Below are 72,089 nucleotides of genomic sequence, written 5' to 3'. Positions count from 1 at the left end.
CTAACATGTTAGCATGCTAGTTAGCATTTTTAGCAAAACTGCTAAAAATGATTAGCGAAGTTAGCTAAGTCACATGGTTAGTATAGTTAGCATGCTAACATATTAGCATGCTAGTTAGCATTTTTAGCAAAACTGCTAAAAATGATTAGCAAAGTTAGCTAAGTCATACGGTTAGCATAGTTAGCATGTTTACATGCTAGTTAGCATTTTTAACAAAACTGTTAAAAATGATTAGCTAAGTTAGCTAAGTAAAATTGTTAGCATAGTTAGCATGCTAGCATGTTAACATGCTAGTTAGCATAGTTAGTAAAACTGCTAAAAATGATTAGCTAGGTTAGCTAAGTCACATGGTTAATATAGTTAGCAGTTAGCATAACTACTAAAAATGAAAACATTAGCTAAGTTAACTAAGTTAAGTATTATCCACCTATTTAACCGTTCAATCATTCCAACTATATTAAACCTTATCTACCTAGCAACCAATATAGTTTGTTTTTACTCTGTATGATATTTTACATCATATTTTTTGCATTTTCATGCACTGTATTTCCTTCAGGAAATGCTTTTCTAGTTCTTATTAGAGTGCATGAAAATGCACTCTACTGTTCTTCCTAGGCTTCTTCTTCTTCTTATTATTCTTCTTCTTCTAACGCAATTAATGCAGCTTCAACCGTTTAACGTAGAAACTTCATTCAAACTGCGTTGCGTAGGTCTTACTTATGACATGTGGGCTTTGTATTTTTCATCTTTGTAACTTTTATACTTTTTAAACTATTAATTAAAAACTACTCAAAATTTCCCCATAGACTTAACATGGGCTGATGACATCACAATGGACTAATTAACTTGATTTGCACCTGGTATCATCTTCCAGCTGCTCATCTAGGCCCCATCAAAGAATCAGTTCAACTGATTGCACCTGTATCAACTGCTTTCTACTGAACTAGACCAACTCTCTCTGTCTCTCCATTCTACAAGGATATAAGACACATTTCATCCAACTTTCTATCCATTCATCCTCTTCAAACCATTCACTCATCCACCCATTAAACTATCCATCAACATCCATTAAACTTTCTGTCTATCAACATCCATTACACTATCTACAGTTAACTTTTAAACTATATACTCTGTCTGAGGCTTTAAGCATACAATAAATATGGCTCTATTAAGACTGCCGTTAAGCAATTAGAATCCTAGGCCAGGTGGCCAGGCCACCAGCATCAACTGCCAGTCTCAGGCTTTAAGCATACAAACTGGCCCTATTAAGACTACACATCCTGTTCAACTGCTTCCTCTGCCAAAAACTGTTTCAAAATAAAAGTCCTCACTACAATATTTCACTGTTAAACAATTTAACCCTTTAAACTACTGAACTTTTTAACTGTTCAGCCATTGTAACTGTTACTTGTCATCAACTATGACTCCTACCCACTGTAGCTAGTTAGCTAAGTTAGCTAAGTAACTTGGTTAACATAGTTAGCATGCTAGCATGTTAGCATGCTAGTTAACATTTTTAGCAAAACTGCTAAAAATGATTAGCTAAGTTAGCTAAGTCACATGGTTAGCATAGTTAGCATGCTAGCAAGTTAGCATGCTAGTTAGCATACTAATTAGCATTTTTAGCCAAACTGCTAAAAATGATTAGCTAAGTTAGCTAAGTCACATGGTTAGCATAGTTAGCATGCTAATATGTTAGCATGCTAGTTAGCATTTTTAGCAAAACTGCTAAAAATGATCAGCTAAGTTCACTAAGTCACATGGTTAGCATAGTTAGCATGCTAGCATGTTAGCATGCTAGTTAGCATTTTTAACAAAACTGCTAAAAATGATTAGCTAAGTTAGCTAAGTCACATGGTTAGCATAGTTAGCATGCTAGTTAGCATTTTTAGTAAAACTATTAAAAATGATTAGCTAAGTTAAGTAAGTTAACTAAGTTAAGTAAAAATGATTAGCTAAGTAACATGGTTAACATAAATAGCATGTTAGCATTGCTAACATGCTAGTTAGCATAACTACTAAAAATGAAAACATTAGCTAAGTTAACTAAGTTAAGTATTATCCACCTATTTAACCGTTCAATCATTCCAACTATATTAAACCTTGTCTACCAAGCAAATCATTTAACCATATAAACTATCCACCTATTTAACTGTTCAGTCACTCCAACTATATTAAACCTCATCTACCTAGCAACCAATATAGTTTGTTTTTACTCTGTATGATATTTTACATCATATTTTTTGCATTTTCATGCACTGTATTTCCTTCAGGAAATGCTTTTCTAGTTATTTTTCTTCTTCTAACGCAGTTAATGCAGCTTCAACCGTTTAACGTAGAAACTTCATTCAAACTGCGTTGCGTAGGTCTTACTTAGGACATGTGGGCTATGTATTTTTCATCTTTGTAACTTTTATACTTTTTAAACTATTAATTAAAAACTACTCAAAATTTCCCCATAGACTTAACATGGGCTGATGACATCACAATGGACTAATTAACTTGATTTGCACCTGGTATCATCTTCCAGCTGCTCATCTAGGCCCCATCAAAGAATCAGTTCAACTGATTGCACCTGTATCAACTGCTTTCTACTGAACTAGACCAACTCTCTCTGTCTCTCCATTCTACAAGGATATAAGACACATTTCCTCCAACTTTCTATCCATTCATCCTCTTCAAACCATTCACTCATCCACCCATTAAACTATCCATCAACATCCATTAAACAATCTGCCTATCAACATCCATTCAACTTTCTGTCTATCAACATCCATTACACTATCTACATTTAACTTTTAAACTATATACTCTGTCTCATGCTTTAAGCATACAATATGGCTCTATTAAGACTGCCGTTAAGCAATTAGAATCCTATGGCAGGTGTTCGGGCCAGCTGCATCAACTGCCAGTCTCAGGCTTTAAGCATACAAACTGGCCCTATTAAGACTACACATCCTGTTCAACTGCTTCCTCTGCCAAAACCTGTTTTAAAATAAAAGTCCTCACTACAATATTTCACTGTTAAACAATTTAACCCTTTAAACTACTGAACTTTTCAGCCATTGTAACTGTTACTTGTCATCAACTATGACTCCTACCCACTGTAGTTAGTTAGCTAAGTTAGCTAAGTAACATTGTTAGCATAGTTAGCATGTTAGCATGCTAGTTAGCATTTTTAGCAAAACTGTTAAAAACGATTAGCTAAGTTAGCTAAGTCACATGGTTAGCATAGTTAGCATGCTAGCATGTTAGCATGCTAGTTAGCATTTTTAGCAAAACTGCTAAAAACGATTAGCTAAGTTAGCTAAGTCACATGGTTAACATAGTTAGCATGCTAGCATGTTACCATGCTAGTTAGCATAGTTAGCAAAACTGCTAAAAATGATTAGCTAGGTTAGCTAAGTCACATGGTTAACATACTAAAAATGAAAACATTAGCTAAGTTAACTAGGTTAAGTATTATCCACCTATTTAACCGTTCAATCATTCCAACTATATTAAACCTTATCTACCAAGCAAATCATTTAACCATATAAACTATCCACCTATTTAACTGTTCAGTCCCTCCAACTATATTAAACCTCATATACCTAGCAACCAATATAGTTTGTTTTTACTCTGTATGATATTTTACATCATATTTTTTGCATTTTCATGCACTGTATTTCCTTCAGGAAATGCTTTTCTAGTTATCTGTTATTATTCTTCTTCCGACCAAATTTGACGTTTAATGACAATAAAACCACTGAACCGTTTGACGTCATTCAAACACTCCTACAAAGGTCTTGAAACGGACAATTGTACATTGTCATTTTTACATTTGTGAACCTTATACTTTTTGAGATATTTACGATAATAGAGCAATAAATTCCCATTGACTTAACGTTGAGACGCTTTGGCGGCAAATATGCATTGTTACGTAAGTGCTAATTAAGCTTTACAGCTGTGAAAACATTCAAACACTAGAAGCAATCTAACCTTGAAGTAGAATCTACCATTCCACAGCTGCGGTAAACCTGAACGTTTCTAACGTTTTGTCGCCTGCTGTAGAAGCTAGCAGCTACTGTAGCACTGCTCCTTACATTTCAGAGGGTTTCTGCAATTACAGACAAGTAAGTGTTCCATTTTTTGGTATTTCACTTATTTAGAACTCGTCAAACATTATGTCATGTAAGTTAGAATTAACGTTATATGTGTGAAATGAGTGGTCGTCGATATGGGTTATGTAAGGAAACCCACTTTTAATTAACGTTAAATATGTAACGTTAGTCAAACGTTAACGTTACCGCAACCGGTTAGCTGTAGGTAACGATATAAATAGCTAACGACAGTCAAACCTAACATTAGCTCCCGGCTAACGTTTAACGTCAGCACTATATTTAGCTAACGACAATCAAACCTCAGCTAGTTACAGAAGGTAAGTGTTTTGGTTTTTGATATTTGAGTCATTAATGTCGTCAAACGTTATATTTCCTATTAGACATTCTCTGGCTATAACGTTAGCATGTATGACAGTGGGTCACAAAACTAACGTTATAACGTTAGAAAACGTTAACGTTAATGTTAGTGAAATAGTTAACGTTAGCACCTTATTACGTTGATATTTATTATGTAAGGAAACCCACTGTTAATCAACGTTAATGTCGTCGACTTTACAGTGACTGGATAGCTGTAGGTTTTGATAGCTAACGACAGTCAAACGTAACGTTGGCTCCCAGCTAAGCACTAACATTACATTTCATTAGGCAGCAGCGTTTTTCTAGAAACGTAAACTCTGGTTCTATTTAACATTAGGACCTAGGTCACTTTCCACAGGTGTATAGAATCAAGCACCTAGAATAGATTATGAATGCAGACTGGTGCTTGATTATACTGTGTGAAGAGACCTGATGAAACCCATCATGGTTTCATTCATGGCATGAATACATTGTTGATGGTCGTAACGTTATACTGTAGCTTCTACCGTTCACATTTTAGTTAAAGCTAACATATGCTGCTGTTTTTATTTACCAAACGTTGTACACCGCTTGTTTGTGTAAACAGACCACAGGCTACGTTTTCATTCTGCTTCTGATGTAAATACCATCACGGTGTGCTATCATAGTTCGTTTTTTGATGGGTTTCATCAGGTCCCTTTCCACAGTTGTATACAATCAAGCACCTAGATAATGAATGCATGGTGCTTGATTAATACTGTGGAGAGGGACCTTATGAAAGCCATGAATAGGCTACTGTTAGGAAATGGACTACATGAAGTATTGTACAGAAGTTGCGCTATAACGTTTGTGTTGTCTACATAGGCTACAATAGTATGTTTGCTTGGCCTACTCATTTCTGCATTGTTCTGGCCTATAAATTAAAGTGTAGCCTGGCACGTGAATCGAGCTTTCCAGTTGTACATTGTAATTTGTAGGAAAAAATGGAAGGAAGGAAGATTGATCAGTCCTTACTCATGATTATCAACAGCAACAACAAACCCATGCCTACAAAGTTTTCTAAGCTGCTTACGTTTTATATTGAAAAAAAATATGATTAGCTATCAACTATCCTTAAACTGAAAACAATAAAACACAGAATTCTGCTTTGTTTGTAATTTAATATTATAGGCTAGTATTTAACTACCAGTAGCTTGATGGTGCAACAATTGTATTGTACTCTACCTTTTTTAATTGTCCTACAATTGTAGAGAATTGTTTAAAAAGCTTAAACTGTTTACCATGGTATTCGTTAAGTTAAACATGTGTCAGCCTAATGTAATGTAACTTCACTTAAATAAATAAGCTGTATTGAACAATTGTACAATTGCAGACATTCCTTGTATTGTTTTGGTATAGCTGTTAAACTTGCTTGCTTTTGTCTTTTAGGTTCCAGACCAGACCAGTGGTGATGACCATTGACATTGTGTGTGTGCCTGTCTGTGCACACCTGTCAACCATACATCTCTGACAATGTTGCTAGCAACATACCTACTAACATACATTCTTACAAACATCTCAACATATCTGTGCACATACCATTTAACCATACTGAGACTGAGATCTACACTGAGACATTCTGAGAACTATTGTTGGAACTTGTATACCTGTGAGTCATATTTGTCAACCATTCATACCTTTGAATCATACCTGTGCTGTAACATCTGTGAAACTTAGTTGTGCTGTTAGACCTCTGTTTTTAGACCTGAGCTGTGCTGTGTGAAAATTAAGATTCTAACTAAGTTCTGTCTAAAACTGATCATCCGAAGGGCTGACTCTTTTATTCTTCAGTATATCACCATTCAAGTTCTGTAAGAATGCAAATTCAGTAGACCTCTGTTTTCTCCCATATCATTATTGGTTAACTTTAAAATTGGTTTCAACAACATAGATTTTTTTTACTTGAAACTTGCATTGGTTGTTAAGTGTTCATTAGTGTGTTCTGAGTATCACTGTGCTGTTTCTGCAGTACTGTATTAACCCTCTAACCGCCCATGTCGCAATATTGCGACAAGCGTCATTACTGAATAAAACAGACGATAGACGCGAGTACAGTGTAAAATCTCATTTGTACTCTTCACCACTAGTTGGCAGACACCCAGAGCTTCGATTCAAGCTCAACCTTTTTTTTCAAAGTTTTCAGGAAGCATGTGAAAACACGCGAGAAACACACGAAGAAGACGTGCATTTCCTCCGTAACGCGGAAGCGATGCGGGCCATAGTTTTGCACAAATTGAAGCAGAAATACACCAAATTTAAAAAACAAAAATTCACGTGTGATGAAGTCTCGGGTCCTTTATTCATCTATTCTGATTCTAAAGGATAAAATCTGCATTTTGGAGGATATGATCGATCGTCTATTGCCAGGGATAGTCACGGAGCGTCAGTGAATGGAGGTGCGTCATTTGCGTCTTTCCGACAGTGTTTACAAGCATACAATGCATATTTCGACCCTCTGCCCAACATAGCTGTAGGTGCCAGTGGTAATAGTGATGATAGTGTCCGTAATGGACGTGGTATTACACGCGATTACACACGAGAAACACATAAGAAGACGTGCATTTCCTCCATAACACGGAAGCAATGCAGGCCATAGTTTTGCACAAATTGAAGCAGAAATACACCAAATGTTGAAGAAAAAGTTATCATGTGATGAAGTCTTGGGTCTGTTATTTACCTAGTCTGATTCTGAAGGAGAATATCTGCCTTTTGGATAATATGAGCGATCGTCTAGTCACACTGCATCTGTGAATGGAGGTGCGTCATTTGCGTCTTTCCGACAGTGTTCTAAGCATACCACGCTTATGTCGACCCTCTGGCCAACGTAGCTGAAGGTGCCAGTGGTAAAGGTGATGATAGTGTCCGTAATGGACGTAGTAAAGACAGCAGGGGTAGTAAAAATAGGGCTCTGAAGAACTACAAAGTCACCCGCGATAGGAACTGATTTGACCAGGCTACTTTATTGTATAGTAGAATAAGGTTTGTGGTAATAGTAATAGTTTACTATTGTTGGTTTACATGTTACTGTATTCCTATTCATTTGTTATGTCGGTGAAATTACAAAAAAAGAAAGTAAAACTGCTCAAATATGTTCAACATCTAGTATTTACTGAAATGTGCATAATTCACGGTGGTTACCATCCAGTGACGTCACAATATGCAAATTAGATGAGTAAATTCACCCCCTTCATAAACTTCTGTTCATACTAAATGATTTTCACATTTACAGTAGGACTTTATCTCTGACCACTTGCAAGCCATGGCCTTTTGAAATTTTGATGTACAAATCCAATTTATTCTTTTTAAACCCTGGCGGCTAAAGGGTTAAAACAAAGAATGTTGATCAATATTGAATTGACCTTTTATTTTTACTGACTGTCATATACTCTAAGCTAACATCTAACCAAGTAATACAAGAATACTGTAAGACTGTGTAATCTGAATAATCATACTGTAAGTAATATAATGTTATACACAGCTTTTTTGCATTTACATGCAATGGTAATTCCCTGGAATTGCATTTTCTAGTTCTTATTAGAGTGCATGAAAATGCACTCTACTGTTATCCGAATTATTACAGTGCATGAAAATGCACTGTACTGTTCTTCCTAGGCTTCTTATTCTTCTTATTATAGTGCATGAAAATGCACTATACTGTTCTTCCTAGGCTTCTTATTACAGTGCATGAAAATGCACTGTACTGTTCTTCCTAGGCTTCTTATTCTTCTTCTTCTAACGCAATTAATGCAGCTTCAACCGCTTAACGTAGAAACTTCATTCAAACTATGTTACGTAGGTCTTACTTAGGACATGGGTGCTTTGTATTTTTCAGCTTTGTAACTTTTATACTTTTTAAACTATTAATTAAAAACTGTTCAAAATTTCCCCATAGACTTAACATGGGCTGATGACATCACAATAGAGCCGTTAAGCAATTAGAATCCTATGGCAGGTGTTCGGGCCAGCTGCATCAACTGCCAGTCTCAGGCTTTAAGCATACAAACTGGCCCTATTAAGACTACACATCCTTTTCAACTGCTTCCTCTGCCAAAAACTGTTTCAAAATAAAAGTCCTCACTACAATATTTCACTGTTAAACAATTTAACCCTTTAAACTACTGAACTTTTATCTGTTCAGCCATTGTAACTGTTACTTGTCATCAACTATGACTCCTACCCACTGTAGCTAGTTAGCTAAGATAGCTAAGTAACTTGGTTAGCATAGTTAGCATGCTAGCATGTTAGCATGCTAGTTAGCATGCTAGTTAGCATTTTTAGCAAAACTGTTAAAAACGATTAGCTAAGTTAGCTAAGTCACATGGTTAGCATAGTTAGCATGCTAACATGTTAGCATGCTAGTTAGCATTTTTTGCAAAACTGCTAAAAATGATTAGCTAAGTTAGCTAAGTCACATGGTTAGCATAGTTAGCATGCTAACATGTTAGCATGCTAGTTAGCATTTTTTGCAAAACTGCTAAAAATGATTAGCTAAGTTAGCTAAGTCATATGGTTAGCATAGTTAGCATGCTAGCATGTTAGCATGCTAGTTAGCATTTTTTAGCAAAACTGCTAAAAATGATTAGCTAAGTTAGCTAAGTCACATGGTTAGCATGTTAGCATGCTAGCATGTTAGCATGCTAGTTAGCATTACTGTTAAAAATGATAAGCGAAGTTAGCTAAGTCACATGGTTAACATAATTAGCATGTTAGCATGTTAATTAGCATAGTTATCATAACTAATAAAAATTATTAGCTAGGTTAGCTAAGTCATATGGTTAGCATAGTTAACATTTTAATATTGTTAGCATGCTAGTTAGCATAGTTACTTGGTTACCATTATTATCTTTAACATAGTTAGCATAACTACTAGCAAACATTGGAGCCATTCCAACTGTTAGTTATCGTCAACTATCTGCCTAAATAATTTAACCATTTCAATTATCAACCTATTTAACTGTTCAGTCATTCCAACTATAGTAAACCTTATCTACCAAGCAAATAATTTAACCATATGAACTCATCATATTTTTGCATTTTCATGCACTGTATTTCCTTCAGGAAATGCTTTTCTAGTTCTTATTCTTATTCTTCTTCTAACGCACTTAATGCAGCTTCAACCGTTTAACGTAGAAACTTCATTCAAACTATGTTACGTAGGTCTTACTTAGGACATGGGTGCTTTGTATTTTTCAGCTTTGTAACTTTTATACTTTTTAAACTATTAATTAAAAACTAATCAAAATTTCCCCATTGACTTAACACTATGATTATGACATCACAATACGGCCGTTAAGCAATTAGAATCCTATGGCAGGTGTTCGGGCCACCTGCATCAACTGCCAGTCTCAGGCTTTAAGCATACAAACTGGCCCTATTAAGACTACACATCCTGTCCAACTGCTTCCTCTGCCAAAAACTGTTTCAAAATAAAAGTCCTCACTACAATATTTCACTGTTAAACAATTTAACCCTTTAAACTACTGAACTTTTTAACTGTTCAGCCATTGTAACTGTTACTTGTCATCAACTATGACTCCTACCCACTGTAGCTAGTTAGCATGGTTAGCATAGTTAGCATGCTAGCATGTTAGCATGCTAGCATGTTAGCATGCTAGTTAGCATTTTTTACAAAACTGCTAAAAATGATTAGCTAAGTTAGCTAAGTCACATGGTTAGCATAGTTAGCATGTTAGCATGCTAGTTAGCATTTTTTGTAAAACTGCTAAAATTGATTAGCTAAGTTAGCTAAGTCACATGGTTAACATAGTTAGCATGCTAGCATGTTAGCATGCTAGTTAGCATTTTTTGTAAAACTGCTAAAAATGATTAGCTAAGTCACATGGTTAGCATAGTTAGCATGCTAACATGCTAGTTAGCATGCTAGTTAGCATTTTTAGCAAAACTGTTAAAAACAATTAGCTAAGTTAGCTAAGTCACATGGTTAGCATAGTTAGCATGCTAGCATATTAGCATGCTAGTTAGCATTTTTAACAAAACTGCTAAAAATGGTTAGCTAAGTTAGCTAAGTAACATGATTAGCATAGTTAGCATGCTAACATGCTAGTTAGCATTTTTAACAAAACTGCTAAAAATGATTAGCTAAGTCACATGGTTAGCATAGTTACCATGTTAGTTAGCATAGTTAGCATAACTACTAAAAATTTAAACATTAGCTAAGTTAAGTAACTTGGTTAACATTATTATCTTTGATAACATAGTTAGCATAACTGCTAGCAAACATTAGAGCCATTCCAACTGTCAGTTATCGTCAATTATCTACCTAAATAATTTAACCATTTAAATTATCCACCTATTTAACCGTTCAATCATTCCAACAATATTAAACCTTATCTACCAAGCAAATCATTTAACTATATAAACTATCCATCTATTTAACTGTTCAGTCATTCCAACTATATTAAACCTCATCTACCTAGTTCAGTCATTCCAACTACATTAAACCTCATCTACCTAGCAAATAATTTAACCATATGAACTCATCATATTTTTGCATTTTCATGCACTGTATTTCCTTCAGGAAATGCTTTTCTAGTTCTTATTCTTCTTCTAACGCACTTAATGCAGCTTCAACCGTTTAACGTAGAAACTTCATTCAAACTATGTTACGTAGGTCTTACTTAGGACATGGGTGCTTTGTATTTTTCAGCTTTGTAACTTTTATACTTTTTAAACTATTAATTAAAAACGAATCAAAATTTCCCCATTGACTTAACATTATGATTATGACATCACAATACGGCCGTTAAGCAATTAGAATCCTATGGCAGGTGTTCGGGCCACCTGCATCAACTGCCAGTCTCAGGCTTTAAGCATACAAACTGGCCCTATTAAGACTACACATCCTGTTCAACTGCTTCCTCTGCCAAAACCTGTTTCAAAATAAAAGTCCTCACTACAATATTTCACTGTTAAACAATTTAACCCTTTAAACTACTGAACTTTTTAACTGTTCAGCCATTGTAACTGTTACTTGTCATCAACTATGACTCCTACCCACTGTAGCTAGTTAGCTAAATTAGCTAAGTAACATGGTTAGCATAGTTAGCATGCTAGCATGTTAGCATGCTAGTTAGCATTTTTTGCAAAACTGCTAAAAACGATTAGCTAAGTTAGCTAAGTCACATGGTTAGCATAGTTAGCATGCTAGCATGTTAGCATGCTAGTTAGCATTTTTTACAAAACTGCTAAAAACGATTAGCTAAGTTAGCTAAGTCACATGGTTACCATAGTTAGCATGCTAGCATGTTAGCATGCTAGTTAGCATTTTTAGGAAAACTGCTAAAAATGATTAGCTAAGTTAGCTAAGTCACATGGTTAGCATAGTTAGCATGCTAACATGTTAGCATGCTAGTTAGCATTTTTTGCAAAACTCTTAAAAACGATTAGCTAAGTTAGCTAAGTAACATAGTTAGCATTTTTAGCAAAACAGCTAAAAATGATTAGCTAAGTTAGCTAAGTAACATAGTTAGTATGCTAGCATAGTTAGCATACTAGCATGTTAGCATGCTAATTAAATTTTTTAGCAAAACTACTAAAAATAATTAGCTAAGTTAGCTAAGTAACATAGTTATCATAGTTAACATGCTAGCATGTTAACATGCTAGTTAGCATTTTTAGCAAAACTGCTAAAAATGATTAGCTAAGTTAGCTAAGTAACATGGTTAGCATAGTTAGCATGTTAGCATGCTAGTTAGAATAGTTAGCATAACTACTAAAAATGAAAACATTAGCTAAGTTAACTAAGTTAAGTAACTTAGTTAACATTATTATCTTTGATAACATAGTTAGCATAACTGCTAGCAAACATTAGAGCCATTCCAACTGTCAGTTATCGTCAACTATCTGCCTAAATAATTTAACAATTTCAATTATCAACCTATTTAACTGTTCAGTCATTCCAACTATATTAAACCTTATCTACCAAGCAAATAATTTAACCATATGAACTCATCATATTTTTGCATTTTCATGCACTGTATTTCCTTCAGGAAATGCTTTTCTAGTTCTTCTTATTTTTCTTCTAACGCTTTTTGTGCGTTTAATACAGCTTCAACCGTTTAACTTAGAAACTTCATTCAAACTGCGTTGCGTAGGTCTTACTTATGTGACTTCAGCTATGTATTTTTCAACTTTGTAACTTTTATACTTTTTAAACTATTAATTAAAAACTACTCAAATTTCCCCATTGACTTAACATTAGATTATGACATCACAATAGCAATTAGAATCCTATGCCAGGTGTTCAGGCCACCTGGATGGCTCATATATGGCTCTGGCCAGGCCACCTGGAGTTTCTCAGGCTTTATGACATCATAGCAATTAGAATATTGTGCCAGGTGGCCAGGCCACCTTGATCAACTGTCAGTTTCTCAGGCTTTAAGCATACAGTCTCATTCTATGCTATAAGCCTGAGGCCTGAGAAACTGTTCAGTCATTCCAACTATATTAAACCTCATCTATCTAGCAAATAGTTTAACCTTTTAAAATATCCACCTAATTAACTGTTCAGTCATTCCAACTATATTAAACCTCATCTACCTAGTTCAGTCATTCCAACTATATTAAACCTCATCTACCTAGTTCAGTCATTCCAACTATATTAAACCTCATCTACCTAGCAAATAATTTAACCTTTTAAACTATCCACCTATTTAACTGTTCAGTCATTCCAACTATATTAAACCTCATCTACCTAGTTCAGTCATTCCAACTACATTAAACCTCATCTACCTAGTTCAATCATTCCAACTACATAAAAACCTCATCTACCGAGCAAATAATTAAACCTTTTAAACTATCCACCTATTTAACTGTTCAGTCATTCCAACTATATTAAACCTCATCTACCTAGTTCAGTCATTCCAACTATATTAAACGTCATCTACCTAGCAAATAATTTAACCTTTTAAACCATCCACCTATTTAACTGTTCAGTCATTCCAACTATATTAAACCTCATCTACCTAGTTCAGTCATTCCAACTATATTAAACGTCATCTACCTAGCAAATAATTTAACCTTTTAAACCATTCACCTATTTTAACTGTTCAGTCATTCCAACTATATTAAACCTCGTCTACCTAGTTCAGTCATTCCAACTATATTAAAACTCATCTACCTAGCAAATAATTTAACCATTTAAACTATCCACCTATTTAACTGTTCAGTCATTCCTACTATATTAAAACTCATCTACCTAGCAAATAATTTAACCTTTTAAACACTTTCAACATTTATTAAACTATGTGTATCAACTTCCATTAAACTATCTGTCTATTAACAACTTTTAAACTATCTACATTCAACTTTTAAACTGTCCACTTCTAAACTATCAACTTTTATTAAGCTATGCTATGTCTGTCCTAGCTTCATTTTCATGCACTCGTAATTCCCTGGAATTACATTCTCTAGTTATTATTATTCTTCTAACGCTTTTTGTGCGTTTAATACAGCTTCAACCGTTTAACGTAGAAACTTCATTCAAACTGCGTTGCGTAGGTCTTACTTATGTGACTTAAGCAATGTATTTTTCAACTTTGTAACTTTTATACTTTTTAAACTATTAATTAAAAACTACTCAAATTTCCCCATTGACTTAACATTAGATTATGACATCACAATAGCAATTAGAATCCTATGCCAGGTGTTCAGGCCACCTGGATGGCTCATATATGGCTCTGGCCAGGCCACCTGGATCAACTGAGTTTCTCAGGCTTTATGACATCATAGCAATTAGAATATTGTGCCAGGTGGCCAGGCCACCTTGATCAACTGCCAGTTTCTCAGGCTTTAAGCATACAGTCTCATTCTATGCTATAAGCCTGAGAAACTGTTCAGTCATTCCAACTATATTAAACCTCATCTACCTAGCAAATAATTTAAACTTTTAAACCATCCACATATTTAACTGTTCAGTCATTCCAACTATATTAAACCTCATCTACCTAGTTCAGTCATTCCAACTATATTAAACATCATCTACCTAGCAAATAATTTAACCTTTTAAACCATCCACCTATTTAACTGTTTAGTCATTCCAACTATATTAAACCTCATCTACCTAGTTCAGTCATTCCAACTATATTAACCATCATCTACCTAGCAAATAATTTAACCTTTTAAACCATCCACCTATTTAACTGTTCAGTCATCCCTACTATATTAAACCTCATCTACCTAGTTCAGTCATTCCAACTATATTAAACCTCATCATGTTGGTTGCCAATTAGCACATCATCTGTTTTAACAATATATTTCACAGCATATATTTTGCATTTTCATGCACTCGTAATTCCCTGGAATTGCTTTTTCTAGTTATTATTATTCTTCTAACGCTTTTTGTGCGTTTAATACAGCTTCAACTGTTTAACGTAGAAACTTCATTCAAACTGCGTTGCGTAGGTCTTACTTATGTGACTTCAGCTATGTATTTTTCAACTTTTTAACTTTTATACTTTTTAAACTATTAATTAAAAACTACTAAAATTTCCCCATTGACTTAACATTAGATTATGACATCACAATAGCAATTAGAATCCTATGCCAGGTGTTCAGGCCACCTGGATGGCTCATATATGGCTCTGGCCAGGCCACCTGGATCAACTGAGTTTCTCAGGCTTTATGACATCATAGCAATTAGAATATTGTGCCAGGTGGCCAGGCCACCTTGATCAACTGTCAGTTTCTCAGGCTTTAAGCATACAGTCTCATTCTATGCTATAAGCCTGAGAAACTGTTCAGTCATTCCAACTATATTAAACCTCATCTACCTAGTTCAGTCATTCCAACTATATTAAACCTCATCTACCTAGCAAATAATTTAACCTTTTAAACTATCCACCTATTTAACTGTTCAGTCATTCCAACTATATTAAACCTCATCTACCTAGTTCAGTCATTCCAACTATATTAAACCTCATCTACCTAGTTCAGTCATTCCAACTATATTAAACATCATCTTCCTAGCAAATAATTTAAACTTTTAAACCATCCACATATTTAACTGTTCAGTCATTCCAACTATATTAAACCTCATCTACCTAGCTCAGTCATTCCAACTATATTAAACATCATCTACCTAGCAAATAATTTAACCTTTTAAACCATCCACCTATTTAACTGTTCAGTCATTCCAACTATATTAAACCTCGTCTACCTAGTTCAGTCATTCCAACTACATTAAAACTAATCTACCTAGCAAATAATTTAACTATTTAAACTATCCACCTATTTAACTGTTCAGTCATTCCAACTATATTAAACCTCATCTACCTAGCAAATAATTTAACCTTTTAAACTATCCACCTATTTAACTGTTTAGTCATTCCAACTATATTAAACCTCATCTACCTAGTTCAGTCATTCCAACTATATTAAACATCATCTACCTAGCAAATAATTTAACCTTTTAAACCATCCACCTATTTAACTGTTCAGTCATTCCAACTATATTCAACCTCATCTACCTAGTTCAGTCATTCCAACTATATTAAACTTCATCTACCTAGCAAATAATTTAACCTTTTAAACCATCCACCTATTTAACTGTTCAGTCATTCCAACTATATTAAACCTCGTATACCTAGTTCAGTCATTCCAACTATATTAAAACTCATCTACCTAGCAAATAATTTAACCTTTTAAACCATCCACCTATTTAACTGTTCAGTCATTCCAACTATATTAAACCTCGTATACCTAGTTCAGTCATTCCAACTATATTAAAACTCATCTACCTAGCAAATAATTTAACCATTTAAACTATCCACCTATTTAACTGTTCACTCATTCCAACTATATTAAACCTCATTTATCTAGCAAATAATTTAACCTTTTAAAACCTTATCTACCTAGCAAATAATTTAACCTTTTAAACTATCCACCTATTTAACTGTTCAGTCATCCCAACTATATTAAACCTCATCTACCTAGTTCAGTCATTCCAACTATATTAAACTTCATCATGTTGGTTGCCAATTAGCACATCATCTGTTTTAACAATATATTTCACAGCATATGTTTTGCATTTTCATGCACTCGTAATTCCCTGGAATTGCTTTTTCTAGTTCTTATTATTTTTCTTCTTCTAACGCAGTTAATGCAGCTTCAACCGTTTAACGTAGAAACTTCATTCAAACTGCGTTGCGTAGGTCTTACTTAGGACATGTGGGCTATGTATTTTTCATCTTTGTAACTTTTATACTTTTTAAACTATTAATTAAAAACTACTCAAAATTTCCCCATAGACTTAACATGGGCTGATGACATCACAATGGACTAATTAACTTGATTTGCACCTGGTATCATCTTCCAGCTGCTCATCTAGGCCCCATCAAAGAATCAGTTCAACTGATTGCACCTGTATCAACTGCTTTCTACTGAACTAGACCAACTCTCTCTGTCTCTCCATTCTACAAGGATATAAGACACATTTCCTCCAACTTTCTATCCATTCATCCTCTTCAAACCATTCACTCATCCACCCATTAAACTATCCATCAACATCCATTAAACAATCTGCCTATCAACATCCATTCAACTTTCTGTCTATCAACATCCATTACACTATCTACATTTAACTTTTAAACTATATACTCTGTCTCATGCTTTAAGCATACAATATGGCTCTATTAAGACTGCCGTTAAGCAATTAGAATCCTATGGCAGGTGTTCGGGCCAGCTGCATCAACTGCCAGTCTCAGGCTTTAAGCATACAAACTGGCCCTATTAAGACTACACATCCTGTTCAACTGCTTCCTCTGCCAAAACCTGTTTTAAAATAAAAGTCCTCACTACAATATTTCACTGTTAAACAATTTAACCCTTTAAACTACTGAACTTTTCAACTGTTCAGCCATTGTAACTGTTACTTGTCATCAACTATGACTCCTACCCACTGTAGTTAGTTAGCTAAGTTAGCTAAGTAACATTGTTAGCATAGTTAGCATGCTAGTTAGCATTTTTAGCAAAACTGTTAAAAACGATTAGCTAAGTTAGCTAAGTCACATGGTTAGCATAGTTAGCATGCTAGCATGTTAGCATGCTAGTTAGCATTTTTAGCAAAACTGCTAAAAATGATTAGCTAAGTTAGCTAAGTCATATGGTTAGCATAGTTAGCATGCTAGCATGTTAGCATGCTAGTTAGCATTTTTAGCAAAACTGCTAAAAACGATTAGCTAAGTTAGCTAAGTCTCATGGTTAGCATAATTAGCATGCTAGCATGTTAGCATGCTAGTTAGCATTTTAGCAAAACTGCTAAAAATGATTAGCTAGGTTAGCTAAGTCACATGGTTAACATACTAAAAATGAAAACATTAGCTAAGTTAACTAGGTTAAGTATTATCCACCTATTTAACCGTTCAATCATTCCAACTATATTAAACCTTATCTACCAAGCAAATCATTTAACCATATAAACTATCCACCTATTTAACTGTTCAGTCCCTCCAACTATATTAAACCTCATATACCTAGCAACCAATTTAGTTTGTTTTTACTCTGTATGATATTTTACATCATATTTTTTGCATTTTCATGCACTGTATTTCCTTCAGGAAATGCTTTTCTAGTTATTCTTCTTCTTCTAACGCAGTTAATGCAGCTTCAACCGTTTAACGTAGAAACTTCATTCAAACTGCGTTGCGTAGGTCTTACTTATGACATGTGGGCTTTGTATTTTTCATCTTTGTAACTTTTTTACTTTTTAAACTATTAATTAAAAACTGCTCAAAATTTCCCCATAGACTTAACATGGGCTGATGACATCACAATGGACTAATTAACTTGATTTGCACCTGGTATCATCTTCCAGCTGCTCATCTAGGCCCCATCAAAGAATCAGTTCAACTGATTGCACCTGTATCAACTGCTTTCTACTGAACTAGACCAACTCTCTCTGTCTCTCCATTCTACAAGGATATAAGACACATTTCCTCCAACTTTCTATCCATTCATCCTCTTCAAACCATTCACTCATCCACCCATTAAACTATCCATCAACATCCATTAAACAATCTGCCTATCAACATCCATTCAACTTTCTGTCTATCAACATCCATTACACTATCTACATTTAACTTTTAAACTATATACTCTGTCTCAGGCTTTAAGCATACAATATGGCTCTATTAAGACTGCCGTTAAGCAATTAGAATCCTAGGCCAGGTGGCCAGGCCACCTGCACCCTATCAGTTTCTCAAGCTAACCTTTTACACTATCCACCTATTTGGCTGTTCATTCAGTCCAACTATATTAAACCTCATCTACCTAGTTCAGTCATTCCAACTATATTAAACCTCATCTACCTAGCAAATAATTTAACCTTTTACACTATCCACCTATTTAACCGTTCAGTCATTCCAACTATATTAAACCTCATCTACCTAGTTCAGTCATTCCAACTATATTAAACCTCATCTACCTAGTTGTCATTCCAACTATATTAAACCTCATCTACCTAGCAAATAATTTAACCATTTGAATCCTATGGCAGGTGTTCAGGCCACCTGGATCTCAACTGCCAGTCTCAGGCTTTAAGCATACAAACTGGCCCTATTAAGACTACACATCCTGTTCAACTGCTTCCTCTGCCAAAAACTGTTTCAAAATAAAAGTCCTCACTACAATATTTCACTGTTAAACAATTTAACCCTTTAAACTACTGAACTTTTTAACTGTTCAGCCATTGTAACTGTTACTTGTCATCAACTATGACTCCTACCCACTGTAGCTAGTTAGCTAAGTTAGCTAAGTAACTTGGTTAGCATAGTTAGCATGCTAGCATGTTAGCATGCTAGTTAGCATTTTTAGCAAAACTGCTAAAAATGATTAGCTAAGTTAGCTAAGTCACGTGGTTAGCATAGTTAGCATGCTAGCATGTTAGCATGCTAGTTAGCATGCTAGTTAGCATTTTTAGCAAAACTGCTAAAAATGATTAGCTAAGTTAGCTAAGTCACGTGGTTAGCATAGTTAGCATGCTAGCATGTTAGCATGCTAGTTAGCATTTTTAGCAAAACTGCTAAAAATGATTGGCTAAGTTAGCTAAGTAACGTGGTTAGCATAGTTAGCATGCTAACATGTTAGCATGCTAGTTAGCATTTTTAGGAAAGCTGCTAAAAATGATTAGCTAAGTTAGCTAAGTCACATGGTTAGCATAGTTAGCATGCTAGCATATTAGCATGCTAGTTAGCATTTTTAGCAAAACTGCTAAAAATGATTAGCTAAGTTAGCTAAGTAACATGGTTAGCATAATTAGCATGCTAACATGTTAGCATGCTAATTAGCATTTTTAGCAAAACTGCTAAAATGATTAGCTAAGTTAGCTAAGTAACATGGTTAACATAGTTAACATGCTAGTTAGCATAGTTAGTATAACTGCTAAAAATGATTAGCTAAGTTAGCTAAGTAACATAGTTAGCATGTTAGCATGCTAGTTAGAATAGTTAGCATAACTACTAAAAATGAAAACATTAGCTAAGTTACCTAAGTTAAGTAACTTGGTTAACATTATTATCTTTGATAACATAGTTAGCATAACTGCTAGCAAACATTAGAGCCATTCCAACTGTCAGTTATCGTCAATTATCTACCTAAATAATTTAACCATTTAAATTATCCACCTATTTAACCGTTCAATCATTCCAACTATATTAAACCTTATCTACCAAGCAAATAATTTAACTATATAAACTATCCACCTATTTAACTGTTCAGTCATTCCAACTATATTAAACCTCATCTACCTAGCAACCAATATAGTTTGTTTTTACTCTGTATGATATTTTACATCATATTTTTTGCATTTTCATGCACTGTATTTCCTTCAGGAAATGCTTTTCTAGTTATTATTATTATAGTGCATGAAAATGCACTATACTGTTCTTCCAAGTCTTCTTATTCTTACGATTATTACAGTGCATGAAAATGCACTGTACTGTTCTTCCTAGGCTTCTTATTATAGTGCATGAAAATGCACTATACTGTTATTCCAAGGCTTCTTCTTATTACAGTGCATGAAAATGCACTGTACTGTTCTTCCTAGGCTTCTTATTCTTCTTATTACAGTGCATGAAAATGCACTGTACTGTTCTTCCTAGGCTTCTTATTCTTATGCTTATTACAGTGCATGAAAATGCACTGTACTGTTCTTCCTAGGCTTCTTCTGATTCTTATTCTTCTTCTAACGCACTTAATGCAGCTTCAACCGTTTAACGTAGAAACTTCATTCAAACTATGTTACGTAGGTCTTACTTAGGACATGCCTGCTATGTATTTTTCAGCTTTGTAACTTTTATACTTTTTAAACTATTAATTAAAAACTGTTCAAAATTTCCCCATAGACTTAACATGGGCTGATGACATCACAATAGAGCCGTTAAGCAATTAGAATCCTATGGCAGGTGTTCGGGCCAGCTGCATCAACTGCCAGTCTCAGGCTTTAAGCATACAAACTGGCCCTATTAAGACTACACATCCTGTTCAACTGCTTCCTCTGCCAAAAACTGTTTCAAAATAAAAGTCCTCACTACAATATTTCACTGTTAAACAATTTAACCCTTTAAACTACTGAACTTTTTAACTGTTCAGCCATTGTAACTGTTACTTGTCATCAACTATGACTCCTACCCACTGTAGCTAGTTAGCTAAGTTAGCTAAGTAACTTGGTTAGCATAGTTAGCATGCTAGCATGTTAGCATGCTAGTTAGCATTTTAAACAAAATTGCTAAAAATGATTAGCTAAGTTAGCTAAGTCACATGGTTAGCATAGTTAGCATGCTAGCATGTTAGCATGCTAGTTAGCATTTTTAGTAAAACTGCTAAAAATTATTAGCTAAGTTAGCTAAGTCACATGGTTAGCATAGTTAGCATGCTAGCATGCTAGTTAGCATTTTAGCAAAACTGCTAAAAATGATTAGCTAAGTAACATGGTTAACATAGTTAGCATGCTAGTTAGAATAGTTAGCATAACTACTAAAAATAAAAACATTAGCTAAGTTAACTAAGTTAAGTAACTTGGTTAACATTATTATCTTTGATAACATAGTTAGCATAACTGCTAGCAAACATTAGAGCCATTCCAACTGTCAGTTATCGTCAATTATCTACCTAAATAATTTAACCATTTAAATTATCCACCTATTTAACTTTTCAATCATTCCAACTATATTAAACCTTATCTACCAAGCAAATCATTTAACTATATAAATATCCACCTATTTAACTGTTCAGTCATTCCAACTATATTAAACCTCATCTACCTAGCAACCAATATAGTTTGTTTTTAATCTGTATGATATTTTACATCATATTTTTTGCATTTTCATGCACTGTATTTCCTTCAGGAAATGCTTTTCTAGTTATTATTATTATTATTATTATTATTATTATTATTATTAATTTTATTTGTTATAGAGGGACAGTGTACACTAATTGACATTTTACAAAGAAAATGTAAATGCAACCAATTATAGCCAAAAGTCTAATTTCCATTGGTAGTCCCCCTGCCAGAAGGAGCAAGTAATCTCAACAAAACACAAAACTACTTACTAAATATTTTAAGCAAGGAAAGCTATTATGTTTTACAGTGAGTGATAGGCCTACCACTCTGTCCCTGTGATCACCATAATCTCGTTCCATACAGTGTAGATGGTGCAGGAGTCTGTGTGTGCATATCAGAAATGTGGTTTGGCAGGACCAGGTAGGCTCGGTCAGAGTGCTGAGCCAATCAGACAATCCCTTCACAGTCTCCTGACACGTCAGAATAGCAGTCACAGCTCACATGGAATAACAACTGGCAGAATTGTCAGTAAATGATAAATCAGTGTCTGTGTGATTTCTTAATCGGGGCGTTTCTCGACCAACAGAGAACACATTCTTGAACCCGTTCCGAATTCTTTAAACCTTGGTGCTATCTAGTGAACCAGCCCGCATTTCCACCAGTTTCGAACCAAACTAATGCTGTGCCGTTGCAGGTGTTGCATGAATAAACAAAAGTTAATTAGATGCATGAACAGAACGATGATACGACAGTGTCCCATATAAACGCCAGAAATTGGCTGTGTAAAATGCTAGTTAATGTTTGCAGTACAGTGTTAGTCGATTAGTTTTGCTTACTCATGGCAATAGTTGATATGAAGAGAAAACTCATGCTTTTAGTTTTCTCCTCTCCGATCGATAAAATAACACGCCCACTTTGAAAGTGATCTTGAATATAAAACAAGTAATAAAGGTGTTTTTGGTCAATAGCAGTGACTTGTGAGCATCAGACACTATAGTTAATATAATTTTCTAAAACTGATAGTTCCGGTCCTGGATTGTCTGAATCGCGTTCGATGCCGTTGTAAAATCCAGCACAAACATACACCTTGACCGTATTCCGTTCTATATTACTGCGCTAGCATAACTTGACACAAAAGTAGCTGCGTCTCGATGTTGCTTGGCAACCATTCAGATAGAGGAAATATATTTATTGGCGGAAGAATGATTATCTATGAATAAATCGTTACATTTATCGTTGCTTTGCCTTTACTTTATGAAACTTTGCCAGGTATTTATAACAACATTTTTAGAAAAGCAATAAGCCAATCGAGTCCGTAAGTTACGCTGATTCTACAACACCCCTTAGCTGTTGTAGAATCAGCGTAACCTACGGCCTCTCGGGGCTTATTGCTTAAATAAATCATGAAATAGTATCAATGTTGTTGACAATTCACTCTTTGCAAAACTGAACTGGTCCATGGTACTCTGTCTTTGTTTCAGGTCTGATTCCAGATGGACGCTCCTGTAAGACAGCTCCTGTGAGTGAGGGCAAATGGCAACTCCTAAATTTAAGGCGCATTTAGGTGAGTCATCTGTTAGTAGTTCTAAAACAGTCATGGGTGTTGTGTCTTGTATTTTGTGATTACAAACTTATATGAAAGTCCACAATGTAGATTCTGAAGAAGAAAAAAATATGTGTTTGTTTGTTTGTTTGTTTGTCTATTTTTGCAGGACATGATGCCCAGAATCTCACAAACCTGAGGATTGTACTGCTGTGATACAGACATGCTGGGAAGAGTTCATCAGGAAACACCATCCTGGGCAGAGAGGAGTTTGATACTGTAGGGAGAACAGCTCAGTGTGTGAAGAGACAGGGAGAAGTAGCAGGGAGGCAGGTCACTGTGGTGGAGGCTCCTGGATGGTTGATGAATCTTCAGTTAAAGGAGACTCCTGAACTGACTAGAGAGCAGATTGAGCTCAGTGTGTCTCTGTGTCCTCCTGGACCCCATGCTCTACTGCTGGTCATACGTGGGGACACTCCATTCACAGAGACAGAGAGAATATCAGTGCAGGAACACCTGGAGCTTCTCAGCAAGAGGGTGTGGAGTCACACTATAGTGCTGTTCACCTGTGGAGACTGGCTGGGAGACACACCCATTGAGCAGCACATTGAGAGTGAAGGAGAGAGTCTGCACTGGCTGGTAGAGAAATGTGGGAACAGATATCATGTCCTCAACAACCAGACCAGAGATGATCACATGCAGGTTACACAGCTGATGGAGAAGATAGAAGAGATGGTGGCAGCAAACAGTGGACAACATTATGAGATGGAGAGACAGAGAATAGAAGAGTTGGAGGAGAAGAGGAGAAAAGAAGAGAGAGTGAAAGAGAGAATGATGAAGGTGAAGATAAAGAGAGAGTCTCTCAGATCACTGATGGGTGAGTTAAAGAACTCATTCACAACAACTGTCAGGAACTGGGGGAAAGGACCCAAATAAACACAACACTGAATGCAGGAATTTGGCAAAACAAGATTTTACTTCCAGATGGCAGACAAGGAACAAAAAACCAGAGTGCAATCAAACCTAAAAAACAATCATCTGAAAAACCAAAAACTGCGTACGAGAACAGAGGCAACACATTTGGGATGTGACGAATGAAACTAACGTCTCGAGCTTTCAAAGCACAAGTGTTTTGAAATACTGCTCCGAAAGGTCTTTCAAAACGCCCATGTTAAGTGACCATGGCTAAGTGAAGCTTGAGTTAATTTCACCCATGTCAACAGCAAGCGGTTATGTGTCAGTGCGTTTAATTGATGGTGTAGATAGTGCACCTCAGTCATAGTCATGATGGTGTAGTGGTGAACGGCCAAACTTCTTACTTTATCATTAGCCACACAGTTTCAACCATAAACTCCCAGAATGCTCAAAAATCAAGCAAATGCATTTTACATCAAGAGGGTTTTTTATGAGTGGAAAATGGTTTTGAGAACACTAATGTCACATATAAATAGGCTAAGTTACATTTCAGAGTGACTTAAAGGTACTCTAAGCAATGCTGGGTAACGTCACTTCTGTTGACTTTCAAACAAAACAGAGAGCTAGCTCGCTACTTCCTCCCCCTCCCTCCCGTGCTGCTCCTGTGCAATTAAAACTCCTAAACTCGCATCTCGTCTGTGATTTGCTGGAACAGTTTGTTATGTTTATATGGGCTAGGTTTGCCCAGGTTGTTTTTGATATTAAACCTCGTCTACCTAGTTCAGTCATTCCAACTACATTAAACCTCATCTACCTAGTAAATAATTTAACCTTTTAAACAATCCACCTATTTAACTGTTCAGTCATGCCAACTATATTAAACCTCATCTATCTAGCAAATAATTTAACCGTTTCAAAATAAAAGTCCTCACTAGCTAGTTAGCATCATTAGCATTGTTGTTCAACATTCATGAAACTATGTGTATCAACATCCATTAAACTATATGTCTATTAACAACTTTTAAGCTATCTACATTCAACTTTTATACTGTCTACTTGTAAACTATCAACTTTTATTAAGCTATGCTGTCTGTCCTAGCTTCATTTTCATGCACTCGTAATTCCCTGGAATTACATTCTCTAGTTATAGTGCATGAAAATGCACTGTACTGTTCTTCCTAGGCTTCTTATTCTTCTTCTTCAAACGCACTTAATGCAGCTTCAACCGTTTAACGTAGAAACTTCATTCAAACTATGTTACGTAGGTCTTACTTAGGACACCCGGGCAATGTATTTTTCAACTTTGTAACTTTTATACTTTTTAAACTATTAATTAAAAACTATCAAAATTTCCCCATTGACTTAACATGGGCTGATGACATCACAATAGACATCACAAAACTGCTAAAAATGATTAGCTAAGTTAGCTAAGTAACATGGTTAGCATAGTTAGCATGCTAACATGTTAGCATGCTAGTTAGCATAGTTAGCATAACTATTAAAAATGATTAGCTAAGTTAGCTAAGTAACATGGTTAGCATAGTTAGCATGCTAGCATGCTAATTAGCATTTTAGCATGCTAATTAGCATTTTTAGCAAAACTACTAAAAAATGATTAGTAGGTTAGCTAAGTAACATGGTTAGCATAGTTAGCATATTAGCATACTAGTTAGCATTTTTAGCAAAACTACTAAAAATAATTAGCTTGGTTAGCTACGTAACATGGTTAACATAGTTAGCATGTTAGCATGCTAGTTAAAATAGTTAGCATACCTACTAAAAATGATTAGCTAAGTTAGCTAAGTCACATGGTTAGCATACTTAGCATGTTGCTAGTTAGCATAACTACTAAATATGAAAACATTAGCTAAGTTAACTAAGTTAAGTAACTTGGTTAACATTATTATCTTTGATAACATAGTTAGCATAACTGCTAGCAAACATTAGAGCCATTCCAACTGTCAGTTATCGTCAATTATCTACCTAAATAATTTAACCATTTAAATTATCCACCTATTTAACCATTCATTCCAATCATTCCAACTATATTAAACCTTATCTGCCAAGCAAATCATTTAACTATATAAACTATCCACCTATTTAACTGTTCAGTCATTTCAACTATATTAAACCTCATCTACCTAGCAACCAATATAGTTTGTTTTTACTCTGTATGATATTTTACATCATATTTTTTGCATTTTCATGCACTGTATTTCCTTTAGGAAATGCTTTTCTAGTTACAGTGCATGAAAATGCACTGTACTGTTCTTCCTAGGCTTCTTTCTTCTTATTCTTCTTCTTCTAACGCATTTAATGCAGCTTCAACCGTTTAACGTAGAAACTTCATTCAAACTTTGTTACGTAGGTCTTACTTGGGATAAGAGTGCTATGTATTTTTCATCTTTGTAACTTTTATACTTTTTAAACTATTAATTAAAAACTATTCAAAATTTCCCCATTGACTTAACATTGGGCCTTTATGACATCACAATACGGCCGTTAAGCAATTAGAATCCTATGACAGGTGTTCGGGCCACCTGCATCAACTGCCAGTCTCAGGCTTTAAGCATACAAACTGGCCCTATTAAGACTACACACCCTATTCAACTGCTTCCTCTGCCAAAAACTGTTTCAAAATAAAAGTCCTCACTACAATATTTCACTGTTAAACAATTTAACCCTTTAAACTACTGAACTTTTTAACTGTTTAGCCATTGTAACTGTTACTTGTCATCAACTTTTAGCAGTCAGATATTGTTAGCATTTTAGCAAAACTGCTAAAAATGATTAGCTAAGTTAGCTGAGTCACATGGTTAGCATAGTTAGCATGTTAGCATGTTAACATTTTTAATAAAACTGCTAAAAATGACTAGCTAAGTTAGGTAAGTCACATGGTTAGCATAGTTAGCATTTTTTCCAAAACTGCTAGAAAACATGAGCTAAGTTAACTAAGTAACTAAGTTAGCATAACTGCTAGCAAACATTAGTCATTTCAACTGTCAGGTATCGTTAACGATCTACCTATATAGAGCCTTTAAACTTTTTGCATTTTCATGCACTCTAATAAATCGGATAACAATAGAGTGCATTTTCATGCACTCTAATAATTCGGATAACAGTAGAGTGCATTTTCATGCACTCTAATAAGAAGAATTCGGATAACAGTAGAGTGCATTTTCATGCACTCTAATAAGAAGAAGAAGCCTAGGAAGAACAGTACAGTGCATTTTCATGCACTGTAATAATAATAATAAGAAGAAGCCTAGGAAGAACAGTACAGTGCATTTTCATGCACTGTAATAAGAAGAAGAAGCCTAGGAAGAACAGTACAGTGCATTTTCATGCACTGTAATAAGAAGCCAGGAGATTTTAAGATAGTGGATTCCATCCACTATAAATAGATATTTTCATTCAACAAAATTATATGCAGTTCTGCATATATTTTTGTTGAATGAAGATAGTGATAAAGACAATCATTTATTTTTGCCTCCGAAATTCTCATTGTGTTAGTGTGAGGAGAGAAGGGAAAATCCGAATCTAAACTTGAGTCTATCGACTGTTTTAATTCAGGTTACATTATTGGAGCTTGCAGGGAATATACATGTCATACCCAGCATCACTTCTGCCTGTTGAGCGCATTGCTGGGAGTTGTGTGGTTAACACATCCACTGTTTAAGCAAGACCAAAGGCCACAGTCATGCCAGCATGCACAGTTCACTCCCCCTGCTACCCTGATTTGCATTTGTATAGCTCATAGCATTTTCATTTACATGTTAAAGCCTCCCCTAGAATTAGGAGGAAGGGGGTCATGGGGGGACGACTGCCAAGCAAGACCCACGTCAATTTAAGTAAGTATAAGTATATATACTCTTTTGATCCCGTGAGGGAAATTTGGTCTCTACATTTATCCCAATCCGTGAATTAGTGAAACACACTCAGCACACAGTGAACACACAGTGAGGTGAAGCGAATGTAACCGGCAGAGCCACTGCTGTATTAAGATTTGTCCTCCTGCTGTTACCGTAGCTCCTTTCCCCTTTGTCACGCCTTCCAGTTAGCTTCTAAGTGGCTAGGTTTCCTTAGCGGCAACACCACTTCCTATAAAATAGCAGGCTCACCGGTAGGCCAACTAAGATCCCTGGTTTCTGTAAACTCTGCCGATTCGGCTATCCTCGGTTCTCTGGGTCTTCGTCTGTGAAAGGTGTCCTACTGTCGCTAGACGCTTCCGAGTAGTTGGTGGGTAGCCCTACTACAGGGGTCCCCTTGCCATGTTGTGTTTGCTTTTAGGATGCGCTGAGAACCAGTTGCCTCTGCTGTTTTGCCTACTGTAAAAATTAATGTAAAGTAGCTTTTGCCGTTTTGTTTGTTTTCTTTTCTGTTTAGTTGGTTTCATTTGGTATTATTTGACTTGGCCGTTACCTTTTAGCCTCCTGTTGCCTCTCTCCTTCACGGCATTAGGGCATGTGTGGTACTGGCTGCCCCAGTAGTTTGCTACCAGTAAAATCCTTCCTTCAGCTTTGCTCTACTGTTTTCTCAGTCACTGAGTGCTAACCATCCCCTCCCCCTTCTCTCTTCTCCAGAGTAATAGTGAAGCTGCTCACGGGGCAGGTCACCGGATCTGAGTCCTCCTCTTCGCGCACTGCTCACAGTATTTTGTAGTGGTAACATGCACCTCACCATTTGCTGTGATCACATTGTTGCAGTAGTTGTGCCTATGCGTGTGTGTGTGTGTCTCAGCAAGTATCCTTGGGTTTACAACATATCTTGGTGTGAAAGGCCCCAAGTGGCGTAGTCGTGCACTTATGTAGAGCCAAGACCCTATATGTACAGTCGGTCACACATACACTAATCCCGACGCAGTGAGCTGCCTGCAACAACAGCGGCGCTCGGGGAGCAGTGAGGGGTTAGGTGCCTTGCTCAAGGGCACTTCAGCCGTGCCTACTGGTCGGGGTTCGAACAGGCAACCCTCCGGTTACAAGTCCGAAGCGCTAACCAGTAGGCCACGGCTGCCCCAATTTCTGACAATTCATGGCAGTTTTCGGCATTGCCTGCAAACTGCCGTGAACAGCCATTAACCTGAACTTTCACGACAATCTACAGTGCCGCATACTGACGAAAATGCAGTGAAATGCTTAATAGTGTGTAGTAGAATTAAACAGAAACTCTTGCATGGTCATAGGTGTTCTAGTGGATAAGGAGCTGGACTAGCATGCAGTAGCCTGAAAAGTTGGGGTTTTGATTCCCGGCTTTCACTGTTGTGTCAATGGCCTTCAATTTAATTGACATGTGTATGTCGCTTGTCTGCTAAATGAATGAATGTGAATGTAATCTTTACAACTCATTTGAAAATGTGTTGCAAGGCATAGAAAGTCCTCACTTTAGATACATATCATTAACTAACTACTTGTAACACCTGAGTTAATCATGAATTATAGTATTAGGAAGTGGTTTATAAAATATGTATCCTTACCCTAACTTATCATTAGTGCATGTGTATGTAACAACTGTTAAATAACGGAAATATGACTTCATCAACAAAATAGCATTGCATCATTTATTAAGTATTAACAATAATTTATATACTGATGATGATTATAAATTATTAAATTATTAAATGATGAAAAAAAATGTTTAGTCAGTACATGCCAGTGAATACACATGCTTTATTAAATCTGTAAATGAATCATCTTTTTGACATGGGACTGGAGTAGAAAGATGGAGAGTTTACAAAGTAGTGGGTCAGTATGAATATTATATAACCCCTAAATGAACAAGAAGCTAGAAGTACACAATTAAATTGCAATTATATGGTTCAACTATAATCCTTACTACAGCCATAGGGTTAGCCTACAATCCTAAAGCCATAGAGTATGTTACTGCAATCCCACTAAAAGCCCACAGAGTGACACAAACTAACTATAATGAAACCCATTGCCTCTATACTAACTAATGTGCATATTTGGTGTCAGCTACACCGTGTGTTGAATAGAAAATGATGAACAATATGGATCATAATTACCTCAAGAAAGAAACAACATTATTGAACATGAAAAAAATATATATAATTATCAAGTTGGTCATTCCAAAATGACAATATGTAGACAATATCCCAAACCTCTTTAGAGCATGCTAATTGTAATGATTAAACAAACCAAAAGTCTACCAGATCAAGAACATGTGCCCAAGAAACCTCAAAGGGAAAAATATCAAAACCATGGTCAAATCGCTATAGGAAAAGAAAATGTCGGAAATGTCATCTCTGAATATCAATAATATGAGTTAAATATCACAAAGCTGTCTCTTTCACCATGTTAACTCAAAATTTCGTGAATTTCAAATCTTCTCCTGGAGGACGATCTGATTCCTATTTGAGGACACTTCATCCATATGGTTTGAATTCCTAACAGTTTTTGTGAGGACATTTACCAGATGCCACAGTTCCTTTCTGTGATTTCAACACATTGTCCATAACACAATTTTCTTGTGTTCCCTTTTTGGCTTTTACTGTCCAGTCTTGGCTTGTTCTTTGAACTGTCACCCTAGAGCCTCTTCCCTAATTAACACATTGAGTGCCTTGTTCCCATGCGTTGAGGGCCAAAAACGCAACTTTGCGCTTTTAGCCTTTTTTAAATTACGAAAATAGACACTCTAACACACCTTATGTGTGATTATGGGGACTCTATGATGAATAGAACTGAAATAGATGATGATCGAAAACTCATGAAAATGCACAATCTGGACATTTTATCTTAAAACTCGGCTTTTGATGGTTGCCACTTTGGGTCTAATCAGTGACGCATGCATGTCAGGTCAAAACTAGGTCATTTTTGTGGGTTTATCACTAGGTGGCAGTCTCGCCAGGTCACTTCCCGGAAACTTTACAGGCAACACTTCATCAAAGACGCCATATCTCCATATCTAGAAAAAAACAGGGATTTTGATGAAAACTAGCCACTGTTTAGCTTGGGATTTCTCAGAAACAGAGGCATGTAAAAATAAACGGTTTGTACCCACTGAGAGCTTAAAGTCTCACCGTTCAAACAAGCCATAGTATGTGTCCATAGCTATAACATAGAATACGCTGTGGCTCTACAAAAATCATCAACAATGATCTAGATTGTTGGAACTGTCGGCCTAAGTTTCCGAAAACAGCGTGGCATTCAAAGTGTTATGATAAGACTGGTGTTTTTAGGTAATGTTAGAGCAACCAGTTACACACACATACTCACTCTCTTCCATTGCATAAAGTAACCTAAGATGTCCTTACACACACACACACACACAGCTGGAGAGAGAGAGAGAAATAAACTGCCTCAAATCAGGGGCTAAAAGGGCAGCTTCTTTAGAAGTACTGATTCAAACTCTGTATAGCCTCAACAGTTGTGTATTGTTTCCATTCATTTGGAATCTCACCATTACCTTCAAATGTTTTCTCATAGTGTTTTTCCAAGTTTTCCTTAAATTGGTACACAAACCACTTCCAGTATGCTAGCTCAGAGAGGTCTGGGGTAATTCTCCAATTTTCATATCCCTCTCCTGCTGTTCTGTAGTTTTTCCAAAGTATAGCCTCATCTGTGTCATGCGATGGGTAAAAGCTACCATTACCTGCGACTGATGATGTACAGAAAGAAATAGACAGATTTGTTGTATCCCTGTAATACCATCCTGCCATGCCACAGGTCCGATGAATAGGAACCATGTGATCTTCATCGTGCCCTCCCACTGTGTTGGTGCAGGTGGCATTGCAGAATGGGCAGTGCTCCCAGCAGTACTGATCAAAGTGCTTAATCAGAATCTCATCTGAGCGATCAGTGCAGTCAAGCATTTTTGGAAAAGTCCTTGGGCTGAAGGTTTTCCTGACATCAGAAATTACTTTCTCAAGTCCGTTAGTCACTACTTCCTCAAGAATATCAAAGTTGTCAATGTCATCCAGACTTACTCCACTGGGGTCCTTCTCAGAAAAGATCAACTGCCCTGAGAGGCATTGTGTGAAATGCTTCAGCCACCCATGTGCATCTCCTTTGTTCTCTTTGGTCTTCACGGTTGCTCTTCGTACTGCATCTGTGATGCTCTGCTGCTTGAGATTTAACTGCTCTTCCATCTTGGGCAGAACACTGTCATTGAATTGGTCAGTAATGTACATACTGACTTCCTCTCTGACAAACGTGTAAAAATATTCCCTATAATTCTGAATGTAGACAAGGTATGAATCAAAATCTCCTTTATCTGCCAGTGACTTCAGAATGTATTTTTCTTGGTTAGCTCTGTTCCCACTCAATGATTCGTGATTGTCACGCAGTTCACCTGCCAATTTAATGGCAGTCACTTTGTAGACACTCTGCTGAATGGGTTCTTTAAGTTTCTGACAGATGCTTTCACCAAGAATTGCAGCTGATGTTGCCCCATGGAAGAATTTCTCAAAAATAGTGTAGAACTCTGGTTTCTTGTTCTGAACAAAAACCACAGGATCATTAGCCTGTGTGAATTTATGATGGAGTTTTGTGATTATTTTCTTTGCTTCCTCACATAGATCAAGAGACAGATCTATCGTGAACGTTTTCTTGAAAATGTACCTGCGTTGCTTTTCCTCATGTTCCTTTACTCTTGAATTGACGTAATCTATAAGTTCCTGAATGTAGCTGATGTTGTAGCCCATTTTTGCAATAGGCTTTGACCGTATCATTTTTTTTGTCTGCACTGCAATGTCATTGACAAGGTTTTTTATCTTGCACTCTTCTTCTGGACTTAGGGATTTATCCGACTGAGCCAGGCCCAACATTACACCAAGTTCTTTAAATGTTGCCTGTATACCCTTTTCTGTGACAGGTTTGCAACACACATAATCAGAAAAATGTTTCAAAGACAACATGTTTTCCCTATTCTGCTCTCTTTGGCCCAAAGTTGCACCTTCATTAACCTCGCCAAGGATTTTCATCACATCTTGTTGTACATCAATCTCCACAACCTTAGGTACTTCGGTTTGAATCTTTCTCACCCATTCTTTCCAAACGGTATCAAATTCGCTTTCCAGGTCATGTTTTCCTTCGCTTTTGAGTTGTAAGGCAAGGTCTTTGCTCTTCTTAAAGAGAATTTGTTCATGTTGTGTCTTCTGGGCATCGATCATTTTATGGACTTCTCTCTGCTTAAGAAGCTCCCCTAACTTCCTTTTTGTTTCAGTCACAATGTTTTTTTGAAGCTCGTTGATTTTTATTTCAAATGAATTTCTCCACTGTATCAGTATATCTGCATATTTGTCTTTCTCAAAGAATTCGGCCATTGATTTTTTCACCTTCTCCCTAGTCTCTTTTAGTTGTCTTTTAAAGTAATCTTCTTTGACCTCATGCAGTTCTTCACTTTCAATTTGGTTGTGTAGTTTGTTTTCAATTTCTAACATGGTACTCCTGATTTTCCATGTCCACTTTCCATATTCAGTCTCCAGTTTCCTGTATGTTGCTATCTCCAGTGAATTCTTGAAGCTAAAAACAAAGTTTTCATCAAGCAGTGCTTCCCAAAGGTCTTTAACACGTGTTTTCAGATCTGACAGACTAAGGCCATTAGATTGTGAGGCATGTGAGAGAATAGTTTTCTTCAGCTCTTGGATATTCTCACTGTAGTATGGGTTTGGTGGGGCCATGGGGGGGCTGCCCTCCCACAGCTGTGCAAAGTACTTTACATCTTTCTGAATATCAAATGCAATGACATCACTGAAACACTCTGCATCACACACTTCCTCCTCAGCAGCCAACTTTGTCATCTCATCCAGTTTCTCCTGCAAGCGTCTCCTTCCATCTTGGTTTTTCTTTCCAGCTGTGATGTCTGAAACATTCTGATGCACAAACATACAGCTGGGATTCAGCTTGATTTTCTTCATCCTCAAGAAGGCTTGAACAACTATCTGAATGGTGTCCTGCATCTCCGCCGGGTTCTCCCCAAAGATATTGATTAAAGTCATATTTCCAAGACCAACAACAAATGTGGCAAGTTCGTTGTCATGGTGCACTGTTGCCTTCCCAGCTAGTTCTAGAGCTCTAAGTCCCTCAGTATCAACAACCAGAATGTAGTCAGAAATCTTTGTCTTCTCTGCATTCTTCTTCCCAATCTTTGACTTCTCTCTCTCTGCCTTCATCTGTTCTTTCATCTCATCTGACACTCTGACCAGCTGCATGAAAGCTCCTCTGGTGCACCTGCCAGCACTGACTGCAAACTGCAGTCCAAACATTGCGTTCAACATAGTGGATTTCCCAGAGCTCTGGATCCCCAAAACAGACAGCACAAAGACTCTCTGGTCTCCCAGTATCGTGATGAGTTGATCTAGAACAGCAGTAATCCAGACCAGAGGAACATGAGCAACATCTCCATCCATCAGCTCCATTGGGTGCCCAGATATCATCAGCTCTGCGGCCATTTTAGGAAGGTCAAGTACATTAATGACTTTCTTTGTTCCCAAGACCGTGCCTGGTTTACATTGCCATGATTCATACAACTGGCCCATTTCTCTCAAAATATGCTCAAGTCCAAATGTTGCTGCATTGAGGTTCTTTGTTATTTCGTCCAAATTTCTTTGTTCAATCTCTAGTTGCTTTGATTTATCATGTGTTTTTTTCAAAGCCAGGACAGTGCTCCATGCCTTGTTGTACTCCTGATAAATGGAGCAGAGTTTTTCTGAAGTGAAGTCATCCAACTTACTACCAACCCACTTGAGGAAGTACTGTTTTTCAGTGGCTGACAGTGATTTTAGACTTCCAATGAACAGCCTCATAAGCTCACTCAGTCCTTTAGCCTTCTGCTCCTGTCTTATTTGGATCATTTTATCTTTCTTATTGCTTATGTCTTTCTCAAAAATGTCGCCCCTGACACGATTTAAGTCTTTGTTCATCTGACTCCAGTCATGCCACAGTTTCCCCTGACAGGGCAAACATGTTCCTTTCACTTTTGATGGGTCTTTTCCCTCCAGTAGCTGCATTATTTTAAGAGCAGCATCACACCCTCTTCTGCATTCCGTACTATCAGTGTCCACTTTGATCTCCTGGTAACGCAACACATTCTCAACTCTGAAGTAGGAAGACTTCTCTGGTATATTCTGTCCAATTGCAACTCTTAGTTCTGCTGATACATCAGCCTGATTCCTGCTCTTTAATCCTAATTTATATTTGCGTTCCCCAATTTCGGTAATGGAATCCTCATCCTCAGTGAGAATGCAGATGAGTGGCTTGGGGGACTGAAATAGCTCATCCATCACTTTGGCCATATAACTGTCATTACTATCGAATTCAGATAAAAGAACAACATTTATTGTTGCCATGTCAGTAACAATCGTCCTCTGCACATGATTGGCTCCTGCATCACCATGGAGATTACAGAACGCAATGCAGTCAATGAATTTATCAGTGGGTTTCCCAGAGGGGCAGTACCAGGCAATCTCCACCACTCCATCCATCAGTAGTCTGGTTCTGCTGCTGCCTGGACAGTGCCTGTGGAAGAATGTGTTGTGCTTCTCATTGATCAAGCTGTTCATCAGCTGAGACTTGGATGAAGACACATCACCCAACCTGAAAAAAGCCACCATTGGAGTTTCTGCTTTACAGACTGACTGGCTAATACTGATGAACTCATCTGAGATATGTTCTGATGACTTCACCTGGGTTGTCTTCCAGCTCTTCTTGATCTGGTGAAATGTCCAGAATGGAAATTCGATCTCTTGTGTGAAAGGATTGGGTACAAGTAGAGGCAGAGCATATTGACACTGTGAGAGTTTAACCACTATGAGCTGCTTCAGGAAATGATCTGCACAGTGGAACACTGCCATCTGGACATCCATTGGATGGATCTGGGCTGTTCTTTTCTCTTCAGTCTGACTGGTCTTTCTTAAAAGGGCACTATAATCAGTTTTTCCTTGATTTTGAAACAGCTGTTTTGTCTTTACTAACACTGTGGTTTCTTCTTTTATTGATGTGTATCTTGCATTGTAATTTGCTGTTAGAAGCCTTTGTAGGAATATGTATACCAGCTGTTTTTCTGTACGTGCTTCATCATTATGCAGTGAGTGTGAGGTTATTTTAAGGAAATCTGAAGTTGTGATTTCTTTTCTGTGGTGTAGATCCAGTGTAATAAAGAGGTTTGCAATTTTCTTTGACAGGAACTTTGAGTAAATATCCTTAACTCCCTGTGTTTTCTGATCGGGTGATTGATGAGTGTTGATGGGTGTGCCATCTTCTTCCTCTTGTTTCTCCTTTTCTTGCTGTTCCATCTGCTCCTTCATTTGCTCTCTGACTCTCCCACTGTGCTGCTCTGGAACATAGAAAGTATATTTTCATATACACAGGAGAAATGTTGAATTCCTATTGCTATTCACCTTATTCAGCCACTACCATTTTAGAATTATTTTCAAGCTTCATTGGATAACGGCAGCAGAAGAAGATGGAGAGGCTAACCCGACAACAAAAAAGCCATCAGGAGGTCAGATGGCAAAATTGTACTTCGCCACCCAAGGCTATTCAGCTCTACAGAGTAGGTAGATGATATGCGGCGGTGGCCTGCTATATCTTATAGCGACATTTTTTAGAGACGGGCTGGCCATTCTTAGCACAGTATGTCAATACATAATTGTCAATACATAATTAACAATAATTATTATAAAGTGCCTTCTTTATTTGTATCCCCCAATGTTAAAGCCAAAACACTTACTGACCTGCGGCTGTGTTACAGAATCTTCCTAACTCACAAATCCTCTCTTATCTGTTTAGTAACCATGGTAACTATGTTTAGATAGATAGATAGATAGATAGATAGATAGATACTTTATTGATCCCCAAGGGGTAATTCAAGTTTAGGCTGTAATTTAAGAAAAAAAAGTCATTAGAGATCAGCCACTCCTAAGACAGTGTTCTTATCCTAACATGAGATAGGAAAGGTGTTGTCCATGGTTAATTCACAACTCCTAGCTACTAGCTAGCTACTTTTCCACAATGTCCATTTTATAGTGGTTCCTTACAGTGAAACTCCCACCGTTTAATTTTTAGTCTGCTAGCTAGCACTGTTAAAGCTGTATGCGTTCCATGTGCTGAATGTTTGTTCCCAGGGCTGCTCTCCCCTCCTCTCTACCTCTTTTCACTGCATGCATCGATTAGGAGCACCTGGTCAGCTGATTAAGCAGGAGTTAAAGCAGGGGTGGGCAAACTTTTTGGCTCAAGGGCCACATTGGGTTTTGAAAATGGGCCGATACACACACACAAAAATACAAATTTATTTGATTGTTTAGTTCTCAACAATCTTCTGCCAGCTCTGCTCTGCTAGTGCTGTGCCCTCTCACATTCTATAAATGGTCAGTAGTGGGAATCTTCATAACCCTTGTGTTACCCTCAAATCTTACTGACATGCTTTATCCTTGGGGTCAATTTGACCCCAGCTAAATAAACACTCAGAAAATGATTATAATGCATATCGTTACCCAGTTTTTTGTGACAGGTACTTAACAGGTAATAACTACTATCAAAGGCCCTATAAAACAATCCCACCCCCCACACCCATTTATGAACCTTGGAACCCTGGCTGGCAATATTGCCCATCCAGTGTCAGCAGCCCAAAGGCTTGCTGTTGCTCCACCTTTTGACTTACAGTATACAGTCCTGCCAAAATGACTTATATGTAATAATGGTAATACAGTGTTTCCCCTAGAATTTTTTTCAGCAGCGGTGCTGTTGATCGTAGGAAGCCCCCCCCCCCCCCCCCAAAAAAAAAAAGAAAATGTTGAAAAAATGACTCCTTAAATGGTGACCTCTGCTGGATTTTGTGAAATAAATGGACAGATTGAGTGTTACAAATTATGACATAACCATCAACACAAGCATTTACAAAGCATGATTATTGCAGTACTTGAACAGGATTATTCATGTTTTTCTTTCAACTTTTTCATTTACATTATTAGTAATTAGCCACTGTACAACTGTACACTGTAGGCCACTGTACAAACTATTACTATTTAGAGTTATTTATGATACATGATACATTCAAAAATAATTGATGTCCTATTTTGTTTTTTAATTAAGGCATTAAGACAAAAGGCAAAATATGTTTTTTATTCCTCCCTTTAGTCAATTTCAGCATGGGTGTCTTAAATTTTGCACAGCACTGTATAAACTATATAGACTTCCCTTTCATGACATTACACTGTATTGGTGCTATGCAAGTCGAATTGAGTGCCTGTCACTTTAAGGCTGTGACGGCCCGTGGGGCTTGCTTGATTCTCACGGTTTTAAGCTAACTTAGTAGCATTGTTGTGCATGGTGAATAAGAATATGTGGATTAAATGAATTATGTGTTCATGTCATTTGGTAAAATAAATGCTCAAAAACTCAAAGAAAATCTATCTTGGATTATAGGAGATAAGTGTCTTGTGTCATTTCTATAATTTTGGTGAGCTCTACAGGAATTACAAACTATCTCCAGATGTAAATGCGTATCCTATTACTCAAATTCAATTAAACCCACCAATAGGCTAGCTAGACCTTAGTTTCACAGCCTAGGTATTTTAGCAACACAGGGCTTGAAAGCATTGCCTGTATCACAAACAAAAACGAAACAATGCGTGGAATTTATCTGGGAATAGGCTACTGAAGGTAGGGGCGAGCTACCTCGCTGGCGTGTTTAATTTGGTTCCTTGGTTAACATAATGTAGGCTACGTTTTTTGGCACAACATTGCGTCTGCTAATAAACTTAAACATAAACACAAACAAGCATGATCTCCTGTGGAATCCCTGACTGCGCCTTCAACGTTAGCCTACTATTATTTGTTGACATCAAACCTGAACGAACGGCAGCTGTTCCTGAAGTTCACTTGCGTGTTTTTTTTTTTTTTAAACTTTTTTTGCAATGGCGCTTGAATTCCAGGAGCGGTGCTGCACCGCTGATAAATACATTGTAGGGGAAACACTGTAATAACAATATGTTCTCATACTATTACAATAATAATATCCATAATGTTTCAAATATTCCATGTATCTTATGTTTCATACAGCTGGGGTCAAATTGACCCCAAAGAACACCAAAGGACTGGACCCCTCGAAAGGAGGGTAGGATGAACACAGTTTTCTGTGAATATCTCGAGAACCGTAGGGCCTAGGAGGACCACTTTTTTTGTATGTTGGTCTTAAGGGGCCATGTCAACCCATCCCATTACCACTCATTTCATGTATAGCGCCACCTAGTTAAAAATTAAAAAGCAAAAAATGATGTGTTGCAATCACAATATCTATGGCTGACATGGTCAAAACTGCACAAAATTGAATGTAGGATCATTATGACACCCTCTGAATGCATGCCAAGTTTCGTGGACTTTTGTTCATGGGGGGCCATACAATAAATTAATTTATGTGTACATTTAGTCACCGTACACCAACAGAGTTTTCTGTGAAAATCTTGAGAACCGTAGGGCCTTGGATGACCAATTTTTTGCGTATGTTTGCCTCTAGGGGTCATGTTTACCCATTCCATATGCACACATGTGCATAAACAGATATTCACACACACACACATGCATTCACAGTAATCATACGTATGACACATACACACACAGTAGACATATGTACGCATGCATGTACATGCACACACACAGGCACACACACACACACACACACACACACAAACACGTGCACACAATTCAAGAATTTCTCAGAATTATGAACAGGCAAGGTGGGGTTGGGGTTGTATAAAATGTATTTTACATGTGAAATCTATGAACTAATCATGTTTTGGTACTTGTTGTCTAGCAGATACCAGTGAGAATTGAGTGTGCATAATGCAATTCAGTGAGACGGTTAGAATCATATATGCCTTTCACCTTTTGTTTTTAGCCAGCAGCCAGACCATCAGATACCCTGACTTTGCTGAATTACTGAAGCTAAGCAGGCTTAGTTAGTACTTGGATAAGAAACCTCCTTGGAAGAGTAGGTTCCTGCTGGAAGTGGTGTTGGTGGCTGGCCAGTAGGTGGCACTCTTCCCTGTGGCCAAAAGCCACCAAACAAATATCAATCCCAATGTCTTATTGCAGTGACAGGGACACTGTACTGCAGGGAATATTTTCCTTTGCATGAATGAGGTCCTGACTCACCATGGTTGTTAAAGATCCCATGGCACTTATCGCAAAGAGTAGGTGGTTCCCTAATTTGCGTTGATCTGTAGAAAACTCACATGCAGCCATGCCTAAATGTATTACACATGTATTAGAGGCCACATTAATTATAGGCTAATATATTAAATTATTCAGTATTCATTATTGAATGCTTAGCTGGAATGATGTTCCCCTATCATCCTATTTTTAAAGCACCCTCAGCCATTAAAACCATGTTTGATACCTTAATTCAGGGATGGGCAACTTTGATGATAGAGAGGGCCACACAATTTTCTTGTCTCTGTAAGAGGGCCAGATGTGACCTCGCACGTCCACCAGTAAGATTCAAATTGTTGTGTTATATGGATCATTTAGATATTCTTAACCCTTTAGGCGCCAGAGGTTTTTTTCCGAAACGATCAATTTTGACATCTTCATTTCAAAAGGCTATATCTTAAAATTGATAAGAGATAGAGACTTTCTGTAAATTAGAGAAATATTAAGGATGACCCAATGTTTATGTAGAGATTAAATGTTTATATCTAATTTGCATATTATGACGTCATATGGTGGCGGCCATCTTGGATTATAGAATTTTCATGAAAAGTTGCATGTTTGAATGATAAAATGCACCACTTCTTTCCCCCCAAAATGTCCCTCACCTTCTGTATGCTATATTGCACAATACTGAATGCTCAGGTAAATAGTAAGTAGTGAACAAACTGTGTAAATCATTACTAACTAGATGTACCGCAGAGCGGTACAAAATATGACCGCCGCCCAGTCCAGCACATTTTTTCCACAAAAAGAAATCACGCTGAAAGGCCTATATGATTCTAACTGTCTCACTAAATTGCATTATCCACACTCAATTCTCACTGGTATCTGCTAGACAACAAGTACCAAAACATGATTAGTTCATAGATTTCACATGTAAAATTCATTTTATACAACCCCACCTCCATCTTGCCTGTTCATAATTATGAGAAATTCTTGATTGTTTTTGTTATGTTTATGTTATGTGTGTGTGTGTGTGTGTGTGTGTGTGTGTGTGCGTGCCTGCGTATGTGCCTGTGCATGGAAGCGTACATATGTCTACTGTGTGAGTATGTGTCATACGCAGTGCCGGCCCAAGCCTTTTGGGGGCCCTAAGCAGAATTTGATTTGGGGGCCCCCTCCCACAACGCAGTCACCTGTGCTTGGCGATAATTGACAACTTCACACTATAATGTCATATTATAAATTAATTCAGTGAGGTTATGTATTAATACAGCGACTGATTATGAACTACTGTCCCCCTGCATAAGGACCCTCTCCCCCTACCCTGTTTGTGCAAATGTGGGTACAAACGGGTGTGTGTGTGTGGGGGGGGGGGGGGGGGGTTAGATGTGATTTCCTGTATTCTGGTGCATTTTTGGGATGGTCAGCTGGAGAAGGGCAGTACCTAAATTTGTTCAGATTCATAGCCTTTTGCTTTTTGACTTATTGGTAGTGAATTCACACAACTACTTGGGGTTCAGGGTCCCTTGACCTCTTGGGCTCGGTAGGCTCATTCAGTAATCCATCCTTGCTCACATGCCAAAAATGTTTTGGGGCTCCAATCTAGACTTCTGGCCCCATGTGCTTGGTAAACCAATGTATTAATATAGTTGTTATTTACACCAACCCTGTCACCTTTTAATCTTAGAGGGTACTAAAATCACAGATTTATTTGAAACATTCATATTCAAAGTGAAGCACTAAGGGTGGTTTACTGAAGTTGAATTGACAAATAACAAAATACAACAGCATTTGTATTTGTTGTAAACAAGTACATCAGTTTAATGACTTATTTTTCAACAGATTTGCTGAACAAATCCGCAAATGTGCATTAAATGAGCAATTTTCAACTACAAAATAAAAACAAAATAGACAAACATTAATAATCAAAAATAAAATGTCCCAAAAAATAGATAATTATTCCTACTTCGTTCCTGGTTTTTAGGCATCTGCAACTCTGCAGTGGACGAACCTGCAATGATTAAATAAATACATAAATAAATAAAAAAAAAAACGATGTTAAATGTGTCGTGTCATATTAACAGGCTATGTAACCATTTGCCATCAAGAAAACCTCACCTTCTGGTAGGTAGAGTTAGGTAGAGGTAGAGATGTGCTCCAAAGGACTTCAACAGTGTCTCTGAAAAAAAAAAAATATTGCATAAGTGCATAGTTGATCGAGCAGAATGAGTTTATTTTGCTATCATTACTTACACTCAAATAACAAGCAATTCCACATGTAACAATTCATATTCTATTGGCAAATGAGGCATAATCAAAAGAGTATACTTAATTGCAGTATGGTGAACGCTTAACATGGTGATCTACTGCAGCCTAAATATTAGGGTAGCACCGCTACATCACTTGCCACTATCTTAATCAAATGTAAGTTTATTTTCATTACAGAAGTCTCCCCACCCAACATGGTATATTTTCTTACCATCTCTCTCCAAAGATCTTAGAGCAGAGCGCACTGCTGTTCCATCTTTGCCTATGAAGCTGGAACGTTACGGATGCCCAGAGTCGCGCTAGTCAGTGGGTTGGGTTGGGACTGGGAGCCTGGGCTTAGTCTGTTGTTGCTATCAGACTTACCACTATGTCACATATTATAGAGCAGTAATAAACTATCAACACTTTCAGGTACGAAATCAGAAACAATCCCTCTGTGGTAAATTTTCCTTCAGCTACGTTTTCATGTAGCTACTGTAGTGCTAATGTCCACTTCAGTCAGCTAGCTAACTTTAATTTACGACATAATAAGCCCACCTAGAGCAAGGGTACATGCTTGATTGAACATCCAAAACAATCCCAATATCCTTGACATCTGAAATACATCTAGATAAATATATATTAATGGGAGACATTTCTCTGTTGATGGCGGAGATTTAGCTCTGGTGATTGCTTATATTAGATCATGACAGCTAGCTAGCTACCTCAAGCACAAAACATACTGTAAATAATCATGCAAAACATACCTGTATCTTGCTCGTTTTTCTCCTCCTGTCATTTTCTTCGTTCTGTTTTCGGCACCAGAGAGATACGTCCTTTTTTGTGACTTGTCTTAACATTACCGTCTCTTCCGATTGTTGAACTTGATGCAGTGTCTGCACGAATTGTATATGCACCCGAGGTGTCTACTTTATGCACGTGACTCAAAGGCTGGCAGACACAGTAGCAGTAGGCAGGCATATTGATCATGAAATCATAATTTTCTTGATTTGAATGATAATTGTTTCATTTATTCATTCATTGATGTCACTTGTTTACGTTATTTATTATGTAAAAAAAAAAAAAAAAACTCGATTGGGGGCCCCCTGGTGGCCAGGAGGCCCCAAGCAGCCGCTTAGTTCGCTTATGCCTCGGGCCGGCCCTGGTCATACGTATGATTACTGTGAATGTGTGTGTGTGTGTGTATCTGTTTGTGCACATGTGTGCACATGAACTGGGTTAACATGACCCCTGGAGGCAAATATACGGAAAAAATGGTCATCCTAGGCCCTACAGTTCTCAAGATATTCACAGAGAACTGTGTCTGGCCTACCCTCCTTTCGGGGGGTCCAGTCCAGCGGGGGGGGCTACAGATCAAAACGAAAAATGACAGTTCCATGCTATCCATGTGGGGGTACATGCCCACCAAGTTTTGTGTACCCCGGTCTTTCAGTGTCCCGGGAATCCTTGTTGGTGTACGTCACTAAATGTACACATAAATTGTTTTATTGTAAGGCCCCCCATGAACGAAAGTACACAAAACTTGGCATGCATTCGGAGGGTGTCATAATGATCCTACAATTTCAATTTCGTGCAGTTTTGACCATGTCAGCCAGAGATATTGTGATGAAAACACCTAATTTTTTGCTTTTTAATTTTTAACTAGGTGGCGCTATACATGAAATAACTGGTAATGGGATGGGTTGACATGGCCCCTTGAGATCAACATACAAAAAAAAGGTGGACCTCCTAGGCCCTACGGTTCTCGAGATATTCACAGAAAACTGTCTCCGGCCACCTACAGGCCAGTTGGTGTATAGTAACATAAATTAATTTATTGTGTGGCCCCCCATGAACGGAATTCCACGAAACTTGGCGTGCATTCAGAGGGTGTCATAATGATCATACACTTCCAATTTCGTGCAGTTTTGACTATGTTAGGTCACAGATACCTGCGATTACAACACCTCATTTTTACTTTTTTGTGTTTAACTAGGTGGCGCTATACATGAAATGAGTGGTTATGGAATGGGTTGACATGGCCCCTTGAGATCAACATACAAAAAAAAAATGGTCCTCCTAAACCTTACGGTTCTCGAGATATTCACAGAAAACTGTGTCTGCCCTACCCTCCTTTCGGGGGGTGCAGTCCAGCGGGGGGGCTACAGATCAAAACGAAAAACGATGGTTCCATGCTATCCATATGGGGTTACATGCCCACCAAGTTTCGTCTACCCCGGTCTTTCAGTGTCCCGGGAATCATTGACAGAAATTTGGACATGCGAAAAAGAAAAAAAAAAAAAAAAAAAAAAAAAAAAATCTGACTAAACCTATATGACCGCCGCTTCGCTGCGCGGCGGTCATAATAAATGGCAGAAACAAACCAAATGCATGTAGCGGTAGACTGGCCTTTTGCTGTAGAGATTTTCCATTTACTACATACAGTAGGCACTTTGATTCCATGTATGGGGCACATATATATTATTCAGATGACACACAAACACAAGTAGACAAGACCTGTTTAGTTCAAAAGCTCATTTGCCACGGCAAGGCACAGATCAGGAGTGAGATGACGAGACAAGACAAGAGACAATGTTAGTATTTTTTTTCTTTTTGTTGTTTTTGTTGATGTTTTTTTTTTTTTTCTTAGCTGACAGACACACACATCACAAGGACATGAACACACAAAAAGGAACACATAGTGTATGTCCTAAATGAACAGGGAAATAGATAGCAAATCAACAGTGTAAATCATTACTAATAAATGGCTGACATTTTTTTTTTATGTAGCAGGCCTTTTGCTGTAGAGATAGTGACTCCCTATCCCTATCCATACAGGGCCGGCATTCCAATCATCTTGTGATAGACTATGCATGACCTAATGTGTGTGTGTGTGTGTGTGGGAGAGGGAGAGGGAGAGGGAGAGAGCGTGTCACCACCTCCACCATGCGAGCAGCATGGCCAGATATGCCTCGCGCGCGCCGAGTGGAGAGAATTTGCGCAGCTCGGACTAGGCCTACTGTCATTCTCATTGCGACTCCCCACACTGCCACTACGTTCCCCCATAACTGTCCTATGAGCACTTCGACCTCGTCTAACATACCCAGTGGCATTAGACAAAGGCTCCACCACGTAACTGTCGCCGCGATTGTGGAGAGGCACACGTTCAGAAGACAGAAGCTAGCTCTATGGATATTAGGCTACCTACAGCCTCGTTCGCCACACCACTAACACCCTGCTAACTTCCCAATGAACACTCTGAACCCGTGAAACATTATTCCCACCAGTGACATTGGGCAAACGATTCAACGTTTGTGCTTGGTGTAAGCTAAACTATGGAGTAAACTCTCACTGTCCAGCTGCATCATTGCAAGGCAGGGACGCATCTGACGCCTCACTAAACGAATCACCGTCATTTTCTGAAGGCAGATATTCCCGTTCAGAATCAGGGTCCGTGAATAGACCCAACACTTCATTTCAGGTAAACTTTTTTGATGCCATTAGACGATAATCTAATGCAAATACTCGCTGACGTTGACAATATCGCTCTGACAAAGTGGCTCACACGCACACTAGCTCCGGTATTTCACGCACTGATTCAATGGGCTGTAGCTAGAAAGTTTTGTTTAAAGCGTGCCCTTTTTTCGACTCGGGATGACGTATGACATGTCTGCCATCTAGTGGAGTGGAAGTCGAACGAAATATGACACCCTATTTGACTAAATCGGCCGTTTTATTCAGTACCGCATCTTGTCGACTATAGTATCAGAGAGCCTTTCTGCCTCACTGTTTGCGTGCTATATTAGCACATATGCATAACCCCTCCCACACTTATGCCCTTTCTTAATATAGTTATATATATAGATATAGATATATATAGACTTTATTCTTGCACTGTCGCACTGTTGGACTTACTCATTTGCACTATCACCATGACACTCACTCACACAGAGCACCTTACCTTACCTTACTATGCACAGAGAATCACAGGCTCAGTCCCTGCCTCAGTCATTGCAAGCGCCTCTTGATTGATAAATCACCCACTATGTGGATACTGAGACCTTGAATTTCCCCTGGGGATCAATAAAGTATCTATCTATCTATCTATATATCTATCTATCTATCTATCTATCTATCTATATCTATCAGTTGAAAGCTGCACAACACTATGCTAATTAGTGTTTAATGTCTCTGAATAATTTTGTTAAGATTACTCATTGAGTGTTGTAAACACTTTGTCCCCTTAGAACTATAGGGTTCTATCTACGTTCTGAGTAGTTCTGAGATATTGAGTTTCAAAGTCTTAAGGCTCTGGTATGGTCGTGCGTCACATTTGCGCGTGTCCAAGACGTGCGTCATTTTTGCCGTGGACGTGAAGCATACTCCAATTTCTGCTGTCCTAAATGCGCGTTAAATTGTTAAGGTTAGCGCCTGCGCACTACGGATTAACTGTGATACTCTGCCCCACCAACTGGGGGCGGTACGTTGAGCCTGAAAGTAGGACACAACCACCAAAGAAGCCTGAAACGCCTGAAGAAAAGAAGAACGTGGGATGTGCAAGCACTGAACGAAGGAAGAACTGATGAAGGAAAAAGTACCACGAGTACTTTCGCCTGTCTGCTGGGAAGTTTGATAAGCTGGCCCATCGCATCGCTCCATTTATCATCCACCAGAACACACACAGCACACCTGTTGGTATAGCTGAGAGACTAGCTTAGCCTACTTGCTTATTAGGCTACTTAGCCTATAGCTAGGTGTGCCTATAGCTAAGTGACTCGGTGCTGCGAGGGCAGCAATATTGGTGCGATACAAAGTAAAGACATTTTTCTAAACACAACATGGTAAGAAAGAGTTGTGCGTACAGATGTCCTCAATTCAATTTGTATTGAGTCTTCACACCTGCCTCATACCAAAAAGTATGAACCAAAAACCTGTAAATATGACATGTCAATAAAAGTTTTGAAGTAACTATTTGTGTTCATAATGTATAATGTCTCACTGTGATAATGGGTGTATTTAGGCCGAGAGGTAGCCTAGGTTATTCCTTCAATTATTATTATGATAATGCATTATCCGGTGTTGACAGGCGATTTTCGAGATTTGAGTTCAGCATTGTTCAGGAGTAGGCTAGGTGATAATGATTGCACCTGGGAGAGGTAGGCTACATTCCCTTTATTATTATAATCACTATTGATAACGCATTATATAAGGAACAGGCGAGAATGCATCTCGATCAGCAAGTGTTACTGGGTTTCGCCTGAGCGTTGTAGATAGATACCTTTATATGGCTCTGGGTTTCGCTATTTGATTTCAGCATTGTTCAGTAATAGGTGCTAGGCTACGCTCTTTTTTAAAAGATGCATTTAATCCGAAGTCATGTCAGCTCTCTATGCAGGGAGTAGGGCTGTCACTTTTTATTCGAACATGACGTGAAATATCCGTAGTCGAACTATAAATAAACTATTCGATTTTTAGTGCTGTGTAGCGCATTTCTACAGTCTATGATTAGTTTTATTTTATTGTTTGCCATCTCATTCAGTGCTATATGATCCAGGGCTCATGACCAAATCAAGCCAATATAATAGCCAGTAGCCACAATGAGCCCATGCAGCCACCCTGTTTCGAAAATCAAAGGTGACGCACAGAACGGCCAGCAGACAGATAATTACGTCCCCAACTTATCTAAAATGTGGTGTCTTGAAATACTTTGGGTTCTACACCATAGATGGTAAAGTGACCGTTAAATATGTATCTGTATGTGCATATGTATCTGTGGATTGTGGATTTAATCGGTCGAAGTTGACTCCATGTCGTGGTGTCTCACGTAACTCAAAGCCAGGCCAGCTGAGGAGCGCTCTCTCTGCTCCATCGTTGTTATGGTAACCAAACAAGTCTTCTTCTGTCTAGGTTTGTTTCTAGGTTTAAGTGTTGTTCTTCTATGTGGTCCACCTACTGGAGGGGAGTGTTTACAGCAGTTCCGTTTCACACATGCGCAGTCTCAGCGTTACTTTGACGCGCGGTCTTAACCCTCTAGGCGCCACAGTCGACTATAGTCGACAAGATGCGGTACTGAATAAAACGGCCGATTTAGTCAAATAGGGTGTCATATTTCGTTCGACCTCCACTCCACTAGATGGCAGACATGTCATACGTCATCCCCGAGTCGAAAAACAAAACTTTCGCGCTACAGCTGCAGTGAATCAGTGCGTGAAATACCGGAGCTAGTGTGCGTGTGAGCCACTTTGTCAGAGCGATATTGTCAACGTCAGCGAGTATTTGCATTAGATTATCGTCTAATGGCATCAAAAAAGTTTACCTGAAATGAAGTGTTGGGTCTTCTATTCGCGGACCCTGATTCTGAAGGGGAATATCTGCCTTCAGAAAATGACGGTGATTCATTTAGTGAGGCTTCAGATGCGTCCCTGTCTTGCAATGATGCAGCTGGACAAAGTGAGAGTTTACTCCATAGTTTAGCTTACACCAAGCACAAACGTTGAATCGTTTGCCTAATGTCACTGGTGGGAATAATGTTTCACGGGTTCAGAGTGTTCATCGGGAAGTTAGCAGGGTGTTAGTGGTGTGGCGAACGAGGCTGGAGGTAGCCTAATGTCCATAGCGCTAGCTTCTGTCTTCTGAACGTGTGCCTCTCCACAATCGCGGCGACAGTAACGTGGTGGAGCCTTTGTCTAATGCCACTGGGTATGTTAGACGAGGTCGAAGTGCTCATAGGACAGTTAGGGGGGAACGTAGTGGCAGTGTGGGGAGTCGCAATGAGAATGACCGTAGGCCTAGTCCGAGCTGCGCAAATTCTCTCCACTCGGCGCGCGCGAGGCAGATCTGGCCATGCTGCTCGCATGGTGGAGGTGGTGACACGCTCTCTCCCTCTCCCACACACACACATTAGGTCATGCATAGTCTATCACAAGATGATGGGAATGCCGGCCCCTTTATGGATAGGGATAGGGAGTCATTATCTCTACAGCAAAAGGCCTGCTACATAAAAAAAAAAAGTCAGCCATTTATTAGTAATGATTTACACTGTTGATTTGCTATCTATTTCCCTGATCATTTAGGACATACACTATGTGTTCCTTTTTGTGTGTTCATGTCCTTGTGATGTGTGTGTCTTTGTCAGCTAAGAAAAAAAACAAAAAAACATCAACAAAAACAACAAAAAGAAAAAAAATACTAACATTGCCTCTTGTCTTGTCTCGTCATCTCACTCCTGATCTGTGCCTTGCCGTGGTAAATGAGCTTTTGAACTAAACAGGTCTTGTCTACTTGTGTTTGTGTGTCATCTGAATAATATATATGTGCCCCATACATGGAATCAGAGTGCCTACTGTATGTAGTAAATGGAAAATCTCTACAGCAAAAGGCCAGTCTACCGCTACATGCATTTGGTTTGTTTCTGCCATTTATTAGTAATGATTTACACAGTTTGTTTACTACTTACTATTTACCTGAGCATTCAGTATTGTGCAATATAGCATACAGAAGGTGAGGGACATTTTGGGGGGAAAGAAGTGGTGCATTTTATCATTCAAACATGCGACTTTTCATGAAAATTCTATAATCCAAGATGGCCGCCACCATATGACGTCATAATATGCAAATTAGATATAAACATTTAATCCCTACATAAACTTTGGGTCATCCTTAATATTTCTCTAATTTACAGAAAGTCTCTATCTCTTATCACTTTTAAGATATAGCCTTTTGAAAGGAAGATGTCAAAATCGAACGTTTCGAAAAAAAACCTCTGGCGCCTAAAGGGTTAAATTTCGGTCGACTCAAAGACGCGACGCATGCTGTAAAAATTACGCAATTCTCGTCACGCGCTCACCAGTGCCGCGTGCGAGGGACGCAGACGCGCGAGCGTACCATAGGCTTTAGAATTCCATACAGTTATACTGCTAAGTGGAACAAACCTCTTCAGATATAATGTCCAAAAATGTATACAACTACAAGAAACACCTCACCTCATCTTCTTAAGGTGTCACAGAATAAGAATATGTAATTAACTCAATTTTGACACAAATGTCAGATAGAACCTTATAATTCTAAGGGGACGATGTTGTTCTGGATGTACTGGAGTCCTTTATGTCTTACCACTGTAACAGTTGTATTATGCAAAATTCATATTTTATCTAACATTTTCTGTATTGTGATGTAATACAGAAGGTCTTGCATTTGACTGTTCTAGTGGCACTAGATGTCATCCTAGGATTGCACAAAATGTACTTGATAAAATTTCTCTTGTGGCTCTGCAATTGATCTGCATGTGTTTCACAACTCAGAAAAATCACTGAAAAATCACAAAAGTCACACTTTTGGTGAGGCTTCATGAAGGTATTTGATTTGATACCAAAATTTTCCATTTTCTTGACATTTGAACTTTCAGCTCCCTGACAATTTAAAAGCCTAAATTTTTAAAACATTCCAGTGTTGAAGGAAATGCTTTTGCTTTGCCCTGTCTAATCCTAAAACAATATTTAAGTGTAAACTGTAGACATTGGCTTAGAATTCACAAGGTACAAGTGAGGAAATAGCCAAGGCAGAAAGTGGATCTTAATAAATATGGCAGGGAATAGGTCAGTGAAACATATTATTTTCAGTGTTATGATTGTTTCTGTGGTAGACTTTGTCATACATGGGGAATATGCACTTGAAAATTAGGTATGAAGTATTTTTCATGTTTGATGCTCTATAAATGACATATTTTCATTTATTTTAGATATGCAACAGAGTTGGCAAGGAAGTACTAAAACAGTAGTATTATATTAAAATTAGTAATACATTCATAACTTGTGATGGGATTTATTGTGAAGATATTGTGGTCAAAACATGCAAGTCATAGCTTGACAAATATTCAACTGTAGGGTAATTATTTCAGACGTTGAAGACAACTAACAGTGTAGAATACTCCCTGAAAATTTCAAAAAGCATCAATCGTTCAAAAGTAATGACCGAAGGAACTTAGTCATTTGAAAAACTGCATTTTTTCAGACTCATGAACCTGTATTTTAAGCTTCCATATCTCAGACAATAACATAGATAAAAGCTTAAACTTTTGCACAGTAGTTGCTGGGTATAGTAACATTATTGACCTAAAGTATGAAGGAAATCCAAGATGGTCAGGCGGGATTTTTTTCTAAAATCTGTTGATTTGGCACGGAAAGACCCGTGGTATAGTTTTCCAGATATTGCTATTTAAAAATGGCTTTTCAGAGTATGATGCCAAAAAAATGCCCCTCATACCCCTCATTCAATGTTTTTAATGAGAAAACTATTAACAGTAGAGACTTAATATTTTGGATTTTGCTTATTAAGAAGTGAATCTTTTATTAGAATCTTTTCAGGAAATTCTGAGATGGTCAGGTGGGAGGCATTGGGTAAAAGGAGACGGAATGACTCGGTAATGTAATATGGTTTGATAAATTGGACAGCCCTAACTTTTCTTTTTTTACAGTGTAGACGGTTTAAGAATAACCAGAAAAGATTGACACATTCATCAAACATAACAAACATGCAAACAGACATTCACACAGTGTTTTAAATGCTATGTCACAATTTGGTTATGTATGAAAATTCATATAACTGTCATATGAACAGCATAAAGTATGGTGGCCTGGTGGCCTTGCTATTCGAACCTAGCTCATTGCTTCTTTACCTTTGCTAGCTGCAGGCTGTTTCTGTTCTCCTCCATGTGGCAGTTCAGGGGTTGGCATTGACTCCTCCGTTCCCTCACTCTGGGTAGAGACTCGGCTCTGTCGATGAGCCAAGCTGGAGGCATTCACTGAATATGTCTCCTTCACACAATATCCTTTCCCTGTGCACAAAGTAATTACTATTTTTAATAACATTAATGATGAATATTCCGTATCCGATATAGTTTTCAAATTGTCAGAATCCCCCCCCCCCCAAAAAAAAAAACATGGTCTCTGTGAACAGCACAGGCTCCAAAAACGGCAACAAACACAACCTGGTCCAGCCTGGACCATAAAAACATAATAAACTGTTCCAGCCAATCACCGACAAGATGCACGTTTAAGAGAGTTTCAATTGCATGGGAGGGAGGGGGAGGGAGTAGCGAGCTAGCTTTCTGTGTGTCTACAAACAGGACCCAAGGCTGCCATCTTTGCTGATATAAGTAGATCCTGGTGCTGCTGACCGAAGCTAACTACTTATGGCAAGTTGCACTGCACGTTAGCTCCCCGATTAAGAATCAAAGTTTGCCGTCTTAACGTACCGAAGATCACAAAACCCAGTCAGATGTGTGTGCGTTTCAGACTTCTTCACTGTGAGAGTTAAACTGGTGCGATTATTAAAAATTATTCAGAAGTTATCCATGCCTGCGCTTGAAATTTATTGACACATTAGGTCCTTGAATTTGAGGATATTGGGCCTGGAAGGTCCTTAAAGGTCCTTGAATTTGATCTTAACCAAGGTGTGGGAACCCTGGACAACCCTCTATTACGATATACCGTTATTACGACATGCCTCTATTTAGACATGCCCCTACTCCGATTTTTTTTTAGTACCGCTATTCTGACATTTCCAATCCTCATTTTCAATTTATCTCTGCAGTTCCTGTATTCTATCAAATTCCAACATCCTAGAAGCATGGATGAGCTGTAGTCATGTCATCTGCACCTGCAGCTACATCAACAATCCACCCGCCATCCACTCCAAACAATGTTTTTTCCCCAATAATAAATCGGCACACATTTCAGTCAAAACCTCAGATGATTTTGAACTGGCCATGTGAATAAATGTTACACATTATGTAAAACACAGGTAGCTCTCCTCATTTTATTCTCTAAGCTCTCAGGGGAAAACGGTCGGAAACTCCATGCATCAAACAAACTCTGTGCGTGCAGGCCACCTATATTAATTAATTAGCGGCCGTCAATCAATGGCCAATTGCGCAAAGACGGGCAGAATTCTTACGCTCCAGTAGCCTAAGCCAGGTGTTCCCAAACTTTTCCACGACAAGGCCCCCCAAATACCACTAGGTTCTGTTCAAGGACCCCCTTGATATGTTATTAAACCCATCTATCACTAGAGCTATCATCACTCTACTATTATTCCCAGTCATTATCATCATATATATTGTTCAGATATGCAACAAATTATTATAATGGCATTGTATAACAACCCTCATAGTAATAGGTATATTTTAAATTTTTCAAATGTATTTATTTGTTGCTTTTATTTTTCCTTACAACTTACTGAGGCCCCCCTGACACCCCCTTGCGGCCCCCACTTTGAAAACCACTGGCCTAAGCCACTTCAGTCAACGTTCAAATAACCCCCAGAGTTCAATGTCCATCAGGGTGTTCAAACTGGATGTGCGATATATTCATGTTGCTTATATTGCATTTTAGAGGACAATGATAAAGTTTTTCCTTGCCACAGTTGCCATATGGCGTGCTTGTGGGGGGTAAAGGGTTAAATCATGTTACCTCAACAGACCAAGGATACCTTGTCGCAGTTTTCTTTTATTTTTGGTCAGATAGTAGACAGATGGTAGGCCTATTGTATTTTTCATGTTTGTATTTTGCCTAAAACTGAGCTGAAATAAACTTTTCCTAAACAAGTTAAACTCGTTACCATGAACCTGTTGGTTTATTCATCAATATGTTAAATTAAATATTTGGGCAACAAACACTATACGCGGGAAACACACAGAAATTACGCTGGTTGTGTAGTTCTAACCAACGTAAATCAGGCATACGCATAGGATATTGATCAGAAGTGGTGGCGAAATAATGATTCACAAACTTTCAAGGATTTCAAGGACCCGTGGGAACCCTGGTTGTCGTAATAACGGGATGTCGTAATAAAATGTGAACCCCCTTTAGGGTACGTCGCCAGGACTTTATTTTGTTTACTGGGTACCTATGTTTCCCACCTGATGACCCTAGCATTTCGAATTGGATTTCTGCATGCCTTAAGGATTTTCAGCCTGGATGAAAGATCGGCACCTTCAGCTTAATCTCTCAAAAACTGAGTTTTTGGTGTTTTCAGCTAAAACGGCTATTGCCCAACAGATTAACATCCAGCTTGACTCAACTTCACTGACCCCAACTAGATCGGCATGTAACTTGGGCATTGTAATTGATGACCAACTTAACTTCTCTGAACATGTAGCCGGGGCAGTCGTGGCCTACTGGTTAGGGCTTCGGACTTGTAACCGGAGGGTTGCCGGTTTGAACCCCCGACCAGTAGGCACGACTGAAGTGCCCTTGAGCAAGGCACCTAACCCCTCACTGCACCACTGTTTGTGAATAGGTCTTAGTGAGCCCCAGACTTAGGTCCTACTTTTAGGTCTAAAATGCTTCGTGAATTACTTTTAGTGAAAAAAAATAGGAATCCTAAAGTTTGACAGAGTGACACACCCATTATTGTTAGGAGTTCGCCAGTTAGGAGCTTCTTTTAGCCTTACAATTCTTTGTGAATACAGCCCCTGGTATCTTGCAATTTTTGCTCTGGGAAAATAAGGCTGCCAGTCTTATGACATGTTATTTTCTATATTTTTGATATGTTGATGAGTGGATCATAAACGGCCCCAGCAATGAAGAAAAGTGATTGATAATGACTGACTAACTATTATTGTGTTACATGCTTCAAATGTAAAGCACTTTGAGCTGCATTCTGTGTATGAAAGGTCCTATACAAATAAAGCTTATTATTATAATTATTATTATTATTATTATTATTATTATGTGCAACGCATTTTGGCTTGCCAGCAGGTTGGATAAACTCAATTTACTACACAATAATGTAGGCTAGGAATATATATTTTATGTCATGCGTGCAGTTGTTGAATTGCACATAACATGTCTGCATATTTATTTAGTCTTCTTTCTCTCGACTCTAGGCTAGCACATGCATTATCATGGCCCTATAATTGTGCAAAGACAGGCGGGATATCCAACGCTCCTTTTACAATAAACCACTTCACAACGAACGTTCAAATAACCCCCCAGAGTTCAGTGTCCATCAGTCCCAACATTTAGAAACATAATCGAAAAGTCCAAGCGTGAAATGGGTGTGTTTTGATTTTGAGAGAGACTGGAGAAGGGCCGTATCTCACAGCAACTGCGATAACCTTGTTTCTTGAAGGCTATGCTTAACTCCAAATATCCACATCTAATGAGGGTCGGCGACTATCCACCCAATACTATTTGCAATACCCTCGATATACATATTGTTGGAAAGCTTAGTTTATGGCCGTTCGCGTGAGTATAATAACTTAATTTTGTACATTTTACCAAAACAACTGGTTTCGCCTTGCAGTCACTGAGTCACATTTAATTTGTTGTCTTATCTTTTTTCGTATCAATTCGTAGGTATCCATACTCAAGTCTAATTACCACCAGACACAAATAATCATCAACTAGGTTAAATCCTCTCTCTCTCTCCAAAATCTCTTCCTCTGAGATGCACGCTCTATAGGCTATAATTTAGGCTACCCGATATTTCAAATGTGACTCTCTAATCAACTTTTTTAGCTCTTAAACATGAAAAATACACTGTTCAGCGGAGCTGGTGTGTGTGTGGCACACTCTTGGACTCCTTGAGACGCGACTAAACTTTCGGTTGAAGTTATTGTGCGTAGGCTATTATAGAATCTAATCCTGTTGCCCCTGCTATTTATCAATGTAGCCTTTTTTATTGTTTTTTGCCATGAATCATCTGAGCTCTGATGAAATCGTGTGTTATTTAAAGTTGGGATGACCTCGTGTCGGAATGACAGGACGTTTGAAAAAAAGTTAAGTGTCGCTACTCCGACAATGGAAAAAAAAATTGTCGCAGTAGTGGGACGCTTGAAAATGAATGTTAATGCCGGCACTTCGACAATTAGACACCAATGTCTAAGTAGCGGCATATCGGAGTAGCTGCATGTAACCCCCCTAAAGGTCCCCTGGCGAACGTGACCTCCTCGACATTGTGTAGGGTTCCCTTTATGTCCCGCGGACCTCTGTCCGGGAGGACAAAACACAACATCAACATCAGTTGAGGGCTGCAACTTCACTTTTTAAATGACAATATCCTGGCCGGACTACTGTTGTCAGTAATATAAGTATTTAAAAATGAACATGATTTCTTAATGTCTAGTGACATATCAGGGCCATTTTATGATTAATTTAAATATTTTTCTTACATACGGTTCCTTTAAAACAGTCCATAGACTCAAGTTTAGATTCGGATTTTCCCTTCACACCAACATTATAAGAATTTCATAGGCAAATATATAAATGATTGTCATTAACACTATCTTCATTCAACAAAAATATATTGTAACACCCCCAATTATCACCACTTTTGTTCGGAAATTCTAAAACAACGATGTTTTTTAACACTTCAAAATAAAATTTGCTAAATTAAACTTACATTTTTCAGTAGCCATAGGTGTGTAGATTTGAACAAAATCTGGTTTGGTTCTTAACGGGAGCGTTTACTGCCTGAAATATCCGATTTTGTTTACCACGCTCGGAGTTATAGTGCTGGCCTGATGGGTCGCCTATTTACGCCGTTTCAACGGCACATGAATGGTTAGACCGAGCATTCTCGTCATGAAATTAAAATTCCACATAACCAAAAATATATATATATATATATACACACATTATTATGACCGCCGCGATTTTTATTTATTTATTTATTTTTTTTTTTCTTTTTCGCATGTCCAAATTTCCGTCAATGAGTCCCGGGACACTGAAAGACCGGGGTAGACGAAACTTGGTGGGCATGTAACCCCATATGGATAGCATGGAACCATCGTTTTTCGTTTTGATCTGTAGCCCCCCCCGCTGGACTGCACCCCCCGAAAGGAGGGTAGGGCAGACACAGTTTTCTGTGAATATCTCGAGAACCGTAAGGTTTAGGAGGACCTTTTTTTTTTGTAAGTTGATCTCAAGGGGCCATGTCAACCCATTCCATAACCACTCATTTCATGTATAGCGCCACCTAGTTAAACACAAAAAAGTAAAAATGAGGTGTTGTAATCGCAGGTATCTGTGACCTAACATAGTCAAAACTGCACGAAATTGGAAGTGTAGGATCATTATGACACCCTCTGAATGCACGCCAAGTTTTGTGGAATTCCGTTGATGGGGGGCCACACAATAAATTAATTTATGTTACTATACACCAACTGGCCTGTAGGTGGCCGGAGACAGTTTTCTGTGAATATCTCGAGAACCGTAGGGCCTAGGAGGTCCACCTTTTTTTTGTATGTTGATCTCAAGGGGCCATGTCAACCCATCCCATTACCACTTATTTCATGTATAGCGCCACCTAGTTAAAAATTAAAAAGCAAAAATGTAGGTGTTTTCATCACTATATCTCTGGCTGACATGGTCAAAACTGCACGAAATTGAAAGTGTAGGATCATTATGACACCCTCCGAATGCATGCCAAGTTTTGTGTACTTTCGTTCATGGGGGGCCTTACAATAAAATAATTTATGTGTACATTTAGTGACGTACACCAACAAGGATTCCCGGGACACTGAAAGACCGGGGTACACAAAACTTGGTGGGCATGTACCCCCACATGGATAGCATGGAACCGTCATTTTTCGTTTTGATCTGTAGCCCCCCCGCTGGACTGGACCCCCCGAAAGGAGGGTAGGCCAGACACAGTTCTCTGTGAATATCTTGAGAACTGTAGGGCCTAGGATGACCATTTTTTTTCCGTATATTTGCCTCCAGGGGTCATGTTAACCCATTTCATGTGCACACATGTGCACAAACAGATACACACGCACACACACACATTCACAGTAATCATACGTATGACATATACTCACACAGTAGACATATGTACGCTTCCATGCACAGGCACATACGCAGGCACACACACAAGCACGCACACACACACACTCACACACACACACACCCACACAAATAACATAAACATAACACAAACAATAAAGAAGTTCTCAGAATTATGAACAGGCAAGATGGAGGTGGGGTTGTATAAAATTAATTTTACATGTGAAATCTATGAACTAATCATGTTTTGGGACTTGTTGTCTAGCAGATACCAGTGAGAATTGAGTGTGGATAATGCAATTTAGTGAGACAGTTAGAATCATATAGGCCTTTCAGCGTGATTTCTTTTTGTGGAAAAAATGTGCTGGACTGGGCGGCGGTCATATTTTGTACCGCTCTGCGGTACATCTAGTTATTTTATTATTGGGGTTTACATTTATTATGAGCCAGGGTGACCAATAGTGGCAGATCTGCCAACCAATGCCAACCAAAGTGATTTTTCTTGTTTGAAAGTTGTGGTTATATTGTAATACTGAGGTTATATTGTAATTCTGAGTAAAGTTTTTCAAGCCAGGCCTGGCCAGGCGCGGTTTCGCTGCATTCTTATGCTAATTAGAGCCATTAGCACTCTGCAAGCTCTCCACATGTCATAGTACGGTTCCGACAATTTGTGGCTCAGACAAACACGACATTCGCAGGTGGCAAATTGTCGGCAACTGCCGAAAATCAGGGAGATCTCCGGGCATTTACGTGGACGAAAATCACACTTTTCACGCAGTGTGACATGCTAACACAAGGCAAAGGTCTCCTTATAGGTTCATCAAACTGAGCACTTATTTTGGCAACTTTTTCAGTGAAAAATGTTGCAAAGTCATCTGCTGACAGTGAAGTAGCTGATGGCGTTGGTGGAGGATTGAGAAGACTTGAAAGTTGAAAAAAGTTTTCTACTGTCAGTGTTGCTCTCAATATTGCTCTGATAGAATGCCCTTTTTCAAGTGTAACAATGGAGAAACGAACACATATCAATGCGTTGCTTCATTGCGTGCGCGAGGGGGTGGGGGGGATGTCTGTGGGTGTGTGCGTACCATAGCATTCATTCCTGCAGGCGCCCCTGCACTTCAGTGTAGCGTGGGGCATGTGTTTGTTAGCCAACATTTTCTTCTATTCCTCATATCGCTACTGCAGAACAAAAAGTGAGATTCAAAAACAACTGATTGGCCTCTCTTTTTGCTATTTTTGCATTACGTGTTGCCCTTCATTGTCTCTGTCTTGTCACTTTGTCTCCATATATCACTATTGCATGAAATTGACGATAGTCTTACTCCACCCAGCAAACAATTTTCTGTTTGGGGAACGTTCCGCGAACGTTCGTGGAAGGATGCGGGAATGTTTGCAGCACGTTTGCTGCTAACATTCTCTCACAGTCGTTCGGGAAAGTTTTCTTGACAGAGGCGGAACGTTCCTTCATCGTTAAATCTTTGGTTCCGGGAACGTTCGCGGAACATTTTTTGAATCATGTTTAAAACTCAAGCAAAAAAAAATCAGGTCCGGGAACATTCACGGAACGTTTTTTGAATCATGTTTAAAACTCGATCGAGCACAAAAAAAATCAAAGACTTCTTACGGGACACTGAGTATGACTTGACTTTGGAAATATATCGGCTCATAGGACAGACTTTAAGTACACGTATCATATCTGACAGTCATTCTTTGATCATATACATTCATCATATTTTCTGCATGAATCCATTAGTACTCACCTTATGCTAGCGACGACAATAGCTATATCCTCGTCCTTCGTCTTACCACTATGAAGCAGCTGTAGTTTATATATTATATATATATACCGGGTTATACCAAGTACTTTCATGTTTATGGTATCTCATAATAAAATATAGCTGCAAGCAGCAATGTGGGGGCCAAGCAGTGCGCTATAGCAGGAATGGCATTGTCATGCCATGAGCATGCACTCACAGCAAGTTTGATTGCAATTGGATAAAGAATGGCTGAGAAATAAGCTCATTTACTTTGTTACAGCGCCCCTAGAGGCCAAATTACACCAATGTCCTTGTGTGTTCTCACAATCAGCTACCATGTCCCTCTACCAAGTTTGGACTTCATACACTAAAGTGTTGCTGAGATGTGAGCTCACTTTCTTTATTACAGCACCCCTAGAGGTCAAATGAGACCACTTTCCTTGCATGTCCTCACAATCAGCTAATATGTCCATGTATCAAGTTTGGACTTCATACAACAAAGTGTTGCTGAGATATGAGCCCACTTCTTGTATTACAGCGCCCCCTATAGAGGCCAAATGATGCCAATTTCCTACTGTGTCCTCACAATGAGGTACCAAGTCCCTGTACCAAGTTTGGACTTCATACATCAAAGCGTTGCTAAGATAGGAGCTCACTTCCTGTATTTCAGCGCCCCCTATAGAGGCCAAATGATTCCAATTTCCTAGTGCGTCATCATAATCAGGTAACAGGTCCTTATACCAGGTTTGGACTTTTTACACCAAAGCGTTGCTGAGATACAAGCTCACCTCCTGTATTACAGCGCCCCCTATAGAGGCCACATGATGCCAATTTCGTAGTACGTCCTCACAATCAGATACCAAGTCCCTGTACCAAGTTTGGACTTCATACATTAAAGCATAGCCGAGATGTCAGCCCACTTCCTGTTAGGCGGCATCGTCGCCATATGTGATTGGCTGTCACGGGCAAATAAACTTGAAATTAAAAAATCTGACATGTATCGTTTGTGCGGTTCGGTCTGAAGATCATCTCCGCCAAGTTCTGTGAAAATCGGATGAAATTTGTAACCGCTGAAACTTTTCGTAGAGTTTGGACCAAATCCAATATGGCGGAGGTCCAATATGGCGGAGAGTGACAGGATAGGAGTCGATGAACTCGGAATGGTCCAAGGACACAGACACTACCTCAATTGTGAAATCAGACAAAAGAGTCAAGGATCACACGCAAGAACGCATGTCCAGCATTGAACTGGTGGTGGCGCTAGAGTGTTCAATGTATATGCATAAAAATTGCTGTGAGTGATTGGGACAGTGTCGTGACTAATGGTATCGAGTTTTGTTATGTGAACTCAAAGTGCCACGGAGATGTTAGTCCACTTCCTGTTTGGTGGCTTCATCGCCATATTTGATTGGCTGTCACGAGCAAACAAAAATGAAATGAAAAAATCTGACCAGTATCGTTTTTGCGGCTCGGTCTGAGGATCATCTCCTCCAAGTTCTGTTATTATTCAAAACAACAGCCAGAGAAGGCTATAGGCCTACTGTTTCAACCATAGGCTATTGTTTAAAATCAAAACAATACAACTTTTGGCCCAAGCCGTGGCGCGACTGGCTGGGGCACCTACACTGTACATGGCGATCCGAATTCGATTCCCGCCCCGTGGTCCTTTCCGGATCCCTCCACCGACTCTCTCTCCCGCTCGCTTCCTGTCATTTTCCACTGTCCACAAAAAAACAACTTTCAATTGAAATTCCTTAATGCATGCCGGGACTAACTAAAGCTGCGAAATGTTGCAACCTCAACATGAAAGACGCTTTGCATATCAACACAGCTCCGGTGCTATTAAGTCTATTGAATCTGTTAGCTAATGCTAGCCTATCTTTGGTTGAAATTTGGGGCGAAAAGTTTAGCGTTGTCAGGGCAACCCCCACAACGTCTATCTCTCTCTCTCTCTCTCTCTCTCCCTCTCTCTCACGCACACGTTAGGCACGTTAGGCAAAATCAGTTTGACACGATGACAGATCTACTCCACTGATTATACAAAAATTCAACCTTAATTAATCCTTCAGGATTAAGGATACATTTTTTGGCAAACTATACCTTTACGCCCTCTTCACATCAGCACAGTAGATATGGCTGCGAAACGACCGGATTCGCAGACCGCATGCAAATCGGTCCGAACCGATGCGAACGAGTGCGATGCGAAAAAAATTGGATCCGTTGGCCATCCAGATGCATAACAAAAATTGAACTCATAGGACAGTCAACGGACGGTTCCTATCCGACAACCCAAGCGGAAGTTGGTGTTGCTTTGGTACTGATAAACAAATCTGAATAAGTATCTTTTATAGTAGCATATTACATGCTTTTAAATGATACAGCTTATAACAGAAGTCATCGAAAAGGAACGTGCATGATCCAAAGTGGTGCACAAGCCCATATTGTGAACAAAATTGAACAGTTGGTGTAAAATAAATAATTATTTCCAAACAAACTTTGCCCTGCATTCTGTCTGGTGCTTCTGCGGGGGACAGAGGGAGGTATAGTTCTGGTTCTGAATCATTTTCAATTTCAGAGCCTAAAGATTCACTTTCTATCACCCCCCTCAATTACTATCTCGTCAGCACTTTGATCAGGAGTACCAAGTCCCCTTAGACCCCGCCCCTCTTCAGTCACTGCTTCCCCAGTAGGTTTATCAGTGGTAACGAGTTCACCTATAATGTCCCCATCATCTGAGCTTTCAGAGTCTGACCCTGATCCCTTCGACATGACTGACTCAGAAGGCTGCCTTTTTTTTCTCCTCTGAGGTGCCAAGACGGGAGGCGGATCACACACACAGGGCCTTATGTCCACCCTGTTCACCCTTTTTGTCAGCCCCCATCCTACTGGTTCATCGGTATATGTGGTCCCTTGGTTCCCAACCACCTGGTATGGGACAGACTGCCAAGCATCCTGTACCTTATTTCGTCCTGGTGGTCTATTTCTGATATACACCCACTGGCCAATATCAATTTGAGGACAATACACCTTGCCTCGTTGCAATGCGATTCTTTCTGCGGCTTTCTGTTCTGAAAATTCCTTAGCTCGAGCATGTGCCTCTTTCAATCTCCTCTGGTGCACCGCCAACCAATCACAGTTTGTTACTGCTGTTGTCTCTTTCCCTAACAACGCATCAACAGGCAGATGGGGCTCCACCCCAAACAGCACATAATACGGGGAGTAACCTGTGGTCGAGTGAGGAGTCACATTATATGCATACACAAGTTCTGGCAAGTGTTCAGGCCAACGTCGTTTTTTGTCTGTAGGTAGAATGCGCAACAGCTCATGGAGAGTTCTATTAAACCTCTCGCATTTCCAGTCGGATGGTGGGGTGTTGTGCGACTCTTTTTCACGCCAAACAATTTACAAAGCTCAGCAATTATCTCACTCTCAAAATTGCGGCCTTGATCCGAATGCAGTCGTTCCGCCACACCATATTTCATGAACCACTCTCTCAAAAGAATCTTAGCTGTGGTATTGGCCTTCTGATCTCGTGTCGGGTAGGCTTGTGTGAATTTAGTGAAAACGTCCGTAACCACTAACACATTCTCCCTACCATCTGAGGCTGGCTCCAACAATGTAAAATCCACAGCCACAACCTCCAGAGGTCTGCTTGCTATGAAGGATTTCATGGGCGGGTGGATTTTAGGCTGAGGCATTTTCACTAGGACACAACGCTGACATCTCTTTATCCACAACTCAACATCCTCATGCAGTCCTACCCAAAAACATCTCTGTCTTAAGAGCTGCAACGTTCTCTCAACTCCTTGGTGGCCCATTGCATCATGGACACTCTCAAGTACCTGCCTTTTCAAGGAGTCGGGGATCAACAGCTGGTAGCATTCACCATATCTTACATCCTCCACAACGCGGTACAATAATCCATCACGCTTTCTTATACAGGTCCAGTGTTTGAGCAAGGACTGCACAGATTTAGACAAACACCCCCTTTCTCTACCACTAGGCCTCTGTTTCTCTCACTCACTCAGAACTGGATCCTGCTTCTGAAACAGACACAACTCATCCTGTGAATATCCTGGGAGGGCAGGTGTAGTCCCTTGAGTAGGACTACCAGTTGAAATTCTTACATCAATGGCCCTAATCTGTCTGACCTCACATCTCTCCATACCAGTCAAGTCATCTCCGGGTCCAGAACTGTGCCCTTCCTGATCACATTACAAATCGCAATGCAATTGTCATACTCAACCTCTTCAGAAGTAACCTCTGGCTCCCCTGCTAAGGGCTGCCTAGAGAGGGCATCTGCTGCTGCGTTGCAGCGACCTGGGCGGTACTGCACCTCAAAATCAAATGCTGCCAACTGTGCCATCCATCTTTGCTCAATTGCTTCTAGTTTAGCTGTACCAAGGTGACATAATGGGTTGTTATCGGTAATGACCGTAAACTTTGAGCCTAGCAAGTATCCTCGAAATTTCTCCACTATGGCCCACTTAAGGGCTAATAGCTCTAGTTTCATGCTACTATAATTTTTGTCATTTTTTTTCATCATTTCTTAGTCTTCTGCTTGGATATGAAATTACTCAGATCTTGTCATCCTTTCGCTGCGACAAAATATCTCCTAAGCCAAGTCCGCTCGCATCAGTCTCTACAATGAAAGGGGAAGTGAAGTCTGCAAATCCGAGCACTGGTGCACTTGTTAACTCCTCTTTCAACACATCAAAGGAACTCTGACATTCTGCGTTCCATAGACTAATAAGCATTTGATTGACTTTGGCAGGAGGTCCCACACTAAGACACACATTCACCAAGTCATGCAGTGGCCCAGCTATTTTTGAAAAGCCTTGAACAAATCTCCGACAATAACTACAGAAACCCAGAAAAGATCTTAATCCTTTTAGCGTAGTGGGTATGGGCCACTCTTTCACCGCTGAGATTTTATTTGGGTCTGTTGCTATTCCCTCTGCTGTTATCTGGTGTCCTAGGAATGTCACCTTCTCTTGTAGAAAATGACACTTCTCAATCTTGACCTTAAGTCCTGTTTCATGCAAGCGTTTAAGCACAATGTCCAATCTCTCTATGTGTTCACTGAAAGTTCCACAAAACAGTAATATGTTGTCCAAATAAACCAACATTATCTGGAAAATCAGGTCATTCATGGTCACCTGCTGGTCCATTACAAACTCCCATGGGCATCCTCAGGTGTTCATAAAGACCAAATGGAGTGGTAAAGGCTGTCTTATGTCTATCATGTTCTGCGACAGCTACTTGATGATAACCACTAGCAAGATCAATACTTGAAAAGAATCTGGCACCTCGAAGAGCATCAAAGCTCTCATCGATGCATGGCAGAGGAAACGCATCTCTTTTCGTTTTCTGATTCAATTTTCTGTAGTCGACGCAGAGCCGTTTACTACCATCTGACTTCCTAACCACTACCACAGGTGAGGAGCTTGAACTCTCCTCTCTCAACAACTGAGATATATGTTCTTTTACCTCTTTATATTGAGTTAGGGGGAATTTGACGGTAAGGTAAGGTGACGGGTACCTCATCAACTAGATTGATCTCATGAGTTACTTTATTTGTATAGCCAAGGTCATCCTCCCCAACAGCAAATACATCTGCATATTTTGACAGCAACACTCGCAGCTGTGCTTGCTGTTCTTCTGTGCCACCAACAATTAGTCTATCCAAGAGACCCGTCAAGTTAGTTTTAGTGTGGGATTCAGTCATATCCAAAGATACATGCTCAGTGTTTGCTGATATACGCTGAAATTTCACTTCACATTGTTGCTCACTATTCATGCACTGCACATGCACCAGATTACTATACGGATTCACAAGTGTAGGCATGACTACAACCCCTCCTGGCAAGGATATACCACAAGGCTCCAATAACTTTTCTGTGATTGTGCTCACTTGACTGCCTGTATCCAATAAGCAAGGGGCAGAGACTCCACCCACCCTTATTTCTACCATTGGACAAGTACCAACCGCACGCTGCAATGACTGATCATGAGATGGTGAAATCTTTGAGCCTGCATTTTGCCCCTGAATTGCCCGGCTCATGGCAACTGGGGTGTCTCGTTTCCCTGAACCCCGCTAACCCCCTCTTTAGCTTTAGGTTTTTGTGAGCATTCTCTTGCGATGTGCCCCTCCTTTTGACACTTGAGACAGATAGGCTGTCCATCCTCGGTAAATCTTAGAGGGGCCCTTGGCTTCACACTAGTAGTACTTGACGTCTTGACAGCTAGATCCTTTATTGCTTGTGTCAATTCGCTTATTTGCTTCCCTTGCTCAGATACTACTTTAAAAACTTAATTTAAAGTCACTGGCTTGAGTCCATAAGCATTTACTGTGGCACAATAAGCCTCATCTACTTGATCAGACACTTTGGTTTTGCTTTTAGACTGTTTGACATTCACAGAGGATTCCTCTAGTGTCCAAAGACATGCTTCTTCACGCACTTCTACCACTGTGCAGGTGGGTTTATCCCTGTCATATCTCCTAAGCTCTCGTCTAAGGGTATGTCCTCTCCCTCTCTATGTTTGCAACTATAGAAGTCATGCAAAAGTTGGGGCCCACTACCTTTATCAGTAAATGCTTCTCTCAGATAACGGAACAAGTCACTGACCTGATCAACTTGACTATCAGTGCGTAACCGTACCTCTTCTAAGGCGGACCCTTTCAACAATGACCTGACAAAATCATATTGATCATGGGCTGACTGATTTCGTACACGTAGGACCCGTTCAATCTCTTCAATAAAGTAATCCACTGACCGCCCATCCTTCTCAAAATCACCACTAAAGGGAGTAATATGCCGCTCTCTGGGAATATAGACATAAGACCTACTGGCCTCACCCTTCAGAGTTTCAATAGTAGCCATGGCTTGTTCATGTTTATCTCTAAGCTCTCTTAGCTGAGCTTGGATATCATCTCCCCCAGAGGCTTCAGCCTGCTCAGTCATACTTATAACACTATTTAAAGGATAATGTCTTTGAAACAGTGTCCCTTGGACCAGTCTGGATGGCCCAACCGTCCGGCGATGCTCCGCTGGCCTCTCAGTCCTCGTCTGAGGTCTGTCATGCCTCATGCACGTCTCAGGCACGATGATCTCACCACGTCAGGCTTGGCTAGACCACACTGAACACCACGGCCACTCTTCACCACTGCCGTATTCTTTTTATTTGCACTGCAACTTATACCCTAACAATAGCACCTCAAGAGACCTAACTATCAGAATACCCCACTCCTGGTACCAAAATTTGTGGCCGGGTAAAATACACACAGCACAACAAATACAAAAGATAGGGTTTATTTCTGATAGATTCTTAGTTGACCATTTACAAGATGTAAAAGAAGGAAAATACAGTATGCTTCAAATAAAAGGGTAATGCAAAGCACTATCTGCCCTGTATTTATCCCAAAGTCCACTTAACTGTTAGCAATACTGGACCAGGTAATACAGCTAAACTTGCCTTAACACAGTCACGTAACTAAAGACTAAATCTCAAAGATTCCTATTTCCTTAGGCTCGCGGTTCCTAAACAAAATATCTAATATGTCTTAACTAACTGCTTTATTGCAGGAGCTAGATATTTAAGTCCGAATACTGAAAGGAAATAACAAAAATATTGTTCACTTATGAACTCAGTGTGGATTTCAGATTAGCCTATGCTTTAGCTATCCAGCTATTATCCAAAATTACTGTTACAATGCAAATTTCTCCAAACAAAGAATACGGCAGTGGCAATGTTTTCTACATGAACTTGGAACTCATGCAACCATAGGTCTCTAGCTAGCGGGCATGAGTCCTGGACAATCCATCCTCATCTTCGGGTTACAGATCAACATGCAAACTTACTCTCCCAAGATATAAACTCATTAACATCTAATCTCTTAGATTTCATTCAAACTGCACACTTGCAACGTGCATTAAACTAGGATTGCTGGGTTTTTAGTTACACCATGCTCCATCCGACAACTTCTGCTCTGGTCTCGTTGCTGATGACATCATACTGGCGCGCACGTTCTTAAAGGGACCTTGTGTTTTACCCTGAACACCATGTATGCTGTACAGCAGATTACCCATTCTAAGTGACCCTTTCATCACCTGGCTACATACACATTATTCCTTACATGTGTAATTTGGAACGCATTATAAGCATGCAAAAAAAAAAACAGAGGCAGAGGCACCAGCTAGCTTGTCATTCTTGCCATCTCCTATTTTATAAGAAACGTTTAAAAGGAAATTCTGAATTAAAGAAAGAATGGGAGGCTAGAATAGGTGACGGAGTTATCAAGTTATCAAGCTGCTGAATGTAACTAATAAAGTAACTTGTAATCTAACCTAGTTACTTTTAAAATTAAGTAATCAGTAATGTAACTAAGTTACTTTTTTTAAAGGAGTAATCAGTAATCAGATTATTTGTTCAAGGTAACTTTTGCAACACTGCTTCTGAAGAATTGAGTCGGTGAGTCTTCAATTGTTGTCCTTAAGCTAAGCATTTCCATGAAACATATAGATGCCGATTGAAACCTATTTCATCCAGATAGCTAGGTGGCTATGAGGATCATAATGCACTTTTAATTGTAGAAATGTCAAGCTAGTAACATCTCATTACATGTTTCCATCCTAACAATGAAAGCTGCTTGTAATATTTTAATATTGTGCTGTCAATGTGGCACAAACAAACAAGTTTAGAGTTGGGTCAGCCTTATCCTTTGTGAGCAAGAGAAAAAGGACGTTATGATAACCGTTTAGATTCAGCTCCCCTTAAAGTGACAAGGCACCAATTATCAAAACTTCATCAACATACACACTAATAGGGTGAATAATTGGCCTTTTTTACTTTAGCTGTTTGTGTTATAGTTTTGTTATCATCTAAATGGTATATAAATGTAAGATTAATCACAATGATAACTAAAACAGTAGCCTAGTTTTTTTATTTTTTTCGGACGGGCGGGACACCAATATTGTTATTCCTCAGAAAATGGATAGTTGTGGCCCTGCTGAAGACGCAGCAATGGGTACTCGTAGGACAAGCATGACACAATAATGACATACTGTTTAAAATTAAATAAGCAGAACATTTACATCGGGTAGCGGATCTGTAGTTCAATGGAATGAGACATAAGAAACTACACATTTGACTTGCATCTGATGTCACAATGCATCATACTTTCATAAATCATGGAACATATTCTACCTTGTCTGTGGACATCGTTATTTGCAAAGCCGGGGCTGGATAAACAAATAGCATGCATGCGACAGAGGGAAAGTTATTTGGTGTTTCTTTAAGACATGACATTGTGTGATTATTTTAACAGAAGTAATGTGATTGAATGGTAAATCTTTAAAACTGTAGGGAGTTGTGAGGTTAGATGAAGCTTTTAGTGTTTGATACTGTAGTGTTTGATATTAGGTTCCACAACCAGTTATTTTTGTGGATCTTTTATCTAAAATAAGCTCAGTGACGGGCCTTTCCTTATTGGTTGGTTCCTCTCACCTGATTTCTGCAACTCAGACAGCCTTTCTGCGGATGCCTCCCCATCGCCTGTAACCCGCAATTCACTGTTGGTAGTTGCTGCTACATCCCCCATTTCTTCTTTTGCATCCTCTGTAATTGTGAGAAAGCCTGTGATAGGAGAGACAAAGTGATGACTTCATCAAGTATTGACTCCCCCTCCCCCAATTTTACTTTCCCTCACTTTGCAGTCATTGCAATTGTCTCTCTCTGAACTCTGAATAACGATGTACCTGTGTGCGTAAATGCCAAAAGTAAGTTACCTACCATATTTTTCATTATTAGGATTTGCATACAATATTAGTTTAAACCATGATAAGCCATATCCTGTGTTCTTAATTTCAGTGCTTTGAATGAAACATTTAGCCTACATTTTAAGTATATATATAGTATATAGGCCTATTTATTCACACACTTTACCCCCTTGAATAATCTATCATAGCCTATCATTCTGTGTTTGATAGGCTAGTTAATCAAATAAAGTCTCCTGCGACCCAGTCTTTGGGAACAAATGCCTTAGGTCATTACTTTTGAACGATTCATGCTAGATTCTTGAAATTTTCAGGTATTCTACACTGTTAGTTGTCTTCAACTTCTGAAATAATTGCCCTACAGTTGAATTGAAAATTGGATTTATGAAAAATGGAAGCATGTTTTGACCACAATATCTTCACAATGAATCTCATCAGAAGTTTTAAATTTATTTATATAATAAAACTGTTTTAGTTCTTCCTTGCCAACTAGGTTGCATGTCTAAAATAAATGAAAATATGTCATTTATAGAGCATCAAACATGAAAAAATAACTTCAAAAAAGTTGTGAGACTACACTCAAACATATGAGACCTTTCCTATTTCTCCTGCTTCTCAAACTAATATCTCGTATGTGACTTTTTCTTGTATCATTGCTATGTGTCTCATCTTTTGCTTGTTTTATTTCTCCTATGGCAAAATTAGGAGAAATAACTGTGACAAAAGTAATACTTAAACGATCCTTAAAAGAGAAGCACCATTTGGCCTCTTGTCAAAATCTCCCTTTATGCAGAGCAGAGGCAGCGACTGCTCCATTGAAGTCTATGGCTATAGGTCACCACATATAGTATTGTCCACAAGTAACAACAATGCTAAGATATTGGTTCTATACAGTTAGGAATGTGAAGCTTGGGGACATTTTCCTCATCCTCAAACCCTGTTGACCATTTCAGGTACATTTTTAGCATTTTTGAGCCTTGCAGTTTGGAGAAATCAGGTGTGCGCCTGTTATTTATTCTGCTGCTGTTGGGCGGTTGCTAAGTGCGCTCATCAATATGTTAACGACACGCCTCTTTATGCAGACATGACTCGATCCCCATTTTGCACCCATAGACATGAACTATGATGAACTATCTTGCTCCGCAATATATAATCTTTGACATTGGTACACACTCCTGGCTCTGTGATTGGATAGTGAACTTGTAACTGTAGAATATATTTGTAATGGTTAAAATATTTGTAACTGGAGGATGATTTGTAGCTGTAAAACCGATCTGTACTCGTGGAATAGATTTCTGTGTAGTGTAGTGCAAATTTGTGTAGTGCATATTTGTAATATTTGCAATTACTTGTACAAATCATTTTTACAGTTACAAATAATTTCTTTAGTTTCAAAATGTGATACGCACATACAAAATAGTCTATTCAAGTGATATGCAATTAAGTTGAAGATTTTATTCAAATTTGCAGTGGCATATTAATTTTGATTAATTTAATGTCATCTCATTCAAATGTCAGCAAACGTAGGATGACATTGGAACAATGTGCAGTGGTCTCTTAATTTTTCCAGAGCTGTATACTCTAGGTAGCCCTGGGTGCCAGGCCGAACTTAGTCCCGCCCACAACATTTGAGGTCGGGAAATTCGGTCTGGCATTGCTCCATTGTGGAGCAACTATGCTCGCCCTAGATCGGGCGGACCAATCAAATCGGGCTTTACGATGATGGGCAGGTGATCAACAGCGCCTGGTCTTCACGTCATCTGAGCACGCTAACATTAGGCCTATGTTTGAAACAAAAGAAGGAGAAGGAGACATGGCTTTTAAGACCCCATATGCAAAATGCATATTATTTAATGAGGTTTTATCACTGAAAACGATTATTTCTGAAAACTTTGGCCAAAGTTGAGATGTGGGAAAACTCATGGTTTCACTTTCATCAAGGGAAAACAGCTCTGTTGCATTGTGACATGTTGTTCTCTCGTTCGTTTGAAATCTCTGATTGACCACCTGTTTGAGGGATTTGCGACAGCCTTTACCAGCTGTTTATAACATGTTTGTAGCATATCAGTGTTCAACAGAATTATTTTTAAAAACGGAGGGGATATAGGCTATCAGTTTTTTTTTTATAATAGCCTACCCTACTACGTATCTCTTAGATTTCACTAATGAGTGTTGTAGGA

General features: G+C 38.7%; 2 protein-coding genes across 2 annotated transcripts; one reads left to right on the top strand and one right to left on the bottom strand.

Moving 5' to 3' along the window:
- Window positions 1-23,490: 23,490 nt before the first annotated feature.
- On the top strand, window positions 23,491-24,253 carry LOC143099501 (GTPase IMAP family member 9-like). Its single transcript, XM_076262464.1, has one exon. The coding sequence runs from the start codon at window positions 23,681-23,683 to the stop codon at window positions 24,251-24,253; it is 573 nt and encodes a 190-aa protein (XP_076118579.1). The 5' UTR covers window positions 23,491-23,680.
- A 7,324-nt stretch (window positions 24,254-31,577) lies between these two features.
- Window positions 31,578-63,831, bottom strand: LOC143099500 (interferon-induced very large GTPase 1-like). The gene is made up of 4 exons (XM_076262463.1): window positions 63,561-63,831; window positions 63,166-63,357; window positions 52,262-52,420; window positions 31,578-36,523 (listed from the first exon to the last, which is right to left on the bottom strand). Exons 1-4 carry the CDS (start codon window positions 63,829-63,831, stop codon window positions 31,578-31,580), a joined length of 5,568 nt encoding a protein of 1,855 aa, XP_076118578.1.
- Between the last annotated feature and the right edge of the window lie 8,258 nt (window positions 63,832-72,089).

The sequence above is a fragment of the Alosa pseudoharengus genome, unplaced genomic scaffold, assembly GCF_046254945.1.
Source record: "Alosa pseudoharengus isolate Yale_2024_CS ecotype anadromous, Long Island Sound unplaced genomic scaffold, YU_APseudo_1.1 YU_APseudo_1.1_scf_3, whole genome shotgun sequence".
Classification (NCBI taxonomy): domain Eukaryota; kingdom Metazoa; phylum Chordata; class Actinopteri; order Clupeiformes; family Clupeidae; genus Alosa; species Alosa pseudoharengus.
Note: the sequence above shows the minus strand (reverse complement) of the source record. Positions and strands in the feature narration are given on the sequence as shown.

Coding starts and splice junctions, on each gene's coding strand:
- LOC143099501 (XM_076262464.1), top strand. CDS start 23,681: ATGAATCTTCAGTTAAAGGAGACTCCTGAACTGACTAGAGAGCAGATT.
- LOC143099500 (XM_076262463.1), bottom strand. CDS start 63,831: ATGCCTCAGCCTAAAATCCACCCGCCCATGAAATCCTTCATAGCAAGC. Junction 63,358..63,560: donor TCAAGGCCGCAATTTTGAGA/GTGAGATAATTG, acceptor ACTCGACCACAG/GTTACTCCCCGTATTATGTG. Junction 36,524..52,261: donor ACAGCCTGCAGCTAGCAAAG/GTAAAGAAGCAA, acceptor TCTATGTTCCAG/AGCAGCACAGTGGGAGAGTC.